At 31.6% G+C, this 72,089-nt stretch overlaps 5 protein-coding genes and 2 long non-coding RNA genes across 28 annotated transcripts; 2 read left to right on the top strand and 5 right to left on the bottom strand.

The window, feature by feature from the left end:
- Positions 1-2,730: 2,730 nt before the first annotated feature.
- LOC130015178 (uncharacterized) lies at positions 2,731-9,420 on the top strand. 21 transcript variants are annotated; one of them, XR_008790227.1, is made up of 10 exons: positions 2,731-3,209; positions 3,392-3,466; positions 4,034-4,127; positions 4,410-4,481; positions 4,602-4,658; positions 4,968-5,081; positions 7,164-7,211; positions 7,338-7,971; positions 8,052-8,147; positions 8,691-8,918. It is a non-coding gene; the product is annotated as an uncharacterized LOC130015178 (long non-coding RNA). The 21 variants fall into 21 exon arrangements; XR_008790226.1 differs by having other exon boundaries at positions 7,164-7,236; XR_008790221.1 differs by having other exon boundaries at positions 7,161-7,853; positions 7,930-7,971; positions 8,067-8,147.
- Positions 9,421-15,487: 6,067 nt separating this feature from the next.
- LOC126667414 (uncharacterized) lies at positions 15,488-18,707 on the bottom strand. Its single transcript, XR_007638183.2, has 3 exons — positions 18,526-18,707; positions 18,334-18,406; positions 15,488-15,712 (listed from the first exon to the last, which is right to left on the bottom strand). It is a non-coding gene; the product is annotated as an uncharacterized LOC126667414 (long non-coding RNA).
- A 4,994-nt stretch (positions 18,708-23,701) lies between these two features.
- On the bottom strand, positions 23,702-24,586 carry LOC126668199 (uncharacterized). The gene is made up of 4 exons (XM_050361411.1): positions 24,457-24,586; positions 24,285-24,318; positions 23,968-24,235; positions 23,702-23,920 (listed from the first exon to the last, which is right to left on the bottom strand). The coding sequence occupies exons 1-4, from the start codon at positions 24,584-24,586 to the stop codon at positions 23,702-23,704; spliced, it is 651 nt and encodes a 216-aa protein (XP_050217368.1).
- A 4,777-nt stretch (positions 24,587-29,363) lies between these two features.
- Positions 29,364-30,606, top strand: LOC126668198 (probable 2' cyclic ADP-D-ribose synthase BdTIR). The gene is made up of 2 exons (XM_050361410.1): positions 29,364-29,794; positions 30,495-30,606. Exons 1-2 carry the CDS (start codon positions 29,364-29,366, stop codon positions 30,604-30,606), a joined length of 543 nt encoding a protein of 180 aa, XP_050217367.1.
- An 8,191-nt stretch (positions 30,607-38,797) lies between these two features.
- Positions 38,798-42,473, bottom strand: LOC126670359 (beta-glucosidase 18-like). Of its 2 annotated transcripts, XM_050364065.2 has the most exons (12): positions 42,130-42,473; positions 42,003-42,069; positions 41,858-41,916; positions 41,690-41,765; positions 41,529-41,603; positions 41,312-41,399; positions 40,974-41,226; positions 40,780-40,898; positions 40,097-40,349; positions 39,909-40,011; positions 39,593-39,704; positions 38,798-39,229 (listed from the first exon to the last, which is right to left on the bottom strand). In XM_050364065.2, the coding sequence occupies exons 1-12, from the start codon at positions 42,295-42,297 to the stop codon at positions 39,004-39,006; spliced, it is 1,599 nt and encodes a 532-aa protein (XP_050220022.1). In that variant the 5' UTR covers positions 42,298-42,473; the 3' UTR covers positions 38,798-39,003. The 2 variants fall into 2 exon arrangements, with proteins under 2 accessions (XP_050220022.1, XP_050220023.1); XM_050364066.2 differs by lacking the exon at positions 41,858-41,916 and having other exon boundaries at positions 42,130-42,298.
- A 2,242-nt stretch (positions 42,474-44,715) lies between these two features.
- On the bottom strand, positions 44,716-45,851 carry LOC126668197 (uncharacterized). The gene is made up of 2 exons (XM_050361409.1): positions 45,148-45,851; positions 44,716-44,950 (listed from the first exon to the last, which is right to left on the bottom strand). The coding sequence occupies exons 1-2, from the start codon at positions 45,849-45,851 to the stop codon at positions 44,716-44,718; spliced, it is 939 nt and encodes a 312-aa protein (XP_050217366.1).
- Positions 45,852-47,731: 1,880 nt separating this feature from the next.
- Positions 47,732-52,549, bottom strand: LOC126667281 (ABC transporter G family member 9-like). The gene is made up of 4 exons (XM_050360252.2): positions 52,371-52,549; positions 51,147-51,969; positions 48,921-49,234; positions 47,732-48,593 (listed from the first exon to the last, which is right to left on the bottom strand). Exons 1-4 carry the CDS (start codon positions 52,449-52,451, stop codon positions 47,928-47,930), a joined length of 1,884 nt encoding a protein of 627 aa, XP_050216209.1. The 5' UTR covers positions 52,452-52,549; the 3' UTR covers positions 47,732-47,927.
- Between the last annotated feature and the right edge of the window lie 19,540 nt (positions 52,550-72,089).

Raw genomic sequence — 72,089 nt, 5'->3', positions numbered from 1 at the left:
CATTTAAGTGATCTTTTTTGAGAAGTCTTCTAATAGTGAGAATGTTTTTCATGTATTATTTCATCTTTTAATCATTATTTTTCTTTGAACTTCATTATTTGGTGTTTTTTAAACTCAAATATCTATTAGCTAATATGTATCTTTTGAGATGATTTTGTATACTAAAAAGACAATCTGTTGTTAAAAGGTTTTATAAATACATAAGAGATAAGTTAATTGGCTGTATAGTTTCTTAACTTGGAAAAATAAGGGGGCGAAAATTAAGCTGAAATAGATAAATTTTAGGCTTAATCACTCAAAACCCCCTCACCTTTAGCTCCTTTTGCAAATATACCCTAACTTATGAATTTCTCTAATTTTACCTTAATTTGGCCTTTTATGTTTCAATTGTACCCCAAAGCATTAAATTGACCTCTTTTTACTTATAAAAAAGTTTAAAATAATCTTTTATTTTATATTATTAATAATATTAGGGTTTAATTGAAATATAGGCTAAAAATGGAGAATTATTTTAAACTTTTTTTAAGTGAAAAGAGGTTAATTTAATGTTTTAGGGTACAATTGAAATATAAAAGGGCAAATTAAGGTAAAATTAGAGAAATTCCTACGTCAGAGTATGTTTGCAAAAGGAAATAAAAGTGGGAAAGTTTTGAGTAATTAGGCCTAAATTTTAGTGCTGTATTTTCAAAACTTTAGTTTCTAATCCAAAATAAAAACTTGTATTGAAATACTTGAGATGAAAATATCTTGAGGAGTAGACGTAAAAAATTTCTATGAAACCACTATAAATATTTTGTGCGATTTACTCTTCGGCACTTTACTTTATTAGTTTTTTAGCTTATATTCTGGATATATTAGCTATACTTTTATGGTATTTTCATAGACTAGTTTTTTTTTTAATTAGTATATTTTCGAAAGCTCAATTCATCCCCTTCTTGAGCAACCTGGCATGATCAATTTAAACAAATCAACATTTTTTTTACGGTTATGTCGATTCTTAAACCGGAAAACAAACAAACAGACAATCATTTTATGGTTCCGTTAATCCCTAAAGTTGTACAAATATCAATTTTCTTGACGTTTATGAATGCTTTAAATAGGATGCAATTTTTTTTTTAAAAAGAAACAATTCAATGTGAAATGTTATTTATGATTAAATAGTTTGTATTTGAAAACATTTTATACAAAAGTTTATATAATAGTAAAATTACATAAATTTTAAAAAACAATTAAAAATTATAACGATATTTTGTTTACTAATTTTTCTTCAAATCGACTAATTTACCATAACAGTAAGTTTAGCAGCATAATTATATTATTTATATCAATTAGGTCTTTCATTTTTTTAGTTTATTACTTCAATATATTTGTCAAGACTATTAAAATTTATGAACCAGATTCTCAGTTTATTTTTACCGGTAATTTTGTCAATTTGGTCATTGTGATAAAGATGCAACTACCTCTTCTTTTACTTATACTAGTTTCGCATTACGTGCTATGCACGTGGCTCGTAACGTAACTCGTCAATGAACATATTAATAAATTTATTATAATTATATCAGTTTTTTATTTATAATTAATATTAAATTAGATAAGAATTTTTGTAAAAGTAAATATAATATATTCGGTTATCAAATTTTTTTCCATACTGAAAATTTATTTTTCTTTTGGTTTTATAAAAATCATAATTAAATAATTAACTTAATTTTATTAATAATATTTTTAAAAATAATAAGATAGAAATTTAAATAATAATATATTTACCAAATACAATATTTTAATTTTGTAGTTCAATCAAACTAAAAGATAGATATCCCTACTAATTTGGAGACAATTTAGTTATTTTTTACATACTAAAAACTGAATTGGAGATAAATTAGCTACCTATTCTAATTAGGACTTTAATTACAATAGTGATTAATTAAATAACTATTAGTTAATGACTATAAAACCTTTATTTAGTAGTAAACTGAAAAGGATTATTCAGTAAATTTGTCTGTCCCCCCCCCATCCGTGCTTTTATGTATAGTACTAGTTTTTCGCCACGTGCTACGCACGTGAGCGACACTTACATGACCCGTTATTTAATTGAATATTAATTAAAGTATTTAAATGCTATTTTAATGAATATTAAATTTTTTGTTGAAGCATTATTTTTACTGTATTTTTATTATTGATTTGAATAGTTTTTGCCACATGCTACGCACGTGAGCGTTATTCATATGATCCGTTAAATATTTATTATAATTAAAATATTTAATAAAATAATTTAGTTGTTAGTAAATTTTTTTATTGTCATGCCCTTTGATTTAAATTGAAATAAACTATAATATATTTACGCTCATGTTGCTTATTAAACTTGTAAAATTTGTATATATCCAAATATTACAAATATTACAAGTTGCAGTTGATAAACAGGGTTGACAATGCAAAAGTAAAATTATAATATTATTTTTTACTGCATTATTTATTTAATTTTTTAAAATTAATTTATTACAATTTTTTATTTTTTTAAAAAAACTATCAGAAATTATATAATTGTAATTTATATTTAATTGTTTACTCTTACCGTATTAACAGAGTTGTTTATATTTTTTTTTATTTTTTTTTCAATTCTTATTTAATAATAATGAATTACTATTAGTTTTATACTAATATTTTTATGTGAATTACATTAATTGAAACAAGATAGGATCTTACCATTTGTAAGTGGCATTTTTTTATGTCTGAACTAATAAATTAATAATGGCTATCACTAACTATTCTTAAACATTGAAATTCCAATACTGTCGTTTCATTTCTCTACTTGACACTTGACAGTGTTGTGTGTTGGTCTGACTGTCGTTTCTTTCTCCTCTTATCAACTCAACTCAGTGATCCGACTCAGTCGATGGCACTGTAAATCCGTAATTAGAGAGATATCTGTCAACAAAGCTTCGTTATGGTGGGTCCAACTTTAAAATCTGCACGAAGAACAGAAATAGCTTCGTGCCGGTGAGACCAATTAAGGCAATGTTGTTCTATTGCAATAGACGCGCCGTCTTCTTTGACTGACGCCGGTGGAATCCGACTGGGCTACACAAGCTTGCAGGAAGCTCGTGAAGAGATGGAAGATAAAGTAATTATAAGGTCTGATGGTCTTGTTAACGATTCTCTTTTGTTGGGGTTTTTGATGGTCATGGTGGTATTGCTTCTGTCAATTTTTGCAGGTATGATTAATGTTTACCTTACTATTACATATATTATTTTGAGCTATCATAGAACAAATTTTTATCTTTGAATTATTCATTTCTCATATCAGTCAGTTTGTACCTTCGTCAATATGGTATTATAATCTTGATCAATTTTTTGGATATAAATTGTAACAAAGATTGGTATTTTTTGCACTCAGTGCGTTGCAATTATCAATTTGAGAGAATGATATATCGAGAAGCTTGATATTGGATTATCTCTTATTTCATATCTGGTTAGTTGTTTTTCAGTTTAATGGCTGTTTGGATTTTTGTTTTTTTACTGATTAGTCCGTGCTGTGTTATTTTTGTTTTTGTTGTTATTTTTATAGTTTTGTGCTTTGCTTAAATTTGAATATAGATACTCGGTTAGATCCCTCAATAAAGTTAAACTGAATATACGCATGTTTAAATTTTGTTTTTTCAACTATTACTGCAACAATACTTCTTTGTACACTACATTTTTTGTAAAAGTTTTGCCGCCTTCTTTTTTGTCTTCCGTTATGACGAGCACTTTTGTTGTGGAAGCTGATATTCCTCGTGATAGAGCGACATATAGTTGGCCGTGTGAGAATACATCTTGTGGTAAATATACTCCCACATTAGGTATTGTTTGTCCTTGAGCTTTATTTATTGTCATTGCAAAACACAATCGAATAGGATATTGTTTTCTCTTAAACTGGAAAGGGTAGCCCTCATTTTCTGCTGGTGTTAATGGTATTCTTGGCAGTAAAACTTGTTTCCCTGCATGTTGTCCAACCGTTATTTCTGCATGTATTACATTTTTTTCAAACCTTTTGCAGATCATTCTAGTCCCATTGCACAATCCATTTGATGCGTCTAGATTTCGCAGTAGCATGATTGGACAGTTCAGTTTGAGCTGTAATGTGTGTGGAGGTAAGCCATTTGGTTGTAAAGTATTTAGAAATTCTTCTTGATAGTCATTATTTGTATCATCGACCGCTTCGTCGTAGCTATTATATATTTGGGTTTCTCCGGGAAACATGGCTATCATCTTCTGATTTAGACTATCAACATATTCATTTTTTGTTGCAAGTATGGCTCGATTTGTCATGAAATTCGATGATGTTGAATTTTCACACAAATTAGGAAATACAGTATCTATTAGTGTTAATTCAGAATCATTGCTCTTATTGTGATTTATGACCATTTCTTCAGGTATCTCTATATTGTCTTCATCTGTTGTCGGCTCTTCTCCATTCCCAACTCTCAATAAAAATTCACTGAAAGGTTTGTCTGATCTCGCTCTCATATTGTCAGTCAATTTTAGTATTTCAATTTTATGCCATAAATATGATCTTACTAAACTTGCACTCACAGTTTCTTCTCTTGTTCCTTTTGGTACTACAGGTAACACCTGTCTGAAATCACCTCCAAACACCAATATTTTTCCTCCAAATTGGTCAGGTTTGTTCATGATATCTCTTAAGGTTCTATCAACTGTTTCTATAGCGAACTTTTTAGCCATAGGTGCCTCGTCCCAAATTATAACTTTTGCCTTTTGAATTAATTTTGCAAGCCCGCTTTGCTTTGATATATCACACATGGTTGTTTCAGTTGGGTTAAGGGGTATATTGAATCTTGAGTGTGCAGTTCTGCCCCCTGGCATGATTGCAGCAGCCACTCCGGAAGTTGCAGTTGCCAATGCTACATTGCCTTTAGATCTGACATTTGCGAGTATTGCTTTGTATAAGAATGTTTTTCCTGTTCCTCCAGGACCATCTACAAAGAATACACCTTTTCCGTTCGAGTTCAGCCTATCCATAATGACAGTGTATGCATATTTTTGCTCGGTGTTCAACTTTGCGGCTGCATCAATGTCTTCTTGAGGTATTTCTACAGTCAATTCTTCTTCGATCTCCCTTCTGTTCCTATTTATTTGTTTATGTTGTATTTTAGGGAGATCATAACTTTTTATGTCCTTTCCCATGCTGTGTAAGAATTCCTGAATGCTTGTCAACGTTAGTGTAATTTGGGTGTCCTTCGATTCAGGATAGACTCTTTTAAAGTCTTCAGATAAAAAGTCTACGTTATCTTCCCAGAGTTTTTTGACGTTTGTAGGTTCGCAATACACTAATAGAATAGCAAAAAGTCTCCTTAGCTCTCTTGGCATCTTAAATGCAACCGCTTCACTCATGCATTCCGATGGCATTTGGTCTGATTCGAGCAAGCCTCTCATGATTGCAGATTCTTTGAATGTTGAACAATGGACACCATCTACAGTGAGCAAGTCATTGAATGACTTTGGGCCTCTTACATGACTAAGAAGTAGTCATAAATAATATCTTTCACCTTCTATTGGATTTGCAGCGTTAACTCTACCAATCACTTGTCTTGTTTTCCTTGTCGTCCACCTGCGCTGATCTGAATTCCAAACATAGTGTTCAGGGAATTCTCGGTATAATAAACCCCTTGCTTGTTCATCTATTGAGCATGTATGGAAGAATTCTGTGAGCATCGTCATTTTGACGTGGTCCCAAAATAGTACCTTTTGTAAATTTTGTCTATGCCAAAATGTTACCGTCTGTTTGTTTGGAAGATGAAGTTGTAGGTTGATTACTGCTGGACTCATTTCATTCATTTCAAATTGAAAGATTCTCCACATAGCTTCTTGTGCTGAAACCCATCTTGCATCCTGGTACTGCTTTATTTCATCTATTTCATTCTGCCCATCGCATGTACCAAGTTGAACGGCTATTTTGTCATGGCCTTTGTATATGTATTTGTATAGATACTTCACCGCTTTTATATTAGAGCAGACCTGTTGAATATTTATAGATAAGAAGGTGCTATATATATAATAATTACGAAAACAGAAATATTCTATGATATATTAGTGCTATATAGATAATAATTACGAAAACAGAAATATTGTATGAAATTTTATATACATATTTAGACTTACCTCTACATTGATATGACAATCATATCTTGATAGGAGATATGGATTGTAAGGCACTACCCATCTATTGTCCAATGTCTTATTTGATTTTTTGACCTGCACAATTATTTGACATGTTATGCTTAATCATTTAAGAAATTAATATATATTAAATTACAAATTGTTAGATTAATAGTTATAATTGTATGAATTCTTTTACCTTGCGTGTATTATTTGGTCTTCTATATATTGGGTATCCATCTTTGCCCTGCATTGTTTTTGAATTAAATGGTCTTGGGTAGTGAAATCTGCATTTTCCATCGATCATGCAAGGGCAGTTAGGATTTTCATCTCCGCATGGGCCGTGCATCATGTGTCTTGCGACCATTTTATAGAGTTCTGGATATTTTGTCTCATCTGGGATCTCAGCAGTAACAAATTTCTCAAACTGATCAGTGGTGGTTATCTTATTCTCCGGTTTTAATATTACCAAAACGTGTGCATGAGGAAGTCCTCTCTTTTGAAATTCTATGACATGGACATGTGCTGCTACTCTGCCAAATATTTCTTTTTTATACAATTGTTCTTTCAAATCTTGCAATTTAGCGCGAAATACTCTTGCTGTCAGATCTGGTCTTTCTTGTGCCTTTTTTCCTGATGGTAAATTTTCTTTTATTTCTTCCCATTCTGGATTGCATGTCATTGTGATAAATAAGTCGGGTTTTCCAAATCTTTGTACCAGAGATAATGAGTCTAGATACCTGCGACGCATGTCTCTTGGACCACCTATGAATGATGCAGGAAGCACTTTTCCCTTTCCAATATGGTCTCCTCTATATTCTCCTTGGTTTACACTATCGACTATACCTTGATACATTTCTGATCTTATACCGTGTTGTTCTGATCTAAAGTAATCTAGTCTTGTTGTTTCCAACTTGATATACATATCGACTATAAATTGTTGCATTAGTCGTCCACTTAGTAGCAGCAATGATTTCTGATTTTCTCTAATTTGTGCATGGAAACAGTAGTACTCTCGGCATGATACATTTGATGGATTTGGTCGACTTACGCCTGAGGTAAACATTAAGATATGCATAAAATGTAAGTTAATTAATCATAAACTATAATATTTGCATTTTTTCATATACATAGATATGGATGTTGCGTACCTTTTTTTTCTTGCTGAATAATTGTTTTTGCAGACATGTTAGATGGGAAAGTGCTGCTGGTTTTGGTCCTTATTGCTGTTCTATTGTTCTTTTCAACTGGTTTAACAATCTTTCGAATATCTTGGTGCCATCCACGTTGTCCTCTTGGATGAAGTAATGGGTATTGTAATGGATCATAACATCCAAAGAAGTATTTTACTCTATATCTATGTCCTGAGTGAGCTTGTACGATAATCTCTCTATCCAATGGAAGATTTGGATTGTTTCCTTCTACCCAAATACCAGCTACGTCTTCTTCTGTAGGGGCATTATATTGTTGTTCTTCTCTTGTATTTCTCTTTTTAATCCATATATTGAGTTCGTCATATGAACCGTAGTCATTTAATTTTCTAAATACTTTGGAATATGGATTATCATCTAGAACTTTTATAAGGTGGTTTATGACATTCTCTGATAGCTCCACATGCTTGATTGTATTCTTCCTATTTTGTAGCTCGTTATTGCAGTCATAGAAATATAGCTGGAAATATCTTGGAATTCCATCATTTGGTATTAATTCTGGCAAATCATGATATATTTGTCCTAAAGCTTTAAAAGTTGATACTCCGTTTCTGTTTGATAACAGGTCTCTATCCAGTTTCACTCCTAAAGATGTGTATGCGAACAGGTTGTTATAGAGTCTGATGTTTTTTTGAAATTCCTTTGCTTCGGCAGAATCTGAAGTGAATATATATAGTAATTCTTCAGGTGCATCTATTGTAGGAAGTTTAACCTTTCCATTTTGGCAGCAAAAGAATGGTGGCTCATGCTCGAACCTTTTAGCTTCACAGTACTTGCAAGCTGGTACGTTTTTCAACTTGTGGGGTGGAGAAATTACATAATTAAATGATAGTTCATCTGCTGAGATTTAAAAAAAAATGAGAATTAGTATTGAAAAGCAATTAAGTTTTTAGATGAGATTTTTGTTTTAGGGATTTTTACCTATATCTATCAAATTTAATAATAATATAAAATTTGAATATAATTTTCATAAAATGTCAGATGATGCTTGCTTATATAGGTTAAATGTTAGCTGACCTTCTTGTTCACATGTCTCTAATTGTGCTCTACACAACCATTTTAAATTCTGTCTTTTAACTTGTAAGCCGCTGTCGATATTCGTGTCTTCCGTCACCATTTTTCTTTTACTTCTTCGTTCCGTCCGCTTTCTGTTTTGTTCTTTTTTTTGCTCTTCCGTCAGTCTGTTGTATTGTTTTTTTACCTGCTCGATATATTAACGACAAAATTATAACACTTTTTAATGAAATATAAAAATATTAATTTAATCTTACCATTAGTTACTTTTCCGTTCTTAGCAAACTTTTGTATTTTATTATTTATCAACAGGGAAAGATAAAGAGGAAACAAATTTGTGAAAGATGTTGATGATGAGAAGAAAAGACTATTGAGTTATTGAAAAAAGCTAAAAAAATTGACAAGAGTTATGAATTTTGTTTTTGAACTTAGATTAAATCTCTCTCTCTCTCTATATATATAGATGTTAATATATATCCTTATTTGATATGGTTTACTATTACAATACTAATTTATATAATTGTATATCTTGCATCTTAATATCCTATTAGAATAAGTATTCTTATGTTGATGTTGTTATCATAATAAAATTCTTAATGTTATTAGGTTTAGAAAAGAAACATATGATATTCCTAATCTTATTAGGTTTTATGAAAACAAACATGTGCTGTCTCTTTTGAATGGAATTAATGGTGTAGAAAGTGAAATTAATAAATTAAGACTAAAAATTAATTAATAATTTCAAGTTCGAGTTTTTGTTACGGTTAGAATGAATGATGAAATTGTATTTGCAAGGAAAGATGGAGAACTCGTTGCTTATGATAGATCCGCGACTGAAATCCAAGGTAATAGATTCTTCTATTATTTGGATAATCCATTAGAAAGTATTGTTTTGTTTAGAGATGAAAATGAAGTAAATAAGGCTTCTGAGTTCTGAGAAGCTCGCTTTATCTGCACAGATTGTTTAAACTGATGCAAGAAGTTGCAAAAATTGATTAAATCATAATTTGATCTCAGAGTAATATATAACAAATGTTTATTATCAGTGTTCTCAAGGAATGTCTTTCTTTTATTGCTAATTGTACTATTTTTTTCCTTGAGCCATTATTGAATTCGTTTTATCCTAAATATAAGAGCGAATTGGTGAATTGACATCATTGGAGTTTCTGCCATACTAAAAAATTATATTGATTCCTATTTTTTCTGCTTTTTCCGTTCATTTTTTTCCAATAGGATTATGCTATATCTTGAGTATGTGGTATGGGTTGCAGCAGCCACTTCAAATTGATTCAACTTTTTCATTTATTATTTATCAGTGCTTTTCTTATAATTGATTCAACATATTATCTCTTGTTTCTAGTGCTAATAAGAATGATGATCTTGTTAATTCAAAGTATGATTGGGATGCAGTAAAAGGAAATCGGATTCGTTTTATACTGTAAAAAAGATTAGCTAATAATGTCTAATGTAAACTTGATTTGGAATTAGAAATTAAAAATAAAAATAAATCAATAAATTAAAAAAAAATCAGAGATGTAACAAATATTCAAATCTTAAATTTTTTCAATTTTGATTTTCTTATGTAGTCTTGGATCTTCATCTTCCTCGTCTTCCTCAATAATTATTGAGTCTTTTACTTCTTGTATGTCTTGGATATCAATTGCAACAAAATTTTTAATCCGGTCTCTTTTTTCATCTTCTTTGTTCAATCTCACAAGAAAATAGAACTCTTTATCTATTTCTTGCAAATTAATAAGCTTCTTATAATATTCACTTTGCTCCTTTTTTTCCTATTAAAAAATAAACATAAAATATTATGAATTTAAATTCACATAGAGCTCATTCATAAGAATAGTTTATAGACATACCTGTATAGATTTTTTAAATTTATTGACTGGGCATCCAATGAGAATTTCACTGTTTTCATATAGAGTTACTCGGGCTGAATAGTCATTGTCACACACTTCAAATCTTAACATGTACCTAATCATTATTGACATTTTTTAAAAATATTAGTAAGCAATTTAAGAATATAAATTTAATACATTAAAAATCGTAGAAATCTTAATCATAATATACATACCTTTCAATAAACTTTGCATCTTTGTTTTTGCATTTAAAGCAATGGAACTTATCTTTCACGCCCGAAGGATAAACTTTAGAAGTGCATTTTAGACAAGATTCATACCAACCATAAAACTTGTTTTCAACTTTTGTTATTTTTGCTTTAAAGCAACATTCGAGTCCCTACAAATAAATAATCAACAATCATGTGGTGCTTTTCTTATTCTTTTTGGATTTGATAATAAACATGATTCATCATTGTCCAACATAGTAGAATTATATCTAAAAAAATGTTAATTGTTAAGCATTATTGAATATAAATGAATTTATATATGTAATTATTATTTTGTACTTACAAATCTTGCAATTCATCGGCTTCTAAGATGTTTGGATTAATCTGAATAGTTGTGATATGATTGGAACATAATTGAAGATCACCTGTTATTTTTATAAACAATTATTTTAAAAATATACTTTAAATAATAATAAATTAAATAAAAATATCAAAAAAAATTAAAAAATAAACTTACCTTTATAAAGAGAAGCTGTAACATTTGATATAGCAACTATTGGTTTGTTCTCATTATTTCTAAATGTATCTTCAATTGTTGTACCTTCATTCTCAGCTAGGTCATCCCATAAAATTAATTCCAACTTTTCCAATCTATAAATATTCAAATTAAAAAAGTTAGCATCTTAATTAAATTTTAAGATAAAAAAACACGAATGAAAATATTTACTTTGCGGTTACTATGGTGATGCTTCTTTTGTATCCGCCATTTGTTGTATTGAATATAGGCTTTACTTGAAGAACAATTGCTAAAAAATCTAAAAGATAAAAACAAATTTAAAAGTTAAAAAAAATAAAAAAAATTCTATATATAAGATTAAAATTAATATCAGCTTAAAATAAATGTACCAAAAAGTTTATTTTTATCTTCTTTCGTGATATTTCTTCCTTCTCCCTCTTCTTTAATTTTTGCATTTTCATATACTTTACTAAAAGAAGAAAAATTATAAGATAATATGTGAAAAGTTAATTTTTTATCATCATCTTCTTCTTCTGAAACTATTGTATTAAAATTAAAACCCAATTCAAAATTTTCATGAATATGAAAATATATTGGATTAATATTTTTCACGGAACCATTAGAAATTATATATGTATTTCCAAGTTGGAAAGAATCTTCAAATTTGTCAAATGAATTGCTCCATATTGTAGCACCAATTCTGGTTCCCTGCAAAAAAAAATTGATTTAGATCATAGAATTAATCGTATGTTCAATAGCTCAAAAGAATAAATATACAACAGTAGATCACGCATAACTCAATTTGACAAATTTTTAAATAATGAAATTGATAGAAAATACTATATAATTGCTTAAAATAACAGCTATAACAATTTTTTGCTAGAATTATTTTGACTAAATATACAAAATTTTAACATCAAATATATAATATTAATAAATTCAAAAGTGATATATATATATATGAAAAAATTTAAAAGATTAAAATCAATGTATAATATATATCAAACAAAAGTGATTTACATATAAAAAAATTTACCTCGCCATCAATTAAAATTAATTTTTTTAATTGATGATTCTTATTTGTTTGAATCATAAACATTCGGAGCACCATCACTTTAATTGTAAAGTGTTTTTGACCTTCTTCAAGAAGATTGATTAAAAAATCCATGTCTTGATTTTTGTTAGTATCAACTTCACTTTGAATTCCAATTTCGCTTTCAATTGCATCAATTTTAAGAGAATTCATGTCTTGATCTTCATTACTTTCTACTTCACTTTTGTTTGAAATTCCTTCCATCGTAGAAGAAAATTGAATTATAGATTTGATTGTACTAATTGAAAAAAAGTTTAAAATACATATGTTATATATAGGAGTTAATCATCGTATAAAACAGTGTTGTGTTGTAATACAAAACTAACTTCTAATCCTAATCCTATTTGGTTGTATGATTTAACTTTCCAAACACATTAAGATTACAATTTCAGTGCCCAATACTAATATCATAGACTTTCAGTTAAAGTGTTCCATGTAACCATTATTCAATTTCGGAAACACTTTAGGCACGCAATTTAAGATTTCAATTCCATTTAATATTCTAGACATTCAATTTGAATAGGAGTCTAGATACTTAATTAGACATTTTAACGATTACAATTCCACCTAATATTTTAGATTTTCAATTCAAATGGGAGTTCAATTGTACTACTTAATTATAACGTTTTATAATCTACAATAATTTACTTAACTTATTTTAATAAGTTTATTTTTAGTAGAGTCTATAATGGTAATTTTGCTTGTCCCCCCCCCCTTCCCACATATAGAGTTGTTATAGATAGATATAGATATATACTGGTGTTTATTCGACTATAAATTAATTACGTAACATAAAGTAAATATTTCTCTCATATTTTATTAGGATCTATTTCCATTTAAATTTGTAAATGTATGGTGTAGAAATTTAAACTCAGAATATTTAGCAAAGAATATATTTTGTAGGTAAGTTCGTGAGTTTAGTTTTTTCCATTCCTTATGGCTTTTTAATACAATTACATACATTAAACAAATTACATATATTTAATATATTTAACATTGCAAATATATATTAAAAATATAGGTTCAAAGAAGTTGGTCAAGGCAAATATTTATCGAACTCACGTTAATGCATGCATTTGGTGGTAAATGGAAGCACTTAAGTATATTTCAGTATGTTTTTCCTTTTTTCTCATTCATATAATAGAAGAACTTAAAATTCCAAGTATGTTTTTTACGTTTCGAATTTTGAATGTTTTTCTCAAATTTCAACTAATGATATATCCTGTGTGGTGCAATTCAAAGAAGATTTGGTTTGTAACTTGGAAAATGAAATTCCATATAGTCAAGAAACCCTCCAAATTTGTAATTGCAAATTTGCAACCCTAAGCTAATGTATTAAAAGAGGTCTTATCAAACAAAAGCTAGTGCCTGATATGTTCCATCTACTTCTGAAAATAGGACTTGGAACAAACAAATCTTCAACATATATAATAAATAAAAACATTTAAAGAATTTTTAAAAAATGTAATTAAATATTTAACTATGTATTCATTTCAGGGTTAATTGTAAAACAAATCATAAAATTAATTTGTATTATATTTTAATATGAACTATTAATTTTGTCTATTTTAAAAAACATTATCATTTTTATATAAATTGCAAGACCAATAAATATTTTGATGGTAAAATTTTGATGTGAACGCTAGAATATTTATTAACATGTCACTCTAACAGTGTTCCCATCAACAATTTTGTTTATCAAAAATTTCATTGAAAAATTATTTATAAATTAATATAAGGTTTAATGGCGAAAAAAATCCAAACCCTTATGACTTGTTGCAATTTAAATCAAACCTTTGATTTTTGTAATAATAGCCAAATTGCATTTTTTTAATAATAATAACCAAAGTTGAATTTATTTATTGTAAGTTTGGCCACCAAATTAGCTATTATTGTAACAAAAAAAATACAATTTGACTATTATTACAAATTGAGCTCTGGACAAATGGAATGTGGAAGAACACGTTGGATTTCACATATGAACATTGAATAAGAGAGTTCCTAATAGATATGCAAAAATTTAAAAGATCGTGATAAAATTATAAATGAATCTAAAAAGTGGTTATTTAAATATTTAATTAACCCTTAAAATAATATTCTACCACGTTACGTTCCATTTTTCTAGTTAGTTAAAATTTTCCAGATTTTAAAATGGTAATAGATTTGAATTTTTTTTAAAAATGGAAGATATTTTTGACAACATTAAAGAACGTGATTAAATTAAAAAAGAGTATATATAAATGTAGTCATTTAATATACAATTAATCCTTCTTTTTTTTTATACAATACTAGTAGTACTCTCTATATCATATATTTAATTGCAATGTTTCTTTCCACATATAGTATAAAAATAATAATAGGTGTTTAATTTAATTTTATATTATTATTGTTATATTGAAAGAAATTAAAATATACAATAAAATGAAAATAAATATATTGGTCTATGTTAAGAGTCAAATGAAGAAAACTTTTAAACTTCATTTAAACTAAAACTTATGATGAATAAATATTACATTTTATCAATATATATATATATATATATATATATATATATATATATATATATATATATATATATATATATATATATATATATATATATATAGATTTCAAAGTTGAAAATTAATAATTGTAAGAGAATATAATAAATAAAAATATTTTTCAAAATAAAATTTTAAAATAAAAAATTTGAATATACCAAAACATTTTAACTAAATTGACACAATCTTAATGTAAAAATCATTTTTTTCACAAAGAATAACATGAAACAAATAAAATAATTATATAATTCAACTACACTCCCTAAAAGTAAAACGAATAAATGTGTAGTAAAATAAAAGCAATATTATTTTATTATATATTTATCAAAATGATAAATATATTTTTAAATAAAATATGTGATAATCTAATACAATTTATGAAAGATATATTAACTCTCGATTTTGAATTTAACATCAAGCACATAACCTTCATTTTAAAGCAACATAACCTTTCTTCAAATGATATAACATATAAAATAATGAGATAATTTTATAAAAACTCATAAATTACACATGTTTTCTCATTTTAATCACAAACTTTAAAATGTCTCAATTGCATCCATGAAGTTTCATTTTTTCTCAATTTGATATGCAAAATCATAATATGATGATGTGACTGTGAAAAATGATGGTCATCTCAGCGAAATCGCACCAATAAATAAATATCATGTCAGCATATGCATCAAATTGGAAAAAAAATGAAACTTCATATATACAATTGAGACGATTAAAGTTCGTGATAAAAATGAAAAAACATGTATAGTTTATGAATATATCTAATATTACCTCTACAATAATTATGTCACGACCCAAATTTATGAGTCCGACCGGCGCTAGGGAATGGGAGTGGTAGCTCCAAAACCCGTAGCAAGCCTAAAATCCTGTGTAAATTTTTCGCAAATCAAATCATTTTTCATATATCAAAATACATGTGACCCCATTTTACAAAAATATCAGAGTTAAAATGCGCTAGACAAATACATAGAAAAAAAACATCTAGACTACTGCGGACCGCTAGAATGAAAACCTTCTTTCACTTCTTGTGCAAATGACTTCCGAGAATTAAAACTTCGGAAGCTTGACTCTTCAAATCATATCATACTATCCCTGAAAAATGGGAGGAACAACGGGATCAGTATAAAACTGAGTGAGTTCACCAAAATTACACGCAATATCACATAAAGGGTTAAAATCCGTTGAAAACCCATTTTATATATCAAAAATAATCTTTTGACATCATATTGCGTATCTTCTTTACTTTCCTTCATAACTCTTTGTTTATTTCATAAACTTGTAGTTTATAAGTATTTGTCGTCATTGATTTCTTATTATGATATCGATATTTTTCTTTCTCGTTTTGTTGCATTGGTTTTCGACCGAATCTTAAATCTAAGTTTATATTATCATGATTCTAAGACGAACTAAATCATTGGCAAGTCTCTTGTGACTTGATCCTTATGGTTGGGTCCCGAGATAGTTCAACCGAGTTACCCATAACCATATGGTACAGTCCCGAGATAATTCAACCGAGTTACTTGTACCATTTCTCAATCCCAAACGATCGATAGGAGTCCCGAGATAATTCAACCGAGTTACTCCTTAGACACGGGTCCCGAGATAGTTCAACCGAGTTACCTTCGTGTCTGCATTCGGACTCTGCACCCTGCAGGTCTTTTGAACTTAACTGTCGATTCATATGATTCCTATTGACATTTAATAGGAGTGTTTGTTCACATTGTGTCTCGATCTTGTTTCGTATTGATTCTCGATGTATCACACTTACTTTTTATTTCGTATGAGTTCCGAGGATTATCATCGAGAATGGATGAGATACAGGTCCCGGGATAATTCTACCGAGTTCAACCTTGTATCTCAGTTCTTATTATTTTGTGTACCATAGTACAATTCTCATTTTACGTTTTTGTATTTTTCGTTCTGTTGTATTGATCCTTTATGGACCATGGCATGCACATTACAATCTACAAGCATACATCTATAACACACGCACGTATGGGTATTTATTATATTTGATAGTACATATCGGAATGTACTATATTTCCTTATTCATATTTGATCTGATACTTGTATATTATTCGATATTCGATTTATTAGTACATATAGGAATGTACTGTACTTTTCTTATTTATATTTGGTTCAATTCACGTTATTTTACTTTACCCATCCCCGGTACCTTAACATTTATGTTATTATCAAATTAACACATTACGATAAAACATCATTTTCAGAGCATACATACGTATACATTTTAAAAACAAACATTTCAAATATATAAATATTCATATAGCCTTTCGTATGAAAATACGCGGCTTTATGAATATTGACGAGTAATTTAAAGTGTACTCACCACTTGCTATCCAAATTCTTCAAATAAGCATGACGATATTTCGATCCGTTTGCCTCGAGCCTTATCGATAGTCGCTTCGTCGAGTCTATGCAAATATAATAATAGCAAGAATTAATAAAATTCTAGCTATTATTAACTTATCTAAAATTATGTTTCTAGCCAACTTCGGCTATTGAAAATGCTTACTTAAGATAGCCCGTATTCTAAATAAATTGAACATATCTATAGTCCACAACACCGTCTACGACTTTCATTTAGACTCAAACTTCCTTCGACATCTCTAAAGTCTCCAAAATCTTACTCAAAAATAGCTTCTTAATCTTCCCTTTTTAATTAATGTTTTTCGACCAATTTTGAGCTATTAAAACTGTTACTTAGAATTGTCCAAACTCTAAATAAAAATGACATTCCTAAAGTTTGGAATGTCGTCTACAACTTCCGTTGAGACCTTGGTTTGAAATTAGCGTTCGGAAGTGTCGGAAACTAGTTTGGAAGTTGCTACCTCGGACCAGTCTTATGGATTGCAGAATTTAGCCTTATGGGCTGCTGTGTTTGCAGCCCATTCTGCTGCTGTTCTGCCACTATTATGGCAGCAGCTATTCCGCACTTTCATTCTCAATATTATAACGAACAAAACGACACCAAAATCAACTCATTCCGACATTCCGTTAGCTCACAATCTTATTTCAAAGTTTGCTCCTTAAACATGTTTTAACTCATTTCTTTAACTCATAATTTCCACTTAACTTTAAATGCGTCTACCTCATTTTTAATCCGACTTTTCCGAAGTCGATATCCTTTTTAACTTCGATAATTCATACTTTACACCTCCGACTATCCAGTTTATTTTCTTATAATGTTTCCTTAAAATTAATTATTTTTCCAAAGTGACTAACTAGTCGACTTTGGGCCGATAAACGACATGCTTACAAACAGCCAATGGCCAAACTAATTATGCATTCTTATTCATCAACATCCCAACTACATTTTTTGTTAAGACCCGAACCAAATCTGAGGTGCCTGCGGCCGGCTGGGAGCTGCCAAAACAGCTCCCATGGGCTGCCCTGTTTCTGGGCAGAAACAGCCCAGAAACAGGGCTGCATCTGCTCTGGTGAGCAGCCATGTTCTGCTCACCGGAGCAGATGGGTTCTGCTCATTTGAGCAGAACCACCACTTCACTTGTAAAGTCCAACATACCCCCTTCCATTCCGACCACTTTCCGGCCAAAAATACCGACCATAACACCCCTAAATCATAGCTCAAACTTGACTCCTTAAACATGTTTATAACAGTTTTTACACACAACTTATCATCAACAAAACTCAATCAATTCATCATAAATTTTCAGAATTCAGTTGAATACCTCAAGCTTGATATGTTGACTAGATAACCGAATCATATCCTCCATAAATTCTCCAAGATCCAAGCTTCAAATCCTTAATTTCACCTCACAAGCAACCAAATACACCAAATCATTATCATAGCTAATAAACCCTACTTTTCTTATTAATTTCCTATCAAATTGAGCCATTGAAATCTTAAACACTTAGCTTACCTTGCTTCCTTATGATCTTGTGATCATTTTGCCTCCAAGTTTATTGAATTTGGATGAGAAAATCATGAGTTTGGCTTGGAGGAAGAGGATTTTGCATTTCTTAGCAAAAATGGATAGATTTTGGTATCTTCTCTTCTTTATTTTCTGAATTTCATCTTAATTAGCTTGCTAGAGATATTTGAAGGGATGGAGGGATATGTGTCCTTAGTTCATTAGCCTTGTGGGGAAAAAGGCCCACTTAAATGCTTGAGTTTTGCACCCTTCAAAGCTCAATCCTTCAATCTTTCATTCTTTCAATTTAATACGAAATCATTTTCGTACTTAAAGAACCTTAACGATTATTCTTTGCCGATAAATAATGGATTACCATATTATTTATTTATCCGGGTCCATTAATTTATTTATTTAATTTTTTTTTGAATATCCAAATTCCGCTTAATAAAATATTTCCGTCTAAATTTCACGAAATTTAATTTTATATCCATAAATTTATTTTACGATCTCTATCGTAAAATTGATTAGCTCGGGACTTTCCAATATTTTATTTTCTTTAGTCCCAATTAAATCCAATTTCTCGCATAATAATTTTCCATTTAGATAATTATTTTTCGATAATTCCAATAGACCATCTTCGGTCTAAGTCCTTATTATCCAATCCTAATATGATTTTCTCGTTCTTAATCTTTACAATTATGCCTCGTGGCACTACACGTAATACCTCAAAAATTTAGGTTATTACAAATTATTCATGTAGTTAAAATTAGCAAAAACCTTAGCAAAATTTATCCTAAGGTTTCTGTACTTTTCATTTTTTCCCCTTTAATTCATCGCTATACGTTTTTATTTCTTTACTTGGTCCTTTTACTTTCGAAAACAATTCTATGAACTCCATTTATTTCTTTACTTGCTTCTTATACTCTCGAAAAAGTTTTACTTGGTCCCTCACACTTCCACAATTATATTAACAAAAGAATTTTATAAAATTATTTTAAAAAATATCGGGACCAAGTAAGAAAACTAAAACGCTCAAGAATGAAGTGAAAAAGAAGGAAAGTATAAAAATTTTGAAGTAGGTTTCGTCTTAAAAACTAAATAATATTTATAAAATTAAAATTATGAAAATGGATTAAAAGTGAGGGTTCATCTTTATCATAAATTGCGAAATTGACTGGTCAAATTATCATAAATTATTTTTAAGGATGTATGTATCATATTGATCAAAGATTTAGACATGTAGAATCATTTTTCCAAAAATAAACGCTATGACGAGACCATCAAACACTTCAAGTTTTTTTGGAGTCGACAAGCTGAAAAAATATTTTAAGCCAGATTGAAAGCACTTGTGAAAAGCTCGAGGAAAGAAACCATTTCGTTGGATAATATTTTCATTTATAATTGTTATATTATAAATAAAAATTTAACATTTTAAATAAGATTAAAAAATAACTCCTTTTTTGAGATATTAATTTATTAATTGATATTTTATTTACCCCATTTAAAAAATTATCTAGATGTTTGGTTTTCGTTTCTATTTTCATTAAACTATTACTTAAGAAAATATATTTTACCTTGATAAATAACTGAAAATAGGGGAGTGATTTATTGATACTTCGGGAGTTGAGAACAGAGAACCTAATTAGAAAGAACGCCGAAAGGGGGTTTTCAGGCGTTTGCTCATACGCTCAAGTAACTATTTGGCGAACAAGTAGTAACTTAGAGTTTTAGGATAAAGTGATTTTATAGAGTATACTTCTTCTTCTTCACTCATGTTATTGTGGTGACGTATCCCTCTATATTATAGGCTGAGTTGGCCTTTTCAATTGTTTTGTTATGTAGAGCAGATGGCCTGGTGTGAATATGTTCTCTTGTTAGAGAATCTTCAGTTGCATCATTGCTAACGAGGGTCTTCCTTTTTTTCGAACAAGTAAAGTCCTTGTGCCTCAAGTCCGGCAGTTTCCTTGGTGATACTGGTTTGGGATGAGAAACCAGGCAATTCCGAACATGAACTCTCTCGGTTCGAGATTGGGATTCTCTTGGGCATATGGGCCTATTCCATCCTAGTTTACTATAGTTGGTGATATATGTATTCTCATTGGTTTCTTCGTCCCCATTGGATTATCACTACCCCCTATGAGTCATGCAAATATTCATGTCTGGGTCGATAGGGGTCTTTATATTCCTGTTTTTAGATATTCCAGGGTAGGAAGCATTAAATCTAGTGTATATTTATATATTCCTTATACTGGTGATTGATATTTTTAAGTTTTGGTAACTTAAGTTGAGATACAGAAGGGATAATTTTTCTTCATTATTTTTCTCGGGTTTATAGAAATATTTTGGGCTCTAAATAGAGAGTTCAATTCTTTCTCTAGGCTTTCCTTTATTGGGATTTCTATTAGGGTTAACATGTTTTCCCTTCTTTAATATCTAATTTTGGCGATAGAATTTTGTTTTAATTTCCTCATAATCGCGTTCTTATTTGTAACTTTTTCACCATAATTATCATTTCCTTCCCAATGCATCATTTCAGTTTAATTTTGACCGTTTTATCTGCCTTCTTATTTCCTTTACAAATAATTGTTCCTATATTTTCTCTTTTTATTATGTTTGCTTTGAATTATTCTTTTTCTCTGTTTATGCTTTTTCTTTCTGGAAATTATTCTTTAAGATAATCGATCACCGATTTTCTTTTCTTCTTCTTTATCAAGTGCTGATTTGTATTCCTTAATTTGATTGTATACTTCCAATAGTCTGATAGGTTGGTTGTGTGAATACCACAATTTTTTCAAGAAATTTGATTCTTACTACTGTATTCCTAACGTTTTCTGGTGGAGATTCTATTTTCTTTGATATTGGACAGCATGAGATTATATCTCCTTTAACACAACATGCGTGTCTTATGTCCTGATTCCTCCATTCACAAGTTTCATTGGGTTTTTATAATGGGGATGTGATGTGGACCATGATGAGGTAGGAAAAGGGAGGCTGTTCAAAACAGGCCAATATTCAGAATCAACCAACTTTTCTCATATGATGTGGCTGATTCTCCTGAGCTGGACATTCCTGTGGTTGGAGTTAACAATCAACCACTTAGGTGCTCGAGGTGGGATGCGAGTTAAGAGTTTATATAGGGTTTCTTGCCAGAGATGGTTCCTATTGGGGCAATGAACCTTTTTCAATTCATTGTTGCAACTTGTTTTAGTGAACCCGTTGGGTTCCAAACATTTTCTTGCCTTAAGTTTTTTGTTTTAATCTATTTCTTTTGAAATTATTTAGCTTTTGCTACTTGTATAAGGGATTGAATTCTTGCTTTACAGCCTCTGTAATAATTTTTATATAAAATAAAGTTTTCTTGACATCGTATCTTACAAATGTATGCTTTTCTCCTTTTATGAGACTGTAAATATATATTTCCAGTTGAGAAGATTTATGCAATTCTTTTCAGTGTGAGTGTTGTGTTTACCTTGATTTCTTAGTTGAACATTGTTTGTGACTTGAGCTCTTTTATGGGTGTTCTGTTTGTTTAGGGCCCGTGCCCTTTTATTTTTTCTAAGTTTTTGTTTCATCTTTTTAATAAATATTTTTTTGGATAAATGTTAAGTAGATTAGCACACGCACAAGCAGTGGGTGACAAAAAAGTTAGAGACACAAGCTACTAGGAATTATTAGAAAAAACATCGATAGAACGAAAAATATCATTCTCCGAATATGGGAAATTTGGATTTTTAGTCCGATAAAAATCCACCGCCTCGCAGATACTGAGAAAGACCAAACTGTGAATATTTGCTGACTCTTCTTTGAAGACCCGGTTGTTCTGAAATTTTTCATAGATGCCAAACTCCAAAGAACCAAATAAGCTCCCAAAGAGTACGATGCTTGGCCGAAGATAAAGAAATCCATTGTAAGAAAATATTCTCGAGAGAAAAAGGAGCAACCCAGCTAACCTTACAATTTGCCAAAAGAAGAGACCAAAAATTCCAGGAAAAATTGCAATGAAGAACTATGTGTAAACTGGTTTTTTCACCATGTAAAAACGAGCAAGAGGACTTATCCAAATTAAAAACATCTCGTTTAATAAATGTAACATTAGATGAAACCCTATCCCTTGCAAGCAACCAAGTGAAAAGCTGGAGACGAGGTGGCATAGTTTCCTTCCAAATGTGTTCTGCCAAGAAAGAAGGCATGGACTGATCAATATAGAAGGAGACGGGCGACATGTCCCCCATCGAAGCTACTGAGAAGACCTTCTTCTTCAACCAGAGGAAAAGGTATGGACGTGGCTGGGAATAAAAAAACCGTGGAAGAAGTTCCAGCAGGGGGCAAAGCCGTTCCTACTCACCAATCCGCAACTTGTGAGCCTAGGAAAAACCATCAAAGGTCTAATGTTGTTGATCAAAAAACGAAGTAATCATGACGTCCTTATCACGGCTCAGAAGAAATAAAGCTGGAAATAGAATTTGCAGTGGTTCATTCAACCAAGTATCTTTCTAAAATTGAATCTGAGTTCTATTCCCAACAGTCATAGTAATCGCCTTCAAAAAACAATCCCAAACAGCTCTGTTCTTGATACAACATTATATATGCCTTTCCAAATGTGAGATAATTAAAGATTATTAGCCGTCTCTATATCAAACAATCATCAAAAGAAGAACTCGACGAAATAACAGCAAACCATAAACAATTTTTGTCACTCACCGTCAATTTCTATATCCACTTCATCAATAGGAAAATATTTCTATTACGGAGAAGTGTAATATTTAGGCCTCCAGCCTTAAAAGTCATGCTTAAATCCGCCCAAGCTATTTTACCGAATCCACTACTATCAACATTACCATTCCATAAGAATCGTCTCATAATACACTCTGGCGAGTCAGCTACCAAATAAGGAATACAGAAAGATCCCAAAAAGTAAACAGGTAAAACTTAATGAGAGTAAGTTTACCTTCCGGAGAGAGCACATTACCTCGCCAAGTAGAGAGTTGAGAATTAAAGTTAGCAATAACGGGATCCCACAATTTAATACCAAATGATCTATCTGAGAGAGGAAGACCCAAATATATAATCGGAAGAACTTCAACATTACAATTCAAAATGTCTGATGCTATAGAAAGCAAAAATAGGTCCACGTTAAGAACAAAGATAGATGACATTTGGTAATTGAGTTTGAGCCTAGAAATCAACTCAAAATGCGAAGAAGGTTCTCAATCATCTGTAAATCATTGGGAACAAAAAGTAGAGTATCATCCGCAAACTGCAGGATAGAAACAGGCTCGTCCAGACCATCAATATGTACTCCTGAAAACAAACCTGAGCTAGCAGCTTTGGAGAATAGAGCTTTTCGACTTTCCACAACCAAAAGAAGAGCATATGGAAGATAGGATCTCCTTAACAGACTCTTTTACCCATGAAAAAATTATCCATAGGGCATCCATTCAGAAAAACTGAGAGTTGTGTCGAATCAAAATGGGAGGATATCCAACTAGTCCATTTCTGATCAAAATTCATCTTATGGAGCATGTCCAAAATAAAGCTCCAAGATATAGTATTAAAAGCTATCATAAAGTCCAACTTAAGAAGAAAAACTTGCTCTCTACGACGCTTGACAAGATGTATAATAACCGATGCAATCATATGACAATCATGAATACTCCTTTCTTTAATAAAGCCAAATTGGTTTTTAGAAATAACCAAAGGCAAAACAGGAGAGATTCTATTGATCAGAGCCTTGGAAATCAATTTTAAAAGCCCATTAATCAAACCGATCGGTCAAAAATCCATAATATCTGAAGCTCCCTGAAAGTACCAAAACATCAGTATTCAAACTAATCAGGAAAGAGGCCGAATCAAAGAAACCCATGAATAATGAAAGGAAGTCTTGCTTGAGATATTTCCAAGACTTTTTTTAGAAAAAATAGTTAAATCCATATGGACCCGAGGCTTTATTGCCATCACAAGTCATCAGAGTATCAAAGATCTCCTTCTCGCAAAACTGGACTGATAGGAAGGCGTCTTGAACATCAGATAAGGACTTAATAGGTAAAGCATCCAATGAGTAGCTCATAACAGGATCTTGCCTAAATAAGTCCTTATAAAAAAATGAACACCTTGCTTTATATCAGACGGCGATGTATAACAATTCTCTTCGATTAGAATCTCAGAAATATTGTTGCTCTTCGAATGGTGTTTAGAAGATTTGCGCCTTTTGTGTTTTTCATGTATTGCTGTTTTGCTTTTACTTTTAGTGTTTTTCCAATTTACTTTATGAAATTTTGTGGTGTGGGGTTGCTTCGCCCCTACTTGGTTTATGAATTTATATTCCAACAAGGGTCTTATTTCTTTATAACTGGTTGTGTTTGCATCTTTTCTCAGTAAGGTTTGCAACTTGTTTAATTTTAGATTGTTCCTCTCTTATAAGCAGTATTTCTTCCCTTTGTTTGTTTCTACAATCGTATTCTTTGTATGAAAATAGTGTTTATTCTCGGCATAGTTTATTTCCTATATTGGTTATGGTTGGTCGGGCTTACGCCTCCTACGCTCTGCTTCTATGGCTGGACATTCCACTATACGCGTATATAAAACAATTCTCACAATACTGATTAAACCGGTGCGCACGCAGTCCTAATACCGCCCATTAGAAAAGCATGTTTCAATGTTCCCATAACGATACTAAGAAATATTTTGAAAATCAAGTAAAATATCGCAAGCATTTAATTACTCTAATAAATAAATATATTGTATCAACTCAGTGCTTGCTTTCCATAAATACACTCCAACGTTCGCTCCTTGTCATGTGCAGTTTGAATCAACACCTCGGGTCAACGGGTCTATAAAAATTAAAATTAAAATACAGAAATAGAAAATCCTAACTCTAAGGATTTCTAGACCACACAACGCAAGCAACAATGAGACGATTCGAGACATCGACTCAACACACTATAATCAGCAATTTCATACAATTTCTGAATGCTAGCTATGCTCCATAATAAAATACATTTCCGAGTACTTTTTGAAATTCGATTTTCAATTCAAGGGCGTCTCAAGCTTGTTTTGGCCGAAATACCCATTTTCAATGCCTGAAACCCGAAATCTCGTACAAACGACAATTTGGCCAAAAACTCGAAAAGATAATATAATTTTCAAAAATATCATTTTATCCAAACCATTAAAGTGAATATCCTTTTGAAATCTCAAATAAACCAGAAAATCACGAAAACACCATTTTTCGTGAAAATACCTTTAAAATCATTTCGGAGCATAACCGACTCAAAGAAAAAATCTGATTAAAAACCGTGCATCCGTGCATGCAAACACTCCAAAACGCATATCAAACCACATTCCAATCATAACACCAATCAAAATAAAGCACGTAAGCAAATAGAAACACATCATAAACCATCTGAAAACTCGACGATACACGTCGAAAACACATGGGATATCACATTACACAACTTACGCTTCCAATGTTGGGCTTACGCCTCTTACGTTTCTAATGCCGGACTTCCGCTACTTATGCTTTCATTATTATTAAACAGTAGTATGTAATATCTGAATTGAGTATTGTACTCTTTAAAGGATGATCATGGTGATCACTTTAATAGTTTGTAATGTTAATATAACAATTCCAAACATAGTAAATAATTGAAATTACTGATAATATTTCGTCAGAATATGTGAATCCATGATCTGGGTAGATCCATATGCCATTTTGTAACCTCCTCCTTTTTTGACTTTGGTAATTTTATAGGGTCCTTCCAAGTTGACCCTAAGTTTTCCTACGCCGGCCTCACCTTTGTCGATGTCAGCCCTACTTCGTACAATTAACGGTAATAAACACCCCCATCATCTTTTGAAAATGAACAAAACCGATAAAGAACAGTAAATTAAGGTGTTTGTCCCGAAGCCTATAGGTTCCTATGAGAGAAATCAAAAACTGGATGGTGTTAGGATGAAGTTTTCCAAGCGACGCTTTCTTGACAAACATAAAAAATAAAAGGATATAAAGGTAACCTAAGGCCAGCCTTAAAACACTCCTCAGAAAAGATAATCTTTTTTGAAGAACTAGAATACAAATGCGGGATGAAAAGGTTTTCGAGTCTTCATACCCCAACCCTCGAAGGAATATCAAATTTAACGTGCATATCAAAGACTTCGGCCTTCTATAGCTTATAACAAGGTACATGGTTAATTATTTTTTTAAAGGTACTTAAGGTCTTAACCGATTTACCTGACTCCCCTAACATTTTCAAAAAAAATAGGAGGAAAATGTAGACGAACAACAATAGATCGGAAATTTGCAAATATAGAGATCGAAAACGTGAAATTGAAAAGGAAACAATAAGAATCCAAAGAACATGAATTTGAAATGACAAATAGCAAAGCGAGATTGCAAAAGAGAATCAAGACAGTACATGAAGGCAAAACACAAAAGAATGAGGAGCAAACAAATGTAAGGACACTTGGAAATCGGAGTAGTTGAATTCAAAGATCGTAGTTGAGAAAGAGAATTATGCAAAAATAAGAAGAGCAAGAAGTATAAATACAAATACGCATGAATCCCAAAGACAATAACTACGGTAACAAAACCAAAATATCAAAACTCTAAAAAAAGACAGCACATGGCAAGCCCATCAACAGATGTCAAAGATCAAATTCCTTCTACCGATGCTGTCCAAAAAATATAAAGATAGGGGATTTAAAACAAATCGCCCAAATATTCCGAAAAGTCTCGCCCCAATAGTAAGCCAAAATACACAAGCTAAACATCACCATGAGCATAAATACTATAACATTAGCTTACATGCGGGGAGCTAATGATGAAAACACGTTTTTATCAAGACCACAATAGTGAGCCGAGTCATGTGAGAGTTTGGCCAACGAAGCCCACCTCAGGACTCGCCCCGAAGAAATTAGCAATATGTTTCGGCACGTCCAAATCCTAAGAGATTCACCTGATTAAGATCATACTCAAGCAGACCTCGTTCGAGCAGATATTGACCGAATTCCCAAGAAGTCGACAATACATAAAGACATAAATCTCACTAAGAGATCGAATCCAAAGTAAACTATAATGCTATAATCATGGAAATAATATAGAAGATAAAATTTTCTGTAAAAATCAAAGATAGTTTCCTAAACAAAATTAAAAACTAAAACATGAAGACATTTTTATTTAGAACTCATTACTAAATAAGATTCGACCGAAGATCATGCTACAAAGTTAGAATCTACTTTCTACTTCAACTTTGCTTCCTAAAGAAATCACTTTCATTCTAGTATTCTATTAAGTCAGGTCTCACTACTATAAAAGGAGCCGAGGTATGCTTATACACGCTACATTCAATACTACTTTTCCAGCTTAAACCTAAACTGACTTAAGTATCGGAGGGCCAATCGGACAACTATTGTCCGATTAGCTATTTACTTTGTTTTGCATGTTACCGTCGATTGAAGCGCACAATCCATCAATACCCATGGAGCTTTAAACTAGTTATATTTATTTAAATATAAAATTAATTCCTTTATAAATTAATTAATACATTTAAATCATTGGTTAATCTATTTATATAAAATTCTAATCTGTTTAATTTTATGTGGCCAGACATGATACCAAAATATATGATTTAATATTGTATCCGATAAATTATTATATAGACTTAATCTATCACGTTATCCATGACTGAGCCAATTATATTACAATGCGTCATTAAAATGATGACATTAGTACAATTTTGTTTGTTAATTTTTTAAATTTTTTTATAGTAAAATTGCTATAATATCATCATTCTAATAACGTGTTATAATGTGATTGGCTCCATACACGAGTAACGTGGTAGATTAATTTTACCCAATAATTTCTTATTATATCCTATCTAAAACTGTGATTCCATGTCCCTTAACTGTTAACATCGCGAGAAAAATTGTCATTCCATGCCCCTTAATTGTTAGAATGATTGTCATTCCATGTCCCTTAATTGTTGAAATCACGAATAAAATACAGTAAGAATTCACCAAAAAAAGAACATAAAAAGGACAAAAATGGTCAAGGAAATAACGTACTTGAAGGAGTCAATAGAATTTCCAATTTATAGCACAAAGAGTTGTCGAGGAATTTGCTCTTTCTTCATCATTTGTCCAAATCAAAACCACGTTTATAAAAGCACCTTGTTTCCAATAATATTCAACCTTTTCACATACTTCGTACATCAACATTCTTCCATAATGGTCTATTTATATTGGTCCAAATAGTATCAAATACAATTAAAATATTATAAATATATAACATTCTAGTTAAAATCCTAAAAAATTCTAGTACGATATATAATACATCCATAAAAATAACAACGTACCATGCAATTTATTTTAACTATGTCTAAATTAACAAATTAAGGACACGATAAATAGACGAGATAAAATCGAGGATGCTACTTACTAATTAAATCTAGTTATCGATGAATAAACGTCAATAGTTTGTTTTCAAGTCTGTCGATTTTACTGTTTTTATGAATCTATTTTATTTAATTTTTAATTATTCAGTATTCAAATTGACTTTGGAATATCATGAAACTAATAAAACTTATTCCTCAAAGAAAATCAACTAGTCAAAAAAATTGTTATATACTTTTACCATATTCCATAAATTTCTCGATTATGATCTCAACTATATAAACTACTCATGGCCATGTATTCTCTCTTACAAAACCATCAAAAAGCAAAAATTTCTCGACCGAACAATAACAAGTTGATAGTTAGGGTTTACACTAGACACTAAAGCCATGCAATACCGATCATCAATTGTAAAATTCCAACGCCAATATCTTAACAAATACTCACAAACCCAAATGACTAATAATCGTGTTTTAAAACCCTATTGTGATGTGTTTATCAACCATAGAGGAACCGACACGAAACGTACCGTAGCTACATTGCTTTACGATCATCTTTCTAGGTTTAATCTAAAACCTTTCTTGGATAACAAGAATATGAAGCCAGGTGATAAGTTGTTTGATAATATTAATGAAGCAATTAGGCAATGTAAAATAGGGTTAGCTGTTTTTTCTCCTCGTTATTGTGAGTCATACTTTTGCCTGCATGAACTTGCTCTTATGATGGAGACAAGAAAGAAAGTTATTCCGATCTTTTGTGACATTAAGCCGTCGGACCTTCACGTCGTCGGAAATGGACAATATTCCGATGAGGAGATTATTAGGTTTAATCAGGCGATTGAAGAAGCTAAATACACTGTTGGCCTTACATTCGACTCTTTAAAAGGGTAACGATCTTTATTTTCTACTTATACATTTTCTACTAATTTTTTTTTTGCATATATACATTCTCGTTTTATTTATTAACTCGTCTTTGTTAATAACTCATTTTAATGATTTTGTGATATCTATCAAAATTTAATATTTTATGTAGGAAAATTTTATAGATAATACTAAAATTTAAATATAACATCAAATTTCAATTTATTAATTGACGATAAAAAATTTCAAATCTTACAACTTTTTCCAAGTATTAATCCGCCATTTTAATTAATGTAAATCAATTATTCAATACTGCAGGACGTTAAAAATTTAGTTACTCTTTATGAAGTTTAAATTAATAATTAAGGATTTCACATTTAGAAACTGATTACAAAATTGAATTAATCATAAATCTGTAAAACAATTTCAGCATAGTTGAATAGTATCAAAAAATTATCAATAATTCAAAAATTAAAATTATGCTATTGTCAAATTTATTTATTTATTTTCAAATATAAATTAAGTTGTTAATTAATAAAACTAAAAATACTTAATTCTATCTTATTTTATCAATTAGACATTTTATCTTGTTTATTTAATATTTGAAAATAATTTTAAAAATAAAGTCATTGGATCAAATATTTAATTTTTTATTTAATTATTTTCATCAGTTTTAATTTACTGATTCATTTTATCTAATTAGTTAACGACGTTTTACCTTAACAGGAATTGGTCTGAAGTGGTGACAAGTGCGTCCGATATTGTTATCAGTAGCTTGATTGAGATTGAGAGTGAAAAACTTTTACATCTTAGGAAGGTGCCAATGCATGGAATATGATATCACCAGAAAAAGAAAAAAGAACTTCAAAATATTGCTGCAGGTTTTACATTGTTCAATTTTGTTAATAAATTGTAAAATCATTAATTAATTCCTTCATTTTTTTATTATTGAGCCAAGTTTAGTTATCTATCGCTTATTCTTTGTAATCATAATAGAATTATATACAATAAATACTCTTTTTTTATCCTAAATATTTGTATGAGATACTCTTGACTGTTTTCCTTTTTATTTTACTCTTTTAACTTTTAATTTTATTTGTCTACTCTCAAATTTTTTGTTTTTTCTATAAATCATAATTATTTTAGCTCAACCACAAAGAGTAGTAGATAAAAAAATAGAGTCAATACCTAGTTTGAAAATCAAAGTCAAGTGATCTAAATACATATATCATTACCATTATAAAAAAAATTCGGATTGTAAGATTTACAATAAATATTCATCAAAAAAAAATTATAATAAATTACATCCTTATTAATACATAAAATAATCAAGACTTAATCACCAAAACCCCCCTCCCCCACTTTTTAGCCCCTTTTCAGTTGCACCTGACGTTGTAATTTTGTCAGCTGCACCCTAATTCGCACCTTTGGGTTTTAATTCCACCCTCAAAATCAAATCAGACTCTTTTTGACTTTGAAAAAATTCATAAAAACCCTTATAAAGTACTCGTTTGAACTATTTTCCACACAAAAAGTTAAAAATAGATGACTTATTTTAATTTTTTTTCAAATGGATAAAAGATCAATATTTAGTACTTGAGGGTGGAATTGAAAACAAAAGGTGCGAATAAGGGTGCAGCTGATAAAATTGCAACGTTAGGGTGCATTTGAAAAGGGGATAAAAGATGAGATTTTTTTTGTGTGATCAAGCCAAAAATCAAATATGTTTAATATGTTGCCTCTTGTTAAACGAAAAACTCGCTGGTCTTTACTTTTTAAATCTCTAAACACTGAAAATAATATATTGTGCCCAAAGATTCATATATCTGAAACTTGCTAAACTCATTCACTAATTATAAAAGCTTGCTATATTAGCTGGAATGTCCAGGCTTTCACTGCACACTGTACAATCAAGTAAGATAAATCATTATAATAAAATTCTGAATCTATCAAAAGTGTGTCCGCTGAGGTTCACATGTATAATTTTTTTTTATTCTTGACCATAATAATGTTCATTGTAAGAAATCCCAAATGTTGCCGAGTATAAGTAAAACAATTCAAGGACTAAACTGATTTTATTTAATTAGTCTAAATTAACACCATTTACAACTTCTGTGATAGAAAGATTCAATAACTATAAAATTAAAAATGTAAAATTTCAATATTGATAAATAAAAATATAGGGGTTACAATGCAAAAAGTAAAACAAATATAAAAATCCAAATATGCATTTTACTTAAAAATAACTCAGGTTTTTGATGTCATGGATTATTTGTTATTGAAAGCAGGCTGTAGTAATGATGCACACTAAACAAAATGCTTCAACCATATTTTTGTGAAAATGCTAATGCAGAATTTGTTTGCGTAGAAAATATTTGACACACAAATTTTTGAATTTAATGAATGGATTCTATCAAGTTTGATGCATTAATCGGTTTTACTTCTTCTTCCATCACAAATGGCTTGTGTCAATCTTACTATTATCAAGGATGTCCAAGAGAAGATCGAATAATAATAATATTGTTAGACAATTGAATTTTTTCATGGAAAGAAGAAGTTTATATTTTGTTATTTGTGACTAGGGCTGTGCATTCGGTTAGTTCGGTCGGTTTCGTCATTGAACTGAACAAACCAAACACCGAAGTTTGATGAAAATCTCAAACCGAAGCAGACCGAATTTTAATTTTCGCTCACACCAAATCGAACCGAAAAGTTCGGTTTGGTTTGATTCAGTTCAGTTAAAAACCGAAAGTTTTTACTTTCTCTATTTTTAATTTTTTATGATAAAATTAATTCTAACATTAAATAATAAGTGCCTAATAAAAAAATTTATATATTTATTAGTATATTTATATGTTGTATGTAATCTATTAACTTATATATTAACTATAATTAAAAAATAAAAACCAAAATTATAAATTTACGTATATTTATATTTTTTATTTATTTGTATTTGATAGTTCGGTTTTTTGGTTTTTTCGATTTTTAAACCGAACCGAAGATCGAACTCTAAACTTTTACCTAATTCAAATCAAACCAAAACTATAGTCATCAAAAAACCGAACCGTAATTGTATTTTGGTTCGGTTCGGTGAAATGATTCGATTTAGTTCAATTTTTGTACAACACTATTTGTGACTTTTGAAATGTATGATGTAACCATTATTTTAGGTAATGTTTATAGTTGTTGAACTACCAATATTTTACCATATTTTTGTAAGAGATTAGTTGTACTATCTCATTATTTTTATTATGAGACTCTTTTTATGTAAATCAATGTTCTCCAAATAAAAGCAATAGAGAGTGAAATTTAGCTTTTCAAAACAAATTAGCTTCATCTTTCTTCTTTGTTTTTGTTAACTGCTCATATTGTTCTACCAATCATTAGTGGTATTAGAGCTTACATGTTTTTAAGGGAGTTGTGAGGAAAGAGTGGTTTGTGAGTGAGAAATCCAAACGCTTGAGAGAAAAATGGCTTCCGCTAGTTCTTCAACACATGGAGAAGTTGTTTTTACAAGTGTAAATAACCAAATTTGGGCGGTGAAAATAAAATCACACCTCTAGTTCTTAGGTTTATGGAATGTTGTCATTATAGGAGGAGATCCTCCAGCACTTCGAGCAATTCCCACTATTGTTCAAATCAAGAAATATGAAGAGGAGCTACTCAATAAAGCCAAGGCACTCACATGTCTTCATGCTGCATTAGTAGATAATGTTTTCACTAGTATCATGGCCCTTGAATCAGCTAAAAAAGTATGGGAAAAGCTAAAAGAAGAACATGAAGACAATAAAGGGTGAAAAAAGTGAGATTACTCTCTTTAAAAGTAGAGTTTGAAAATCTAAGGATGAGGGAAAATGAGGCACAAGGAGTATTCTTCAAAAATGATGGAGCTAGTAAACTGGATGAGGTTATTTAATGAAGTGATTGAAGAATATAAAATTGTTGAGAAAGTCTTGATCAGTTTACTTGAAAAATGTGAGGCTAATGAATCAACCATTGAAGAGTCTTGTGACCTTAAGAAGTTGACTGTAGTTGAGTTAATCAGTAAACTTCAAGTCTGATAGGAGTAAAATTACTCCCATATTCCGAGTCGTTTCTAGACATCTTTAATCAATTTTATCGTATTATTCATACATTATTTAGTGTTTTATGCTGTATGGTGTGTGTTAGTGTTTCAAGGATTCTTTAGTGATTATGGAGCGTTTTGAGCAATAAAGAGTATAAATCGTGGATTAGATCGAAGTCGTGAAGTTTAGGAATGAAGAAACCACATTTGCACACATGAAAATCTGAATCCGACGCATTTATTGACAATTTTGGAGCAGTTAAAGACTTCAAATGACTTTATGTTCTTCATAAGAAATAAGGTAGACATCCTAAGCTTTCCAGCGGTTCAAGAACCGACTTATTTGAAGTTTTCTACATCGAGTTATGAAGTTTTGAAGTTAGTAGATTTACAGCTTGAATTAGGGTCACGAACGAGAATTTAAGGTCTCGAACGAGACCTTTGAATTTTGCTCACGGAGAGTTGTTTTTCGAACGAAAAAAACATCGAAACTTCAATTTAAGCCATGTCTCGAACGAGAAATGCATTGTCTCGAACGAGACATGAGAAAAAGGGCTGAATCAGTGTTCGAATTGGATTCTTCTCCTATTTCAACTTCAACGCAACTCATAATCCAATTCCGACTTGTATTTAGAGTTATTTTATTTCAAGGCTTCCTCCACTATATAAAGGCATAGTAATAGCATTAGTAAAGAAAAAATCAATAAATTAGACATTAGATTACATTAGTTATAATTTAGTTTTTATTAAATAGCTTTTAGTTTAGTTGTTTTCCAGCAGTTTATAAGTAGTTTATAATTAGTTTCTGCAAGACGATTGTTGAAGATTTCAAGCTTAATCAAGACGATTCTTTCCGAAATTCACAATCTGGTATTTATTGTTTAATTATACTTTCTTCTTCATCATCCTTCTTGTTTTGTTTCAGTTTTAATATGAGTAACTAAAACCCTTGTTCGAGGGTTGATATGAACTTATAAATTGACAATTATTTGGATTTGATGGATTAGTGTTAATTCGTATTTTAATTATTAATCTTATTGCTCGGATTAAATTAATTACTTAGTTCATGAGTTTGTGTTTAGTTAACTAATTGAGAGATTGTTAATTAAATAGACATAGATAATTAAGAACTTAGAGAAAAACGCCGTGAGAGCGGGTTGGAATTTAGGTAGTCGTTGAGTTTGCTTTATAATGACAATTTGATTATTTAATTCAGTTTTAATATCGTGAGAGCGAGTTAATCATTGGTTAGTTAATTAGGTTGTGATTTTATTTGGATCCTTAAGGCTTGAGAGGGCGAGATTTGGTGCATTAGAATAGCTCGATTCGCGATAAAATCACTAAGAAATCCTATTCTATAATTTTACTTATTTATTTGGGATTATCAATCCTTGATCTTTTAATCTTATTGTTATAAATCATATTTTATTATTAGTTTCAGTTTATATTAGTTTAATTAAATTACAAAACTCTATTGATTTTTTTAGCTAGCCGATTAAAGAATATTTGAAATTAGTGATTAAGTTCATTGACTCTGTGGGATCGATACTTGGTCTTTCAAGTTATATTACTTGCGGGATATCGTACACTTGCGATTATTTGCCACCGAAGTCCAATAACAAAAAGCTTCCATGAGATTTGAAAGTCAATCTGAATGAGTATTTCAAGTCAGACATGTTACAAAATCCACTTCTGAAGATGGAAATAAATGATCTTGTGATAGAAAAGAGAGTTTAAAGTTTGGAAAAGCTTAATTTCCACCTTGTATTCATTGCCAAAAAAAACAAATCACCATAAGAGCAAGTGCTGGAAGAAGGCGCAATGCAAGATTTACAAAAGAACTGACTATATTAATAGATTTGTAGGCAACAAAATAACCAGCCTGCACAAAATCAACAGAATCAACAACAACAGCAGGCAAATTTCATTGAGGACCAAACCCAGCAAGAAGGTCATTTGTTCATTGTTTCTCATTCTCTACAATCAACAAAAAATATGTGGTACGTACATTGACAACGGGTGTACAAGCCATATGACAAATGACGAGTCTTTTTAGCAGTATAGACAAAGCCTTTAGAACAGAAGTGAAGTTGAGAAATGGCATGATCGTAAAAGCACGAGGCAAAGGGTTAATTCCAATATGAACAAAGAAAAGTGCAGTGTTGATTTATGATGCGTTATCGATACCTAGCTTATCTCAAAATTTATTTAGTGTGGCTGAAATTCAGAACAAAGAGTATTCTGTGATGTTCAAGAATAAATTTTTTTTATCTTGATCCAAGTAATGTTGAGATTGCTGAAGTAAAAAATGATTGGCAATAGCTATGTGCTTAATCGGAATTATATTGATCAACATGTCTATAGTGTTAGAAAAGATGACACGCTGGTTTGGCATAGGAGATTTGGGCATTGCAATATCAAATCTTTGAAACTTATGCAAGAGAATGACATGGTGAAAGAAATGGCAGTTGTTTCTAAGCATGAAACCGTGCGCATTTCTTGTCAATTGAGCAGGATTCATAGACAAAGCTTTCCAAAGGCTGGTGTAAAGAGGGCAAGTAGAAAGCTTGATCTGGTTCATACAGATATATGTGGACCAATGAGTGTTTGCTCTTTAAATCAATACAAATATTCCATATTTTTCATTTATGATTTTACAAGAATGACATTGGTTTACTTTCTCTCTAGTCAATCACAAATATACTATGTTTTAAAAAAATATAAGGCATTGGTGGAAAAGCGATCTAGAGATGAAATAAAAACGATAAGGTCTGATAATGGAACCGAGTATAATTCAGCTGAATTCAACAAGTTCTGTGATGAAACTGGTATTTAACATCAGTTAATTGTCAATTATGCCTTGAAAAAAATGGAGTGTCTGAAAGAAGAAACAAGACAATAATGGAAATGGCTAGATGCATGTTAGCTGAAAAAAGGCTTATGGAGTACTTCTGGGCCGAGGCTGTATATACCGATGTTTATCTTCTGAACAGGCTGTCGACAAGATCAATTAGTGGAAAGACACCAATTGAAGCTTGGATTGATGTGAAACCTTCTGCAAAATATTTGAAACTTTTTGGTTATATTTTCTATACTCATGTGCCCAATGCAAAAGAACCAAGTTAAACGAAAAGGATAATTTGGGAATTTTCTTGGGCTATGCAACGCAAGCGAAAGGCTATCGAATTTATAATCTTAAAACAAACAAACTATTTATTAGTTGAGATTAGCAGTTAAGTATGATAATGATCTAAAACAACATATAATCTAAATATTGTGTGAATATGGTGAAAAATAACCCTAAACATGTTTCTAAGATCATGGCATGACAATCATGGAAAAACACAATTTTATGGAAAAATATTGAAAATCAACCTAAATATGCATCCTCCTACGTGTAATCTAAAAATTCTATAATGAACATGGAAAAAGTGATGAAAAGATGAATTGGGTCCTCAGAAGCACCGTTCTGAATCCTTAGCTTGTTTTTTGACAATCATGATATAGAATGTAGCTTAGGATCAGTATGCAGCAACGCGTGCTTGATTGATTGAAGCGTATTAGCTTGTTTTCAGGATTAGAATTGAGTGCGGTCGTGGGACAGGGTGGTTCGGCAAAAATTTAATATTTTTAGAGTTTTTATTTAATTCTTGATACATACTGGTGCCGCTGGTCCGACCTTAGTTAGGCTGAGTTAATGATGTATTTATAGAGATAGGTCTCCTATAGTTAGCTAGTGTTAGAATTCAATTAGAAGTGTACAAGTGAGTGAAGTGGTGAGGTTAGAAGTCTATCTTAGATAATTAATTAATTTAATTCATATTTATCATTAAATAGAGTGATAATTATGGCTAAATGACCTATTTGGTATCTAGAAGTGTTAAAAAAAGGCTTATGTTTGGCTATCGTCAATTTACTCCATCAAACTTGTAAATTGACCCAAAAACTTTTAAGATATTGTAATTAGTCTAATTTTTTAGACTAAGATCACAGTGTCTTTGAATTTTTATAGATTATCCGCGGCTAATTACATTTCAATTCTTCAAATTTGCAGCTGCGCACTGATCTAACCCGCTTGAATTCAGGCATGTGGATTGCTAACTCGTCACGCGGACGAGTTTCTCTGAAAATCATCATTGGACGCTTTAGTCTCTTATCACTTTTTATCTGTCCAAAAAATAGGTGTACATAATTGTGCATACAGAAAAATTAAATATGTATTTTTCAAAAAATTGGAAAGACAAAAGGTGGTAATTGAGATGCACGTGAATAAGATAAATTATTCATATTTTATACCAACTTGGCATCGACACAATTATATCTAAATTTAATTTTATTGATAATGTTTAGTTGTATTAATAAAAAAATTATTATTGAGTTTTATAATTTTTAAAAAGAATAATTTTTTTGTTTTAAATTTAACATTAAACAATATTTAAAATACATGTTAAAATATAAAGTATTAATTTGAACATTTTCAAGTGAAAAGAGGTCAATTTGATATTTAAGGTCGTAATTAAAACCGAAAGGTCATAATTTGAATAAAATTGCGGGTACAATAAAATTGGGGTTAAAAGTGAAGTTTTTTTATGGGGATTAGCCTAATATTAATAATAGTCGAGGATAGAAAACTAATATGGTAATGTGTAAATAATAATGTTGCTACTTAAGTGATTTGAAAATTTAAAATGATAACTTTAATATTTGTCTTCTGCATCAAAACTTTATCAAGCTATTAGAGATGCTTAATTTAGGGTTGGAAATAGAGCGAAAAATATAAATTCTTATTTAGATCCTATTTGGTTTTTATTCTTTATTCTTTTATTCTCTGAATTTTTTAGCAATTACTTTGGGTGTTACTAGAACAATTTTGATACAATGCTGTACACACAGAATTCTGGCTTTTTTTTTATCTTGGAGATAACACGGTATGCACCATCGGACAGAGCCGCGAACATCTTAAAAAGAGTCACTTTAATTATCTGCGACACGGTCAAATTGTTCTATCGATAATTTCGTTCTTTACATGAAACTGTTCCAACAATTACAATCACATAAAAGAATTTATAATTCAATAGTAGTGGGATTCTTGCGAGTGGTCCGGATCGCCGAGAAATTCGGCTGAAAAATAATAAGAGAACGGATAATGAATCATATATCAAGAAAATACTATATTTCTTCTTTTGCTGCGGTTTCTGATTCAATCATCATGGCACTCATGTTTCTATCTGTGATTGTAAGAAATTTTTTATACCACTTAGCAGAGTGCTTCGGTTTACGTTCAAGCGTTTGAAAATCGACATAATGAATTCCGTAACGCAGGCTATAACCGCTAGCCCATTCGAAGTTGTCGAGAAAGCTCCATATAAAATATCCTCGCACGTCAGCTCCATTCCTACCAGTAAGAGAACAGTAAATCAAATCAAAATTTGATAACATTTTGCCTTGAGCTTCTGTAATCTATGTCATAATGAAAATTCACTCTGTGCTAATTAAGTTGACACGTTTTGACTTAAATAGAGTATAGACTATTCAGTTAGTATAACTCTTTTTGTGTTTATAATATATGTAAGGGTCTACAGAACCGAATGAAATTTGGTCGTATTCAGTTTAAAATTTATAAAATAAATGAAGATTTGGTTCTATTTTAGTGGTAAAAGATTTCCATTTGATATTGGAACCAACAGAACAAAAAAACTGACAGAACTGTTCGGTTTAAAATATTTATGATTCTTACAAAGTCGTCTCATTTTAGTACCTGATGGCTCTAGCCAAAGCCCTAAGGTAGGATTTATGATAGTTGACTCTATTGAGATCCTGCAACAGCTCTGCCTCTTCTAGTTCCTGTTCTTGAGGAGGTGGAGAATATCCTGCCGATCAATTAAAAATTGTTTATGGTTAGTCATATATCAATAGGATCTTGATAATTTCTCACACTTGATGTATATACATTGTTAAACCTGAGTATAATCAAGACGCAAAATCTCTATTTTAGCTGGTCATTCGATTATATTTCGAGGTTCTGGCCTATCAGAAATAATATCACAGGGTATATGTATGGCAATGCCTCTTACCGTTTTCTGTCACATAAATTGGCATGTTATTGTATCTTTCCTTAACATAGTTAACACTCTTCTCCATTCCCCTTGGAACTACAAAGAGGAGTGGATTTCCGGTCTGCAAGGATCAAAAGAATGTTATACTAAAGCAAAAAACGGCTGTTGATGCAAATAATTCTGACAAAATGTATTATATTATATACCGGTTCACCAATTGTAACTCCATTTCTTTCTCCAGTTGTGTAAGCAAAGCCTCGAATAGGGCGATCCCAGCCCGGAATGCAAGAAGAATGAATGCAATCCTTGGCATATAATGCTGTATAATGGTTAACGCCAATGAAATCCGTACTTCCTTTTACAATGTTAATTTCTTCCGGCGAAAACTTTGGCAATTCACCTCCAAGATAATGACGCATTTCAGGAGGATAATCTCCATGTACAATGGGATCAAATAGCCTGCAGATCAAGAATTTTCATAATGACTCCTTGATTCTGCTTGTTAGGCAATAGAACATGCACACCATATTAACAGCATGAGAATGATTACAAATTAGACGACCATCGATTGAGTAACATTTAATGAGCGAGTTCATTGTCATTCATCGAGTGATGCATTACTGGTAAACTATTTTTAGTAAAGTATGTCACTATCCTCGAATTCACAGTTCATGATTTTTGAGTCTCCACATCATTCTTTGCACATACCACAAAACAATCTTATAGGTATCTATTTCCGACTAGTTTAGCAGAGAAACTTGTAGAATACTACGTTTGGGATTTTCGTTTACATTTCTAGAAACATTATGAAACTCCAAAACTTGTTTTAGCATTTCCATGCAACATAGCTTGCCACAGTAAGAGTAGTACAGCAAATTCAAGCATATACCAGGCGAATTGAAAAATCATGGCCCTGGATGCAGCTTCCTCATCTAATCCGTTGTTGACTCTAAATGGTTCATACGTCGTTGCTAATCCAACGATACCTATTGAACCACCTTGCTTTGACTGCAACAAATACATCAATTTGCCACAAATTCTAACAAACAAACCGAACTTAAGGTTAAAGAATATTATTGCTACCTGAAAACTTTCGCGGTATAGCTTAACAGCCTTGGCATGTGCTAATATCATATTATGCATAACAATGAGAGGCTCTATATCAGAATTTCCTATAGAACAGTTACCGAAAGGTGGTGAGCAGTGACATGGAGGGTACAATCCCGTAATGTAAGCCATCTCAGCAAACAAGTTAGGCTCATTTATAGTAATCCAGTGCTTAGTTTTGTGTCCAAAATTTTTGAAACAAATTTCTGCAAAGTAGACAAAATCTTCCCTACAAGAAACATACAAATCCAAATAAGTTTAGGCATTTCATAAGAATAAATTCACAAATTTTCCAAACAAAGAGCTGTAATTACTGCATGAGAGGACTAAGCCAAGATCCATATCTGTCCTCCAGCTCTTGTGGGAAATCAAGATGGTAAATTGTCACGAACGGCTCAATTCCTTCATTTAGTTAGCATGGAATTAGCTGATTTAAGCCAAAAACTGTTCTGTATCTTAAAACCAAATATCAATTTTAGCACACTTAACCAAATTAAGATTAAATGATCAAAAAGAGAAATTAGAAGTTACCCCTGAGTAAGAGATTGTCGATAAGACTATTATAGAACGCGATTCCTAGTGGATTCACTTCTCCAAACCTTCCTCCTATTACATTTCAAGATCCATGATAAACCTAACTAATCATTAGGAAATAGCAGCCACAGAAGGTGCTTCGGGTTTATCAAACATACTTGGCAAAATTCTGCTCCACGAGATTGAAAATCTATATGCATTTACCCCGAGAGACTGCATAAGCTCAATATCATCCTGCCAATTAAAGAAAATAAAACAAAACTAGGGTTTTAAACTGTTTCAAGCTTACATTTCGGAAAAATGATCACAAAAAAAGTAAGTAATACCAAGAAGAGATGATAATGATCGTCTGCAACGTCTCCATTATCATTATTGTCTATGTTGCCTGAGATTTAAATATTCTTTCATCAAATCAATCATGCCCATTTCAAGCTCACATAATTACATAAAAGGAGCATTGAAAATGCATACCAGGTATATGGGTGAAAACATCCCAGGTATTAAGTCCTTTGCCATCTTCAAGATAAGCTCCTTCAATCTGTGATTCAAACACTTGAGTTTATGCTGAGAATTAGGATGTGCAAAATAAGATAAGTACCTGATATGAAGAAGTCGTTGTTCCAAAGAAGAAATCATCTGGGAATTCAGATCGTTTCACATCATAGTTACTTGTTTGAGCTAAAGAAACATATAACAGAAGAATAATAAACAAGAATGAGAGTAGCTGATGATGATCATGATGATGATGAGCTACTGCAAGTGGCATAGTGTTCCTCTCTCTATTTCTTTATCAGTTCTGAGGAGTCTTGCCTTTTACTCTGTTTGTCCAAAACACATGCATCATGTCAGCTGTTCAACTGGACCACTCTTTACATTTCAAAAAAAATTATAATTAGTTTCATGAAAGTCGACACGAAATTGTATTAGATAAACATTTAGTTTGTGATTCAATCGGTTGAACCGAACGACTTTTAAATATTGAAATGCACACTGATTGGAAATATGCCCAGAAAAAGAATGATACCAGTTCAACGGACCAGCGAAAATCAAGTCCCACTCCATCATTTACTAAATTAAATGAATTATTAATTTTTTTTTTTGAGAATAATAAAAATTTTAATAATAGAAAAATAAAAGACAATTTGATCAAATATTAAATAAATTAATACATTCAAAAAGTATAATAATAGAATATCAGTAAAATGATAAAAAATTATATTTAATTTTTTCTATCGCGTTGACGTAACTCTTTGAATGTGCTATTCGGCGATCTGTCCGCTCCACTCGAAGGTTATATTAAACTACGAATCGACTCTTTGGTTTTTGAATAAGTCCAAAAAATATTAGAAGTAAAATTTGTTTGATAGCACTTCAGATCTATACTCTGTAGATACTTATATCAAGGAAATAGCAAAATCCATAAAGGATAAGAATAAAAACTCCACTAACAAAGACAAAACATTCATAAAAGAAGAAAGAAAAATACCAACATATCTCACATTTATTATTATTGATGCAAAATAAACTAAATACGAGATTTGTAGTTAGGGTTTCTAAAAAAAAGAGAGAGCTTAGAGAGAATGGAGAGCGTTCCTATCAAAATTATTAGAGAATTAAATGAATTAATTTTTTTTTTATGACGAGGACTCACTCTACTGAGCCGAAACTCAATATCATTGTCAAAATCTGGGATGTGGACCGCCCGCAAACCCACATACGTGGTAATTCCAGACTATAATGGCCAGTAACCCAACCTCAACCACTCCATATTAAGAAAGGGCGTAGCCGGAGTTCGAACCCGCGACCTTTGTTGTCCAGATGGCTAAGTTTAAGGTCCATTAACTTTATGGATTTTATTTATCTAGTCCCTGAATCATTTTTTGAATTTATCTGATCTCTTAATTTTATTTTTTTCTTTATATGATCCCTCAATTTTATATTTTTTATTTATCTAGTCCTTTATTTTTATATTTTTGAGCACCTGAAAAAGAAAAAAATAAATCAAACTTTAAAGACATAAAATAAAATGGAAGTTTGGTTACCAGATAAATATAAAATATAAAATTAAAGGAGTAGTCACGAAATGAAAGTTTAGGGACAATATAAATAAAAACCGTAAAATTAAGAGAACTTAAAATGGATTAATGCTAAAAATAATGATTGAAATATTTTTTTATCATTATTTTTATCATTCAAGAGAAAAATATTTATTGAGAAAAAATAAACACACGACCTAACAAAATGATGATGGATACCAAATTCTATCATACGTATTTTAGAGCCGAGTCGCAAGAGATCCGCTCTCACTATTTATGGTGCTATGTTGTATTTTTGATATTGTCGTTTCGCCTTTTTAGAGTTATTTTGAACTCCGTATTTGTTTTTGTCGATTTGCTTCATCAAAGAGTTATTCTAAACTCCGTTTATATTTTCGGCGTTTCGCCCTATTAGATAGTTAATTTAAACTCTGTTTGATTTTTGGTGTTTCTCCTCATTTGAGAGTTAATTTAAACTTTAATTTTTTTGGCATTTCGTATAGAGTTAGTCCAAACTCTGTGTTTGTTTTGGGCGTTTCGCCTTTTATTCCCAATTCCTTGTTTGGCATTCCTGCATCATGCGCTATTTGGGAAAACTGATATTTTATTGATATAAATAGACTTTCTTACAAAAATAAAGATAGTTGTAACACCATCAGATTTGTCACAAAGTCTCTACTGGCAATGGGTTATTTAGTTGCTACTATTGTCCTTTCTTTTCTTGCTTGCTTTCTTGAAGGTCAATTCGTCATAACACTTTTTGGCAATATTCTGATCTCCTCTCAGTGTTACTACGCCTTTCTCAGTTGGCACCTTCATGGGTAGTGCTCTTATGCTGGTGACCGCAGCCAAATTATGGAGGAATGGTCTTGCAAGGATCGTATTATATGTCAGCTCAATGTCTACTATATTCAATAGGGACATGATCTTTTTGTTGATTACTTTCTATGGACCGATTATAACTTCTAGACTCACAGCGCCTAGTGGGTTGATTGAGGGTCCTCCGAGTCCTGATAATGGAATCGGGACTCGGCGCAATTTTTCCACGGTTCGTCCCAAACTTTTGTATGTGGCATTTTTCATAAGGTTCACAGGACTTCCTCCGTCTATGAGGATTCGTTCCATATTCCAGTTTTCGATGATGGTAGTTACAACGCATCATTATGGGGTGCTTTCACATGTTCATAATCTTCGACATCAAAAATCACCGGTGGCATATGGGTTTCTCTAGTGTTCATTACTTCTCTTCTCTGCTTTCTTCGAATGGTTGAGCTGTTATGCCCTCCCCCATTAATCATGTGTATCGTCTTTAGAATCTTAGATGGTCTCTCTTCTTCCTTTTCCTTGCCTTTGTCATCCATGTCCCTCTTTTCTCCCTTGTCCCTGCTTTTTGGTTTATGAGCTATGAACTTTCTCAGTTCGCTAGCGTCTATCATCCTTTATATCTCAACTTTCAGATCTCTGCATTCATCTGTTTCGTGTCCATGCGCATCGTGAAATTTGTAGAAATTCCTTGTATCTCTAATCTTGGATTTCATATTTGGTGGCCATACCACATTCTTCACTTTTTTTTAATCCACATGAGGACATTGGTCATGCTTGTGTTTAATGGCGTGAAGTTGGGCTCGTCGTCTCGGGGATCATGTCTGGGTTCATATCTGCACTGCGGGGCGAAACGCCTGTTTTCCTCAGGCCTCGGCCGCCTATCTTCCGATCTTGATTTCAGTCTGTTTTTGGACTCCTTCTCTTTTTCCTCTTTTCCTCTGATAGCTCTCCATCCTTTGTCCAGCTCAAAGTAATTCTGGGCGATTACCATCAGGTTCGAAAAAGTGATTGGCTTATTGACCAGTAGTTTGTCCACCAATTTTTCGAATCTCGCTCCATCTCTCAGCGCTTCGGTCGGTATATCAACATTCAGGTTGTCTATTTTCATAGCTTGTTTGTTGAATCGTTCAATGTAACTTCTCAACGTGTCTCCTTCCTTCTGAATGCATGACCTCAAGATGCTGATGGTAGTTTTGGCCAAGATGTTAGTGAGGTATATATTGAGAAATTTTGTGGATAAAGAGGCGAAGTTCTTGATCGATCTTGGCTTGAATTTATTGTACCGTCTCTGGGCGGTTCCTGTCAGGGTGGTCGGGAATACTCGACATAAGATCGCGTCTGAGACGCTTAGGAGGCCTATGATTGCAGTAAATCTGGACGTGTGATCCCTCGGGTCTCCTTCTCCATTAATTATCGGCAAGGTAGGTAATTTCATGTTGTAGGGGATTGTTTCTTCCATGATTTCAGCTGACAGGGGGAGAACCCTTCAGTCTCAGGTCGTCTATATCCAACTCTTCGGATATTAGCTTCTTTAAAGCTTTGGATATTTTCTCCTCCATGTCCTCTTTTGCTACATACGTTATTTTGCTTTACTGGGGCGATTCAGAGGATTCGCCTTCGTCTTCCTGGTTCGTGTTTCTGGATTGTCTCTTTCCAAAATCTTTTTCTTGCCTCTTGCTTTTCTCTGGGGCATCCTCTTTCTCCTTTCCTCTTCGTTCTTCTCTCTTGGAGTTATGTCCTCTTCAGGCATCATCTTGATTTCCTCCATTCTTTTCCGCATTCCCTTGGTTTTCCTCCTCTGACTCGTCGTTCCTCTGTTCTCGATTTTCTAGGTCTTCTTCGTTTCCTCTGATTGGTCCTTGGTGATTTGGATTCCTTGTGTTTTCTGCCCTTTGTCTTCGTCGGGCAGAAGAAGGGCTGAAATTCTCCCTCAGTATTTTCATGGTTTTAGAATGATTATCGTTTGATCGTTTGGCTTCGTTAGCTAATCTGTCCAGATTTGTTTGGACAGCTTCCAGAACTTTCTTTAGAATCATGTTGTATACTTCTGGGTTTATCATGCCTGGTGTTTGCTCGCTGTTTTCTCCTATGTTAGAGAATACTATTGGGTTGCTTTGCCTGACTGGGTTGGTTTGGTATTGGGGGATGGGGGTGGAGAAAGATGTTCCTCCAGTGTGACTTCCCCTTGCTGTGTTATGTACGCCATCTCCGGTGATGTTTATCACCTCAGGCGTTTGCTGATGGGTCTTAGGATCCATCGGCTGCTTGTCTTTCAGGTTCGATCCATCAGAAGTCATATTCTTTAATAAATATTTATTTTGAGTTCAGAAAAAGCGTCTTCTTGTTCGAAGTTTTGGAGCTTTTTCCCACAGACGGCGCCAAGTAATGGAGTATGCCTTCTGATCCAGTGGATTAACCTTCAAAATAGGATAAAAGCTAATCGGACGGTGGTGGTCCGATTAACTCTCCGATGCTAATGTCAGTATTGAGCTTTGAGCATCGTTTTGAGTATATGAATGTAGTTATGTGTTTAGGCATACCCCAATCTCTTTATATAGTAGTTGATACCTTGTAATCTTGGAATAGGAAAGTGAATCCTATTTAGTAGGTTTTGACTTTGATTAGGAATGTAATTTCTTATTTGAATAAGAGTCTTGTTTAGGAATATCTTCCTAAATATTCTCATCTTACTAAGTTGGAGTTTATCTTCTTAAGGTGGAGTTTGTATCCAACTAGGAAAGATCTTCATGGATCTGATCGATTTGCCGAATTCCTAGGTCGACGCGCTTTGTCCAAGTTTTCAGGGGATTCAGTCTTATCTTTACGGATTGAAGTATTATTCCAGTCAAGGCGAATCGCATGGATTCAGCTGTTAGTTTCATCTGGTTTAACCCTTTGGGCGAGAGTCCGATATCGTCTAAGATCGGATCTCCTGCGACTCGGCTCTATAGTACGTATGATAGAATTCGGTATTCATCAAGAATTCATGGATTGTAACAATTTCTTATCCTCCAAAATCAATCGTTTAATTTCTTTGGAAAAGTTGAAATCCATCATTTTTAATGAAAGGTGGATTGTATTACAATTTAATTATTGCAAATTTATCCTTATAAATCTATGGATTTTATAATTAATCCAAACAGTGGAATTTATAAATTTATTAATTTATGTTCCATGCATTTGAACATCGATTTAATAAAATCTATAAATTTTAAAATCCTTCAATACAAACGGTGCGTAAGAAGTAGGAATCATGACTTTGTAGTCAAGCACACAATCAAATCTTACGGAACACAAGTTAACTGTAAAACAATGAATTCAAATTTAGATTAACTGCATATAATTATTACACATTCCACTTTCATTCTCTATTCTTCTTTTCATCAAACATAATACTATTTGCTCAAACCAAAATTACACATAATAACTAAGTATATATTTCATAATAACTTTTCCATATAAAGTACCGAAATACAACATTACTAGTCACCAAAAACAACATCACATTACCACTTCAATTACTAATATCCATCAACTAGGGCTTTTTCACCACTCCAATCCTCATAAGGGCTAAGTAAGCAATAACCCTATAAAACAAAACCATAATCCCAAGAGCAACCGCAGAAACAATTTGGCGATTGAATCCCACCATTTTAATCGACGGATAATCGCCAACGAAACAAACACCCGATGCACTAGTACTACACGGATACGTCTGGTCGTTTGTGTACTGAGACCCCAAAAGAAGCTTATACGTATGTTGGCTAATCGAAATATACTTAATCCATGCGATGAAGCAAGGAACATGTTGAACATAGTATCCACCCACTAGCTGAAACGACAACATGATCACTGCTACTACCGTAGTGGCATTGCGTTGGTCAAGTACCATAGCACCGATAGCAAGACCTAGGCCTTGAGCGGCTAGAACATTGAATAACACGACGAATAATGTGAAGAAGAAGTTTGCTGCTGCGCGTTTTAAGCCTCCCATCCAGTAGGTTATGGTAACAAAAGTAGTTGGAAGAACAAGGTCCATTGGTAGATCACTGAGTGTTCTTGATATAAAGTATGATGATAATTTGTACATTCCTGAAGATCGTTCTTTTTCGAGCATTCTTCGTTCTTGAGGGAAAGTGAAAATTGCTTGCATTAAAGGGAAGAATCCCCAGAATCCAGAGTAGAAGAACAGGAGTCCAATCTGTTAACCATTATCAGTTTAATCAATTAGCAATTATAAAATATTATGCTGAAGAAAATATATAATTGAATGAGTAAATTTTTCTTGGCTCGGTTTGAAATTATAGTTTCTTTCGTTCGAAAATAAAATATTCCAATTCACTTGTATTATAAAGCAAATCGAACTGACTGGTTTGATTCTGTTAAGTTTATATATTTTAAAATTTATGAATTTGGTTCAACGCCGTTCTAAAAGATAAATAAAATGTATGTTCTGTTTAAACCGAATGCACACCCCTAATTTAAAATCAAAGTTCGTCGCTAGATAAATCGGAGAGAAAAGTCTGACCTGATCTTGCAAGTGAGCAACATCCGATTTCCACCATATCAAACCCGTAAGCAACGCTACGATCAAGACTTGAGCAACCTTTATACCAGCAAATGTCTGATGTTTCCTCTCTTTTAAACCTCTTCGAAACAACACAGTGAACTGTTGCCACCATGATACGGCCCATCTTGAAAATTGCTTATCAGTTGAAACATTTTCGTCGATCACTTTAATCTGAGCCTTTAAATTGGTAGCAAGATTGTCTTTATAGGCATTTACTAGAGTTTGCTTCACTATAACTTGGTTGTCTCGTGGATCGTTGTATGATGACACTCCTGCAACACAAACACAAGAGTATGTGTAAATTAATAAGAATTTTAGTTACTATTTCTTGTTTTGGAGAATTATTCCTAAGAGAATTCAAATCGCTTCATTGCATTTTGTTCGCTGAACTCTGATTCGTTTTATTTTAGTTACTAAACTTCGATGTATTTCAACAAGAGATTTTCCGCCAAAATATGGACATGGCAGCCGAATTTTACCACGTTATAATCGTTTTTCATTTGTATTTTATTAAAAACATGTCACTTGTACATAATTTTAATTTGGCGGAGAAATTTTCAGCCAAACTATCCATACATGCCATGTTTTTAAGATACAATGATAAAATTTGGATAAGCAATTTTTTTATTAAAAAAGTTTTTATTGGAACAAAATTAAAGTTCAAAACCAATTGAAATGAAATTTAAATTTAGCAATCAAATTGAACTGGATCAAAATTTAATAGCTAAAATTCAAAAAGTGTGCCAGGTTCAATTACCAAAAAAAACATTTACCATTAAAATTCAGAATAAATAGCAAAAGGACAAGATAGTAATAATGTTATGGTCAAGCTTTAAACTGATGAGGGGAAAGTGAAATGAAGATGACGATGAAATAAGGATTGAATTATAGATAGTCTAGTTTTTAATGGTTACGCTAAAACTTAGAACTCACCAGAAAATTTTATAAACATAAATATTCAAGCATTGGGAAAAGCTTGCAACCATTTTTTAATTAATCTGACAGGTTAAACTTATGCTCCAAGTTCCAAGCCAATATAGTGTGTTTCTTTCAACAAAGGTATGTTATCCGGAAATGGTAAATTCAGAAAATTTGAAACATTTATATTTTTAATGAAAAAACTTGATTTTAGAATTACAATTTTATAAATGCATTTCCATTAATAAAATTCAAACATTGAATATTAAGACTCAAATATATTTTGGTGTAAGATAGTGGTATAATTCGTAGGGTCTTTTATTTGCGGCATAAAAAAAATCATGGATAAGGAAATAAATTGCTATGTTGCATTGAAACAAAAACGTCGAAGCGAAATACCTAAAAAATATGAAAACAGCAAAATGAAAAATGGCCAATTCTTTTAATAAAAAAAAAACAGATTATAAATGGGCTTTTTCTATAGTTACCTTGTTGGGATTTTTACAAAAATACCAGAAAAAGTGAAAAACTTATTTTTTTACCATGTAAAAAAAAGTTTTTTCAAATATGACATATTTATCCGTCATATTTATTTTATGTTTATCTTTAATTTATTTTTTGTTTATTTTTTATTTATTTTTTGTTTATTTTTTGTTTATTTTTTATATTTTTTCAAAAAAATAAATCTGGTATAAAAGTAAATAAAAATAAACAAATCTGGTATAAAAGTAAATAAAAATAAAAAAATCTGGTATAAAAGAAAGTCTTTAGAAAAACATGGTAAAAAAGAAAGTTTTTTCAAAAAAGTGGTATTTTTAGTAAATTTCCCTACTTTATTTTTAGTCTACTTTGTTACTTTCACCATTGGATGAAGATGATAATAATTCATCTAACGGTAATAAATAGATCAAGTAAGATTTACTATGTAAAAAACAAAGTAACGGTAGAAACACTCTTATAGATGTAATGTTTTGAAATTTAAAAGTATTTTAGAAAATAAAAATCAAACAGTGAAATATACACGACATATGAGTTAAGTAGGATCAAAATTTATTTACATCATTCATTTCTTTTAAGGAATGGTGTAGATTAAGTGGACGTGATCTTTTATATTTATTAGAACTTGAGAAAATTCTAATCCGTTAGGTAGATAGCAATAGTATAAGAAAAAAATCTAATTAAAAAATCTAATTAGTCCGAATCAATGAAAATAACAACTAGAGTTTGAGATTGATAAACGAAAATAGAAGTTAAAAATTGGCTTACCATTTGCAAGATCCAAAAGATAATCAGCAGGATTCATAGGGACCGAAGGCTCAAATCCAATTCCGGCAAAGTAATCCATAACTTCCGACCCCTTTCCGAAATACAAAGGATTACCTTCGGATAACAACAACACCTTATCGAACATATAGAACAATCTACTCGAAGGCTGATGTATAGTCATCACAACAGTTCTTCCACCTTTAGCTTGCTCCGAAACAGCCGAAACAATCCGCTGAGCGGTTGTCGAATCAAGCCCCGAAGTTGGTTCATCCAAGAAAAGTAAACTAGGGTTTATCAGAAGCTCTTGTCCTATGCTAACCCTTTTTCTTTCACCACCCGAAATTCCTCTCATGAACGGTCCTCCGATAATGCTATTCTTGCACCTAGTTAACCCTAATTGAACAAGAACAGCCTCTGCATGGCTAAATTTCTCTTGTGTGGTGAAAGTATTAGGCAACCTTAGAAGGGCGGTGAATACTAGGGTTTCGGTTACGGTTAAATGAGGATAAAGAACATCGTCTTGGGTTACGAATCCGGTGTTTCGCTTCATCGAGTTGGTGTATGGTTTGTTGTTGTACGTTATTTTTCCGGTTAATTTGCCGCCGAGTTTGCCTCCTAAGGCGGTTAGTAGAGTTGTTTTGCCACTTCCTGATGGACCTAACATGGCTAGCATTTCACCTGGTTGAACCAAGCCGGTTATTCCTTTTAAGATCACTTTTTCTTCCCCTTTTGCTCCATTTTGACATGGCCCTAATTTCGTTAGCTTTTGACATGGAAACCCACCTGATTTCTTCAGTGCAACCTTGTAAAATACTTCATCAAACTGTAAAATTATTGCAAAATTTCTTAGTAAAACAATAAATACATCAACTTAATTAGCACCAAAACAGAAATATTAAAAAGAAAAACAACCAAACTGAAAAATATTTTTATATATAAAAATAGATTATAAATATTGCTTTTCAAAATTTAAAAAGCATTTTTATTCCGAAAACGACCAAAATATTCCAAAATATAGGATTTGAAAAGTTCCTTTGCATCATAGGGATGCATAAACTTGACATAAACCCTGAAAGCATAATTGAGAGGCTTATATAAGTAATTTTGGGTAAATTCCAACGGTTTGAAATATGTGTACTCAATGTCAAATATGGAATAATATTAATAGAACAAAAAATCTTTTTATAATAAAATAAAATTCAAGACGGAAATAAAAATACGTACCTTCAAAGTAACCGAACGATTAGTTTTCTTAAAAATGGAGGAGACTGCTTGAGATTGTTCCTGTGATTCTATATCCATCATAAACAAAACTAAAAGTGAATTAAAATTAGTTTTTTTGTATCTAAAATATTTTTATAAATTTTTTAATTTGAGTAGAGAGTAATGAGAGACTGAAAAAGAAAGAGTGGTGTAATTGAATGTAACAGAAAACTAGGAATAAGCGCAAGAAATGAGAGACAAAAGAGTGTTCATGCGAGAAAGATGGTGATTATAATTATTTGAACTGAAACACTCTATTAATTTGCGATTTTTCTGCTTATTTATAGTTTGCTTAACAGTCTACGTATTCAAGTGTCTCTTTTCTTCTCTATTTTTATTTATTTTATTTATCATTGGTAATGTACACTGCATACCTATGTGTGACAACTAGCAAACAAATCCTTAGATTTTGTTTTTAAATGACTGCGATTTTACTCTCTTTTTGGTTTATGAAATTGGATCTTCACGATTCTATTTGACTTTTTTTTTTGTAAAATTTAGATGTCAAATGCTACTTTTAATTTTAGGGATTAATTATGAAAAATAATATGAATTTTAGCGTATATTGTAAATTTAACACGAAATTTCAACTTTAACAATAAATTATTATTCAATTGTAATTCAAGAAACAAAATAATTTTTTAATAAGAAAAAATTGATGTGAACGTTAGAATATATATTAGAGCATTCTCATGCAGTATTATTATTTATACTAAACTCACCATGAAACTTATAAAATTCTATTTTTATATCCAATGCAAATTGCTAAAAAAAGTAAATTTTTACTAATGATAATTATCTATTAATTTTTTATTATTTAATATTTTTGCAATCATATATTTTAGTGATCTACTATTCAAAAAATTAATCGATCAAGATCGTAAAACTTAATTGATTAAGATCGTAAAAATAAAAAGATAAAAAAAGTAAAATACTGTGTAAAACATTAGAAATTAATATTATTCTGTTTGTTCTTATCATGTCACTGTTTTAACATCCATATTAAAATTTTTTAACAAAAAAGTATTTGTTGTTTTGAATTATTAAAAATTTATAATTCGTGTTTTATTTGTTTTAAAATTATAAAATGTGTTAAAGTTATGATTTGTCTGCCATAACTCTATGTTTAGTTTGTTTCAAGTTGTTTAGTTAGAAAAGCTAAATAATTTACTTTATTTTAATGAAATATGATATTGTGGATCCATAAAAAAAAATATCTCATTTCTGAAAATACAAATGAAAAAAGTAACTTTCTAATTTTTCTATGAGATTGTATGAATCCTATGGGATCACAAAGATTTAGCAAGTGATATGGTAATCTTATCAAACTTTTCTTTTACAATAAAAGAAATAATTAAACTCCAAAATTTACTTACTGAAATAAGAGATTAAAAGGTAATTTTCTTAATGGTTAAGAGTTTCTAGAATTCCCACTCTAATAAGAATTATTTATTTCGTGTTTCCAATGTCGCATTAATAAAGCACTGTCGCATCATGTATAGTTACAATGTATTTCTTTTATATGCTTATGTGAATGAACAGAATATTGTATTTTTATTTTAATGTCACTACGTTTAACCTAATTAAGTTAGAGAACTAACTACTGATTGTGACAATATTTATGTATCGAGAAGTTGCTTTTGAATTTTCATCTCAAATGAAATGTAAAAAAAAAATATTTATCTGATTACTATAATTTCTTTATTCTAAATGTACTAGAAAATATTCTTCTTCATCTAAATTTTAGTTTTATAGGTAATATAAGGGATGTGTTTTTATTCTTTACGACTTATAAGTTATAATTACTGGAGGCATCTTATAAATTAATGATCTACATAGACTATATTGTCTAGGACATTGAGTACTAAGGTAAATCTTCTCTATTTATAGCTAGTTCCTTTTGTATTTTATAAGATGTCACTCAGAATGTCCCTTTTATATGGGTATAAGGTTGATCTATTTTACAGATGCGCTTATTTTTCTTATCTTTCTTAATCGATGTGGGTTTTGTGCCAATTTTAATGTGGGCTTATTGCATCATTAGTCCCCATCTCTAGTTCTGGTTTCACATAGATATTTATATATGTAATGTGAATCGGGCTTTTTTTGGGCCGGGTCGCCCTTTTAGTTTCTCCTTTTCTCTTTTTCTGCGCCTTATTGGCAGCCAGCTATACGTCATTTAATGCGTCTTGCAGCTTTTGGTGTCCTGCCATCGTTTTGTTTATCTTTTATTTTCAAAATTTGCCGAATTTGTCTTGTTATCCCCTTTTTATTCTCTTTGTTGTTTTTACATTCTTCTTTCTCTTCTTGCTTTCTTCTTTGCTTGTCAATCTGTTTCTCCCCTGACCATGGCTGACAGCTATCCTAAAGCGGTTGCCACCTTGAAGAAACAGCGCTGTTCTTTAACTCAAGAATCTTTAGTTTCGCTCTGGGAAACTTACGGTATTCCAGACGATTATTTTATGGCTCTTCCGACGGATGGCCAGTTTGCCAATTCTCGTCTGCCTCTTGGTTCCTCCTTTATTTTTAAGGAACAACTCTTGGCTGGTGTTCGATTCCCATTGGACCCGTTGCTGCTCCGGTTTCCAGAGTCTTGGAATATCACGTTATCTCAGTTGCACCCCAATGCCATTCGCCGCTTCATTTGTTTGAAGTCGCTTCATAGCCTTAACGGCGAGCGATTGACTCTCAATCACGTGTATTACTGGATGAACTCTCCTTATCGTAAAAAGGATTTTCCTTTTATTTCTTTGGGATTTCGTTTATTTAAAGCTTTTTAATGATCTTCTGGACTCGATTACGGAGCAGTGGAAGAGTAAGTTCTTCATCGTCTCCTATCTGACTAAGTCTCTCGGTTCCATTGTCTGGCATTCCCATATTGAGCCGCGTGAACCTTATGAGGTCTCGTCAGAGGAAAATTCTGTTATGCAGCGGATTGGGGCTATCTATACTAAGGGTTCCCGAAAATTCACTGATTTTATCAGCGAGTATTTGTGGAATTGTGTTGCGCCCCCTGTTCCTCTTCCTGTTGTATATGCTATTGTTGCTTCTTTGCCAGAAGGTTCTCCCGATGTTGGTATGTTCTTGCTTGCTCTTTTCCGTTATTTTTCCTCTGTGCTAGTTTGTGTTGTTTCTCACTTTTGTGATGGTAAGGCATGCTGTGAGTTTTCTTGCCACTACCGATTATTTTTCCTATGTGCTGGTTTGTGTCGTTCTCACTTCTCTCTCTGCACACTGCTAAAACGCTTGTTTTTAGCGACGTATTTTTCCGTCGCTAAAAACATAAAATCCGTCAGGAAAACGTTTACAGACGGATTTGCCGATGGATTTAATCCGTCGGCAAAATCCTCGTCGCTAAGTTTTTGGCGATGGACCAAAAAATTTGGCGACAGATTTTTCAGAAATTGCCGATGGATTTAGCGACGGATTTAAATATGTCGCTAATTACCGACGGATTTTAGCGACGGATTTAAATCCGTTGCTAATTGAAAAACAATAAAAAAAATAAATCGTAAAAAAAATTATTATTATTTAATAGGACACACACCCGTCACCCTCCGTCACCCACCCGTCTGTCGTCGCCCTCGGTTATCCATCTGTTGCCTCCATCACCCACTCGCAATTTTTACAAACTTCTCAGTAGGTCACCCATCCTTCCTACTGCTCCCACTCATTGCTCTTTAACTTTGAAGTTCTCTCGCGCGGAAAACCACCTGAACCAGCTCAGCTTCTTGTTATATATATATGTATATTTATATTTAAATGTAACTAAAAAATAACAAATACTTCCTCTCACATTTTAAGATAATTATTTTTTATAATTAATAGTTATTTTAAATAATTATTAATGAATAAATAAATAACAATATTTTCAATATATATATATTTCATAAATAATTATGTTATATTTAAATAATATTATATTTAATTAAAAAATAATTATTTTCCTAAATAATTTTTTGATAAAAAATTTATTTTTAAGATTTTTTTTATTTTTTTTAAATTAGCGACGGATATGAAATCCGATATGAAATCCGTCGCTAAATCCATCAAAAAAAAATTGGCGGGAACACTCCCGCCAATTTAAATGACAATTTGGCGACAGATTTCATATCCGTCGGTAAAACACAGTTTTTTAGTAGTGGCAACAATTTCTTGGATGATATGATAAGGGTAATTGTTATGAGATCTGGGTTCCTTTTTCTAGGGTAATTGTTCCATTTTGGTCGTAGAAAAGAGGAATTGACGACTCAATGAAAGAAAACCACACTTAGTTAAATTGCAAACTTTTTTATCCAAACAACTAATATTACTGCAAATTATACCACAATGTACTCTACTTCCCTAATGGATTCTTAGGGACAAATTGCGGCCCTCATTTTCTCTATCTAAAACGACGGCCATGCCGGCCAACAATTGAAGCAACTAATTGTGCAAAGTAGAAGTGGGAAAAGACAATCTCTACTACTGATAAAATAATTTTGTAACACTACCTGAAAAAAATTGCTAACCAGAAAATGGACATTCTCTGGAAAAACAACATTAGGGGTGTGCACGGTTCGGTTCGATACGGATTGCGATTTTCCAAAATCTAACCAAACCACCCCTAATATATTAAAAACCAAACAACCTATTTCGGTGAACGGTTTTTTCAGTTCTTACACCGAAATTACGGTTTTAACCGACTGAACCGCACCGTTTAACCGAAATTTTAAAATCACCAAAGTTCAAAAAAAATTGAAAGCAAAAATAAAAAGACAAATCTGAAATCAAAAATACAAACTCAACAATAAATTTAAAACAAATATTCAATAGTTATACAATTCAAAAGGTATAAAACAAATCAGTAAGAAATCATATCATTTATGTGCTCAATATTTAACCATAAATTCAAAGCAAACTTTTTGTAGCCATTGAAAAAATAAACAAAAAATCAAACAATCTTCATCACTTCCAGCGATACATGCATCGACCGATTTCCACCTATAATCGTCATCTAATTACTCACTTGGTCTTTACTCTTTTCCGATGTCACGGGCACAAAAAATCCATGAGAGAGCGGTCGACAACAGCAGCAAAATAGTAGAGTTTATGTTTGATTTAGGATAAAAGAAAATAAGAGAAAGGGAAAGGAGGGAATGAGGAGATGAGTTTTGGTGAGGATGAGGATGATGAAAGAGCGAGGAGGCTGAGGGAAGAGTGAGGAGGCTAGCTGAGAGTGTTAGATGAATTATTAGGGTTTGGGGATTCAATGAGTATATATGGTATTATATGAAAATGATGAAAATAACCCTTCACATAATTTCGGTTTTTTTAGTTCGGTTCGGTGACCGACCACTAAAATCAAACCGAAACCGAAAACTGAAAATTTGATAAATTCTAAATCAAATCAAACCGTTTCAACCATTTATTTTTTGGTTTGTGTTTTTCGGTTCAGTCTGACTAAATTTTTCGGTTCGATTCGGTGTTTACTCACCCCTAAACAATATGACTGACAAAAAATATATCAACTTTTAAATTCCAAATAACAAGTGTTGTAATGATTTCATCCAAAGTTTTGACATAAGGGAGTCCAAACCTTGAACTGCTATGAACCGAACTCTGACTACTCCTACTAACACCAGAACAAAACTTAAACGGCTTAAAACCTCTTGTCTCTTTTTTATGACCACGAGGACGTTTCTTTCTCCTTTGTGGCAGAGAACCAAAATAATTGCCATAACTAAATTGTATTGGAGCATATTGTCTGTTACTAGAACTTTCACCCTTACTCTTCTTCTAGTAAGACAGTTAAGAAACACTATCAAAGTGAATGAAAGTGCTCGCCAACTGTCTAACACTATCCATAACATCCATTAAATCTCTGCTTTCCTCGATTAACAACCCCACAAACTCGGGCCTATACTCTTAATATACCGCGTATTCACACGCAACTTATCAACAAGCAAATCAAGAACAAAGCGGTCATCTCAAGTGAGCAACAACAACTTATATTTGAATTCTCCAGTTATAGAAAACAACATAAATAAATCCTTATATCTTGCCACGAGTTTGATCTATGACAGTTGACCCATGTGTGGTCGAATCACCTACCAAAACAATTGTCTACCGATCATCGGATTGTAATCTCTAAGCATTCTGCTCAACTTCTTACTTAAATTTTTTTGGCACAGTTTGCCGTAATTGTTTCTTGTTTTTTTAAACAAGTTACTTTTTCTATTAATGTCTTAATTGTTTGACATAACTTATTTTTGGATCCCTACATTTTGAGGATTTTGCACATAAGGTAACTGCACAAAAATACCTCTTCAAAATATAACAAAAGTTTTTTTAGCTTGTGTAATACACATTGAGTGTAGAAATTCATTTTTGTCGTTTAATATATAACGATAAAGTCCCTGCATTTTTAACTTTTACAAACAAGGTCCCAGCGCTGTTATTTTTATACAAACAAGGTCCTTGTATTTTTATTTTATAAAAATGAAGTCCCTGTACTTTTTTCATATAAACAAAAATCTAAATATTTAAAAACTATATAATTTGTTTAATCAATTGTACAAGGATGCAATTTAATTATTTTGCATACTGTTTAAATTAACAATTAGAATATAAAACTAAATTAATAAACCAATTATAAACATTTTAAGGATACTTTAACTAATTTTTTTTAAAAATTTATTTTCTATTATTATAAAATTATATTAGCAATCACTTTATCAAAATAAATATATATTAAACATTAGAGTATATATCGTAAATGATGTCCTTACTCAAGACATAATCAAAATTAAGTTAAAAACAAAATAAAGGCAACTCAAAAACAATTAATAAAAAATTATAAATCTATTTAGAGTAATGCCTCATATGTCACCTCTAGTGATGGAGGTAGCCAACTCCGGCTTGTAAAATTGTTGTCACGACCCAATTTCATGGATCGCGACCGGCGCTAGGGTATGGGTATGATTATACCAAAACCCGTAGCAAGCCTTGCGGAAAACCACCAATCAAATAAACCTGCAGAAAATCCAATGCTCGGGGCAACCGAGACTCCAACTTAACCTAACAGTTTAAATATGAGTACTTCCATTAAATAAATATAACCAGAGTTAAACAATATTAATGCCAAAGCATAAAAGAAAGCCAGTCAAACAAATCCGACAAACATACTAGAATAATGTAGACTTCTAATTTACTACTGCGGTCTAAGAATAAAAGTAGTTTGACAATTTATTAAAAAGAAAATAAACCTCCGAGGAATAAAGATTCGGAGATCTGCAGACTCGCTCAAAATAATAAACCTGGAAAATTTGAGAAAACAACGGGGTCAGATATACTGAGATGAGTTCGCAATACTATTTACATTTATTAAGTTTAAAACCCTTAAATCAAAACCTTTTATACTACTAATAATATGATTATGGAATAACAGTATTGAAATGATCCCAGCGTAAGTATGACATATCATACCGATAAACCCAGAGTGGACGGGAATAAATCCTCGTCATATACCAGCGTAAGCAAGACATTAGTCTGCCGATCCCAGAGTACTTACCGGTGCACACAGTCTCGATACAAGCCTATCGAGTAGCTCGTTTCAATCCAGATCCATAATCGCTTAAAACAGTTCAAAAGCATTTATAATATTAAAATAAATTGCGGTACTTAATAAAGCGGTAAATAGCACTACAAACTCACCGCTTGCTTATCCACGTGAATCTTGGCAAACAGCTAACTCTGGTTCGACTCCGGAGCGCGAGTAGTCAAAGAGTCTAAAAATAAATCATACGTTAAAATCGCTCCAACCCCTAACTCTAAGAATACTAGACACCCCGTAGGACTAGCACAATTAATAAGTCAGATAGAATCACAGAGAAACACAATCTCACTTAAATTATAATGCCGTAAATAAATCAAGTCTATTGAGTTCATATTTAGAATTCATCCGAAATATTAATTAAATAATATTTAATTAATAAATAAAATCCTTTCCTCAAATAGTGGGGTAGCCGAGTTTCTTAAAACCACCAAGCTAATCCCACACGTCGGGCGACCCAAGTCTAACCCGACCCAACCATAAAACCAGAGTTATAAACCACAGTTTATAATTAAATATTTAATCAAAATATTAATCAATATCAAAATAGAACTCAATAGCTTGAAACCCAAGTAATTAAAGATTACTGGCAAAATATCTCAAATAATTAAATAACAAAATAAAGCAAAAATATAACTTTAATCACAAAGGCAGTTTAAACCAAAAATATCAAATTATCAATTAAATAATAATTATTAATTTAATTTTTAAATACTCAAATATTATTTTTAGGTCTTAACAATAATATAATTAATTTGACAAATTTTGAAATTAAATAAAATCACCAATTCTTATTTAATATAGTCATTATAAAAAAATCGCATCTAAACTATAATTAAATTAACATTAATTTAAATTTAAAATATTAATGCCCAAATAAATTTTAAATTTTAAATAATAATATTATTTAAATCGCTAATTAATAAGTTGAAACTAATTTAGTAAATTGAAATCAAAAATCAACTAAAACCGTTAAAAGATAAATTTAGAAATCAATAGGTTAGAAACCAAACAATTTAGTGACCACATGGGTAAATTAACCATCACTTTTGCAAGCCAAAGAAACAAGCTTAATTACCCATGTAATTTGAAACAAAGGAAGACCCAAAGAAAAGACGTGGCCCATGTTTGAATTATACTCATTACTGACAACCATAAGTCCAAGTCCAATCAACGCAATAATTTTTTGAAAGGAGCAGTAGCATGAACAACTATAATACGAAGCTCAATTTACAGAAAATCAAAGATAAAACTCAAGCCAAGAACAAACGTGAATCAATTTCCAAACAACCTAGAAATTGTCCCTAGCCATGAACATGAACTATTTGCTTCACTAACAAATTTCAAACAACAAACCATGCCCAGAAACCACGTTGGAATCTTAGCCAAATTGAACATGAACAATACTCATAGCCTTATGCCAAACATAAATCAAATCAGCCATTAACCCATTGACACATCATCATCTTCAACAATCATTCATAATAGCCCACCCGTTCAAACACAAACTCCTCAATACAGAAACATCAATTTCAAACCATTCATGAAAGCTAAGCTTCCTAAATAAACCCAATAACAATAACAACCAAGAACACAAAATCAAGCAATCAAGAACATAATAACAGTCAAGAATTAACACCACACTTTGACACGGCAACTACAGAACCTCGCTGAAAATCATGAACGATGAACACGAACCGAAACGATGAGACAAATCTTAACTGAGAGCTTAAACAATTAACTACCCAATATAAAAGAGATTATAACCATTAAGTAACGATATCGCAGTCAAAGAAATCAGCAGATTACTCAATAATAAAATAGAGAACAATAAAACGCACACATGGAGAAACGACGTACCGATGAACAATGAAGAACGTCCAAAAGATTTAGAAAGAACAGAATAAAGGGATGACGAATCACGAGTTCACCAAGATGCGAATCCGAAGTAATAGGAAGGAAAAAGTGCATGAGTTTAGTGTATAGTTAGGGTTTGTAAGCGGCTAGGGTTTTCTGAATAATTTTGGAACAAAAGAGTTGAGTAAATAACATGATATATATATTGACGATTTCATCAGGTCTCTTTTGAGACCTGAGAACCAAACTTCGTGGTTCAACCATTCGGTTGAACCACAACCTAACTAGAGCCATAACCGAATTCAAATTTGAATCGAACCACGAATCAAACTTTAAAACGAACCACAAAACTAAAACGACCCGAAAAGTACCGAAAATTCGTCGGAAAAATAAATAAAAATTTACGGGGTATTACATTCTCCCCAACTTATTAAAAATTCGTCCTCGAATTTATCAAAAACCAAAGTCATAGAAAAAAAAAATCAGTTATAGTAAACATAAAATCACTTGTAACTCAAAATTACGGAATAACGCGTCCTCAACGGAATGAAAAGAATAACTAAGCATATTAATTCCGATTTCCAAAATCACTTTACGACCAGGTGGCTACCCAACGGAAACAAAATAAAAATCGCATAACTCAACTTAAGCAAAACAAAACTGCAATCTCAAAAGATTTAAACAAAGCTCTCACCAAATTAAAGATAATTCTACCATGAAGAAGACTGGTGAGAGTCAACGCGAAACGAAACATAATTTAACTGAAACACGCAAAAATATTCTATGGACATTCTCCTCAACTTATAGAAATACGATTTCGAATTTAAAATTGAGTCAAAAATTCGAATGATCACCTCACGCATACGCGAAAATTTTCTGAGTTCAACAATTTGATACTTCAAACGACTCTCTAAACACCACATGTGAACGAACTACAATTTTATTTTTCAAACGGAAATAATCAATACGCTATACGAGGAAGAAAATTTTAAAAGAACAGGCTCAAGTCTCCAAGACTACCAAGCAACATCACAAGTGTAGGAACAATCTCAAAATTCAAATCGTAATCTTACTAAGACAAACTCCAATGCTACAAACCGAAAAAACCTATAGACACTCTCAACTGAAAACAATATTACATTCCTTAACGCCTACGCACTATATCACCTATAGTGGTCACAACATCAAATACCTCATATGAGAAACTTAAAACGCCCGCTAGCCAGAATGCAAGCAAATCAAAATGTCGTCCTGATTGTATATACCCTCACAATCTAACGGCTGAAAACTAAGCTCCACTAAAATCATCTCGGTTCCACCAACTAAGATTAGTTCAAAAATACCACCAATTTTTCTTTGAACCAAGACGTAAGAAAACACATCAAATTATAAGAACTACAAAACTTAAACTTCTGACAATTTTTTTTTTTCATCCTCAATTTTTTTTTATCACTATAACCTCAAATCCTACAGAAGATCAACTAGATCATATCGCAATAAATCGCTTTATTGGTTATGCTCAAAATAAAAGTTTTATAGGAAAACGCCTTTCGCAAACACAAAATACATAATCACACCATCCGCTTTTAATTTGAAATTACTAGTATCTCAAGTTTAAATTTCATTTTCAGCCGAAAATAGTAATTAACCCGTTGAAAAATCCTCTAGTTTCATAAACGCATCAACATAATAAAACACTCTCAATTTGAAATCACAACCGAACCTTACTTTCAAAAAAAAAAATTTAAGATTTTATAAAATCGTCGATTTAGAAAAATCTTAAAAACCACTTTTAAATCAAAACTGTAAAGGCTTCATCATTTTTCAAAAGTTAAAATCCCACAAATAAAAATTCCTTTATTTACGAAAAAAAAATCCATATCGGTAACAAAACTTTTTTAAATAGAAATTGAATCTGTAAATACAAAATTACTTTTAAACCTTTTTGTGTAAATAAACACGCAGAGCATAACCAATTTCCATAAATCAAAACTCATCTAATTAAATACTCTAAGCTGGCATAATTCTTTTATCTAAACTCAGTATTTTCCGCACTTAACGAGTACAACCTTATAACCATAGTCCTTCTTTATCAATTACGAATACTCCAACAATATAGAATAAATCCTTACAAAGCAACTTCTTCAAAATTACCACCGTCATCACAGAGTATTTGTCTAGTTTCCAACCAAATAAAAATTTCAAAACCGTTTGAAATTCAATAACTTTTTAAACACCGTTTTTACAATATAACTCGCGAGTTTATAACAATATTTTTTTTTTTTGAGAAGTCCCACTGATAAAATTTATTTTACATAATTGTGCGCCAGGGTGATGACAGCTCTCATCCCCAAAGAGTTGCATTCAACCCTAATCATCTAATGCCGCGATGAATGTACTAAATGCATGTATCAATTATTTATTTCTCTTTTAATTAGTGATCATACTCAATGCTTAATGCAGTTCCCTATTCGTGGCATTTCAAATGCATGTTCATGACATGTTTGGGCATAATAATGTGATAAAAACATTTCAATTACTTTAACAAGTTAACGTTTGAAATCAATTTTCCTTCAAAATATTTTCTAGACATTACACTATGTGAGACGTGCACTCGTCCCTCTTGACATATTTGTCCATCTCCATTATTCTAATCCACCCATCTGAATCGTCATTAACGAATTAGCCCACATCAACAATGAAACTAAAATATATCTTACAACGGATTCCTCCTTAAATCAAATTGAAAAATTACTCCAAAGACAACAAAGCAATACGACCGTCTTCACATCTCCACTATCAGTTTTGATATCTCACAGCTCTACCTGATAAAAATACCAGTGTATTACTACACTGATCAACCTCGAACACAGCCTCCACATTCTTTTCCTAGAATGCCAAAAGCCAAAGAATTTTGATACTCCAATTTACACAACGAACACGATTTAGAAATGCATAACGCTCGCAATTCCACGCACGAGGTAAACACTCACGAGTAGAATTATTCCACCGATGCTGAGTAATATTACTCAAATCACCTTCCTCTAATAAAGATAGATTCCTCCTTATTTGGGACCCTATTATATTCACCTCTTTTCTTTGGGCTTCTATTGAATCGAGAAATGGGTTTTAAACAGGATCTACTACTGATTCGAAAAGTCGCTCCTCAAATTCCTTAATACCAAATTCAAATACCTAAAATCTCCAGAGTTCAAACTATATTTTGGCTAAACCAATTACAACATCTAGAATTAATTACAGAGTCTAAACAAAGGTTCGAATCGTACATTGACACCAATGCCAAAGTTAAGCCAAAGAAAAACTAGCGAGAAAAATCCTCACGTGATACTCCACACAACGAGGTCAACGAAGACAAAAACTGATATGGCATAACTTTAATCAAACATGAGAGACAAAAATAATAACACTTAAACATCTTTCAGTAAAACAATTACTCATTAGGATGGTTAAACAATATAAATCTCAAAGGATTGAGCATAGAACATCTTATGTGATTAACGAATTACTACCAACATGGCAGTAACTTAAATAGACCAACAATGATTAAAATATTAAATCATATAATAACATTTTCAAAACGTCAACTCAGATCAAAATAATAAAGATACTGATAAAAAGTACTTATCAAAACCCACTTCGAAAGATAAAATTTACAAATTAGATTTGAAGTTCATGTCGAGCCCCACTGTTTTAAATTCATTTTCTGGAAAGCCTCTTTTTTAAAACAATAGATATAATTTTTCCCAAACGCCTCAATCAATAAATCATTGAGTTAGCCGAGTAATTGCAACTTCCAAGCTCAACTCTAAATTTGGATGACCCAAGTCAAACCCACAATAACCATTTATAAAACGTATATAACACATTTTCAAATCCGGAAAAAGGCATTTTAAAATAAAGTTCAATCCCTTCAAAATAGGAAGCTCGACGTCACCCAAATTACAACATCAACACATCACCCAAGTGAGAAAAAAATTATTTTTTTAAACAACCTTTTCAGAAACACAATAATGCCAACAACACCAAAGTGTTGAACAACCAAAATATGGTAAAAATATAAAAGTATTATTAAATTGTCAAAACGGTATCACCTTTTAAATATATAATTTTAGTTCAAACAAACATTTTGAAAACGCCAAGTTAGACATAACATTGTTTTTTTTAGAATACAAGAAATTCATTTTATTTTAAAAGAGCCCCTCTTTTGCAATCATCAGTTAAATATAAAATTTTGAAATACAAGAATTTTATTTTACTGACAAAGTACTGAAATCATAATTTAGGGTGTTGTGTACAAAATACCCCTTTGACGTTTTGCGTCAAAACACCAGTTAGGCCAAACATATTTTTATTAAGATAATTTAAAACTAATACACGGTCATCAACATAATCCACAAAACGTGATAAAGATTTTCCGGTCAAAAATCATTTAAACCAAAATAATGCCAAAATCTAACAAAATATTGTTATTTGTTGTTGTTTTTTTTTTAAATCAAGTCTCTCGGCCAAAGTCAGAAGTACCCACAAAATAATTCATCCTTAAATTTTTTTATTAAAGGCATAAAAGTCATAATACTATCACCCAGTAAAACGCATCAACAACATGATAAGGAAAATAACATCATGCTCAAGCATGAATTAAAGTAAATTACCAGAATAAGATTTCCCGAGAAATCAAAAGCAATTAAAATCACCCAAGTGAAATGGCATCAACAGCAAAAATATTAGCATCAAATCAAGATATAAAAATGGCTGACTCGACACATTCCTATCGGTGTAGGCAGAAAGTTTAAAATTAAAAGATGACGTTTCAAAAGACAAGACACGAATCCTAATTCCGCAGTAGTACCTATGACTCTATAACAAACTTAACAGAGTAAACACATAGCAAGCAATGGCCATGGTTTGAAACCAAAGCTCTGATACCAAGTTTGTCACGACCCAATTTCATGGATCGCGACCGGCGCTAGGGTATGGGTATGGTTATACCAAAACCCGTAGCAAGCCTTGCGGAAAACCACCAATCAAATAAACCTGCAGAAAATCCAATGCTCGGGGCAACCGAGACTCCAACTTAACCTAACAGTTTAAATATGAGTACTTCCATTAAATAAATATAACCAGAGTTAAACAATATTAATGCCAAAGCATAAAAGAAAGCCAGTCAAACAAATCCGACAAACATACTAGAATAATGTAGACTTCTAATTTACTACTGCGGTCTAAGAATAAAAGTAGTTTGACAATTTATTAAAAAGAAAATAAACCTCCGAGGAATAAAGATTCGGAGATCTGCAGACTCGCTCAAAATAATAAACCTGGAAAATTTGAGAAAACAACGGGGTCAGATATACTGAGATGAGTTCGCAATACTATTTACATTTATTAAGTTTAAAACCCTTAAATCAAAACCTTTTATACTACTAATAATATGATTATGGAATAACAGTATTGAAATGATCCCAGCGTAAGTATGACATATCATACCGATAAACCCAGAGTGGACGGGAATAAATCCTCGTCATATACCAGCGTAAGCAAGACATTAGTCTGCCGATCCCAGAGTACTTACCGGTGCACACAGTCTCGATACAAGCCTATCGAGTAGCTCGTTTCAATCCAGATCCATAATCGCTTAAAACAGTTCAAAAGCATTTATAATATTAAAATAAATTGCGGTACTTAATAAAGCGGTAAATAGCACTACAAACTCACCGCTTGCTTATCCACGTGAATCTTGGCAAACAGCTAACTCTGGTTCGACTCCGGAGCGCGAGTAGTCAAAGAGTCTAAAAATAAATCATACGTTAAAATCGCTCCAACCCCTAACTCTAAGAATACTAGACACCCCGTAGGACTAGCACAATTAATAAGTCAGATAGAATCACAGAGAAACACAATCTCACTTAAATTATAATGCCGTAAATAAATCAAGTCTATTGAGTTCATATTTAGAATTCATCCGAAATATTAATTAAATAATATTTAATTAATAAATAAAATCCTTTCCTCAAATAGTGGGGTAGCCGAGTTTCTTAAAACCACCAAGCTAATCCCACACGTCGGGCGACCCAAGTCTAACCCGACCCAACCATAAAACCAGAGTTATAAACCACAGTTTATAATTAAATATTTAATCAAAATATTAATCAATATCAAAATAGAACTCAATAGCTTGAAACCCAAGTAATTAAAGATTACTGGCAAAATATCTCAAATAATTAAATAACAAAATAAAGCAAAAATATAACTTTAATCACAAAGGCAGTTTAAACCAAAAATATCAAATTATCAATTAAATAATAATTATTAATTTAATTTTTAAATACTCAAATATTATTTTTAGGTCTTAACAATAATATAATTAATTTGACAAATTTTGAAATTAAATAAAATCACCAATTCTTATTTAATATAGTCATTATAAAAAAATCGCATCTAAACTATAATTAAATTAACATTAATTTAAATTTAAAATATTAATGCCCAAATAAATTTTAAATTTTAAATAATAATATTATTTAAATCGCTAATTAATAAGTTGAAACTAATTTAGTAAATTGAAATCAAAAATCAACTAAAACCGTTAAAAGATAAATTTAGAAATCAATAGGTTAGAAACCAAACAATTTAGTGACCACATGGGTAAATTAACCATCACTTTTGCAAGCCAAAGAAACAAGCTTAATTACCCATGTAATTTGAAACAAAGGAAGACCCAAAAAAAAGACGTGGCCCGTGTTTGAATTATACTCATTACTGACAACCATAAGTCCAAGTCCAATCAACGCAATAATTTTTTGAAAGGAGCAGTAGCATGAACAACTATAATACGAAGCTCAATTTACAGAAAATCAAAGATAAAACTCAAGCCAAGAACAAACGTGAATCAATTTCCAAACAACCTAGAAATTGTCCCTAGCCATGAACATGAACTATTTGCTTCACTAACAAATTTCAAACAACAAACCATGCCCAGAAACCACGTTGGAATCTTAGCCAAATTGAACATGAACAATACTCATAGCCTTATGCCAAACATAAATCAAATCAGCCATTAACCCATTGACACATCATCATCTTCAACAATCATTCATAATAGCCCACCCGTTCAAACACAAACTCCTCAATACAGAAACATCAATTTCAAACCATTCATGAAAGCTAAGCTTCCTAAATAAACCCAATAACAATAACAACCAAGAACACAAAATCAAGCAATCAAGAACATAATAACAGTCAAGAATTAACACCACACTTTGACACGGCAACTACAGAACCTCGCTGAAAATCATGAACGATGAACACGAACCGAAACGATGAGACAAATCTTAACTGAGAGCTTAAACAATTAACTACCCAATATAAAAGAGATTATAACCATTAAGTAACGATATCGCAGTCAAAGAAATCAGCAGATTACTCAATAATAAAATAGAGAACAATAAAACGCACACATGGAGAAACGACGTACCGATGAACAATGAAGAACGTCCAAAAGATTTAGAAAGAACAGAATAAAGGGATGACGAATCACGAGTTCACCAAGATGCGAATCCGAAGTAATAGGAAGGAAAAAGTGCATGAGTTTAGTGTATAGTTAGGGTTTGTAAGCGGCTAGGGTTTTCTGAATAATTTTGGAACAAAAGAGTTGAGTAAATAACATGATATATATATTGACGATTTCATCAGGTCTCTTTTGAGACCTGAGAACCAAACTTCGTGGTTCAACCATTCGGTTGAACCACAACCTAACTAGAGCCATAACCGAATTCAAATTTGAATCGAACCACGAATCAAACTTTAAAACGAACCACAAAACTAAAACGACCCGAAAAGTACCGAAAATTCGTCGGAAAAATAAATAAAAATTTACGGGGTATTACATTCTCCCCAACTTATTAAAAATTCGTCCTCGAATTTATCAAAAACCAAAGTCATAGAAAAAAAAAATCAGTTATAGTAAACATAAAATCACTTGTAACTCAAAATTACGGAATAACGCGTCCTCAACGGAATGAAAAGAATAACTAAGCATATTAATTCCGATTTCCAAAATCACTTTACGACCAGGTGGCTACCCAACGGAAACAAAATAAAAATCGCATAACTCAACTTAAGCAAAACAAAACTGCAATCTCAAAAGATTTAAACAAAGCTCTCACCAAATTAAAGATAATTCTACCATGAAGAAGACTGGTGAGAGTCAACGCGAAACGAAACATAATTTAACTGAAACACGCAAAAATATTCTATGGACATTCTCCTCAACTTATAGAAATACGATTTCGAATTTAAAATTGAGTCAAAAATTCGAATGATCACCTCACGCATACGCGAAAATTTTCTGAGTTCAACAATTTGATACTTCAAACGACTCTCTAAACACCACATGTGAACGAACTACAATTTTATTTTTCAAACGGAAATAATCAATACGCTATACGAGGAAGAAAATTTTAAAAGAACAGGCTCAAGTCTCCAAGACTACCAAGCAACATCACAAGTGTAGGAACAATCTCAAAATTCAAATCGTAATCTTACTAAGACAAACTCCAATGCTACAAACCGAAAAAACCTATAGACACTCTCAACTGAAAACAATATTACATTCCTTAACGCCTACGCACTATATCACCTATAGTGGTCACAACATCAAATACCTCATATGAGAAACTTAAAACGCCCGCTAGCCAGAATGCAAGCAAATCAAAATGTCGTCCTGATTGTATATACCCTCACAATCTAACGGCTGAAAACTAAGCTCCACTAAAATCATCTCGGTTCCACCAACTAAGATTAGTTCAAAAATACCACCAATTTTTCTTTGAACCAAGACGTAAGAAAACACATCAAATTATAAGAACTACAAAACTTAAACTTCTGACAATTTTTTTTTTTCATCCTCAATTTTTTTTTATCACTATAACCTCAAATCCTACAGAAGATCAACTAGATCATATCGCAATAAATCGCTTTATTGGTTATGCTCAAAATAAAAGTTTTATAGGAAAACGCCTTTCGCAAACACAAAATACATAATCACACCATCCGCTTTTAATTTGAAATTACTAGTATCTCAAGTTTAAATTTCATTTTCAGCCGAAAATAGTAATTAACCCGTTGAAAAATCCTCTAGTTTCATAAACGCATCAACATAATAAAACACTCTCAATTTGAAATCACAACCGAACCTTACTTTCAAAAAAAAAAATTTAAGATTTTATAAAATCGTCGATTTAGAAAAATCTTAAAAACCACTTTTAAATCAAAACTGTAAAGGCTTCATCATTTTTCAAAAGTTAAAATCCCACAAATAAAAATTCCTTTATTTACGAAAAAAAAATCCATATCGGTAACAAAACTTTTTTAAATAGAAATTGAATCTGTAAATACAAAATTACTTTTAAACCTTTTTGTGTAAATAAACACGCAGAGCATAACCAATTTCCATAAATCAAAACTCATCTAATTAAATACTCTAAGCTGGCATAATTCTTTTATCTAAACTCAGTATTTTCCGCACTTAACGAGTACAACCTTATAACCATAGTCCTTCTTTATCAATTACGAATACTCCAACAATATAGAATAAATCCTTACAAAGCAACTTCTTCAAAATTACCACCGTCATCACAGAGTATTTGTCTAGTTTCCAACCAAATAAAAATTTCAAAACCGTTTGAAATTCAATAACTTTTTAAACACCGTTTTTACAATATTACTCGCGAGTTTATAACAATATTTTTTTTTTTTGAGAAGTCCCACTGATAAAATTTATTTTACATAATTGTGCGCCAGGGTGATGACAGCTCTCATCCCCAAAGAGTTGCATTCAACCCTAATCATCTAATGCCGCGATGAATGTACTAAATGCATGTATCAATTATTTATTTCTCTTTTAATTAGTGATCATACTCAATGCTTAATGCAGTTCCCTATTCGTGGCATTTCAAATGCATGTTCATGACATGTTTGGGCATAATTATGTGATAAAAACATTTCAATTACTTTAACAAGTTAACGTTTGAAATCAATTTTCCTTCAAAATATTTTCTAGACATTACACTATGTGAGACGTGCACTCGTCCCTCTTGACATATTTGTCCATCTCCATTATTCTAATCCACCCATCTGAATCGTCATTAACGAATTAGCCCACATCAACAATGAAACTAAAATATATCTTACAACGGATTCCTCCTTAA

This window comes from Mercurialis annua, linkage group LG2 (assembly GCF_937616625.2).
Source record: "Mercurialis annua linkage group LG2, ddMerAnnu1.2, whole genome shotgun sequence".
Lineage (NCBI taxonomy): Eukaryota > Viridiplantae > Streptophyta > Magnoliopsida > Malpighiales > Euphorbiaceae > Mercurialis > Mercurialis annua.
Note: the sequence above shows the minus strand (reverse complement) of the source record. Positions and strands in the feature narration are given on the sequence as shown.

What these genes read in the sequence shown, in the direction of transcription:
- LOC126667281 (XM_050360252.2), bottom strand. Translation starts at nt 52,451, where the DNA reads ATGATGGATATAGAATCACAGGAACAATCTCAAGCAGTCTCCTCCATT. An exon ending in ATCGTTCGGTTACTTTGAAG is followed by an intron (nt 51,970 to 52,370) that starts GTACGTATTTTT and finishes ATAATTTTACAG; the next exon opens with TTTGATGAAGTATTTTACAA. An exon ending in TCTTTTGGATCTTGCAAATG is followed by an intron (nt 49,235 to 51,146) that starts GTAAGCCAATTT and finishes TTTGTGTTGCAG; the next exon opens with GAGTGTCATCATACAACGAT.
- LOC126670359 (XM_050364065.2), bottom strand. Translation starts at nt 42,297, where the DNA reads ATGCCACTTGCAGTAGCTCATCATCATCATGATCATCATCAGCTACTC. An exon ending in TATACCGCGAAAGTTTTCAG is followed by an intron (nt 40,899 to 40,973) that starts GTAGCAATAATA and finishes TATTTGTTGCAG; the next exon opens with TCAAAGCAAGGTGGTTCAAT. An exon ending in GAGTTACAATTGGTGAACCG is followed by an intron (nt 40,012 to 40,096) that starts GTATATAATATA and finishes TGATCCTTGCAG; the next exon opens with ACCGGAAATCCACTCCTCTT.
- LOC126668197 (XM_050361409.1), bottom strand. Translation starts at nt 45,851, where the DNA reads ATGGAAGAAACAATCCCCTACAACATGAAATTACCTACCTTGCCGATA. An exon ending in AGCATGACCAATGTCCTCAT is followed by an intron (nt 44,951 to 45,147) that starts GTGGATTAAAAA and finishes ACCAAAAAGCAG; the next exon opens with GGACAAGGGAGAAAAGAGGG.
- LOC126668198 (XM_050361410.1), top strand. Translation starts at nt 29,364, where the DNA reads ATGACTAATAATCGTGTTTTAAAACCCTATTGTGATGTGTTTATCAAC. An exon ending in ACATTCGACTCTTTAAAAGG is followed by an intron (nt 29,795 to 30,494) that starts GTAACGATCTTT and finishes TTACCTTAACAG; the next exon opens with GAATTGGTCTGAAGTGGTGA.
- LOC126668199 (XM_050361411.1), bottom strand. Translation starts at nt 24,586, where the DNA reads ATGAGCTACTCATTGGATGCTTTACCTATTAAGTCCTTATCTGATGTT. An exon ending in TGATGGCAATAAAGCCTCGG is followed by an intron (nt 24,319 to 24,456) that starts GTCCATATGGAT and finishes TGGTACTTTCAG; the next exon opens with GGAGCTTCAGATATTATGGA. An exon ending in TATGGATTTTTGACCGATCG is followed by an intron (nt 24,236 to 24,284) that starts GTTTGATTAATG and finishes TCTGATCAATAG; the next exon opens with AATCTCTCCTGTTTTGCCTT.